Consider the following 60,948-nt stretch of genomic DNA (forward strand, 5'->3'; position numbering starts at 1 on the left):
TCGTGGACATGAGTTTGAGTAGGGTCCAGGAGTTGGTGATGGACAGGGAAGGCTGGCATGCTACAGTCCATGGGGTCATGAAGAGTCGGACATAACTGAGCGACTGAACCAAACTGAATGATAAAATCGACTCAATATAGACTCAAAGAGAAAAAGAAAAACATTATAATGCATACACAGAGCCTCGTGGAAACGGTCCCTAAGAAGTAGCCAAAGCTGGCAGCTTTTAGACATTTTAGACAAAGAAACAATACATTTGTGAGAAATTGACAGGACAAAGAAACTACTGTGTTCTGAGTATTGGGTGGTTTGTGTTGTTATTGTTGCTGTTTGTTTGTTTGGCTGCCCTGGGTCTTTGTTGCAGCACAAGGGCTCCTGGTTGTAGTGCACAGGTTTCTCTAGCTGAAGGCTTGCTCTGGTTGCAGGCTTCCTTCCGTTGCACTGCGCAGGTTTAGTTGCCCTGAGGCATGTGAGATCTTAGTATCCTGACCAGGGATCGAACCCAAGTCCCCTGCATTGGAAGACGGATTCTTAACCACTGGACCACCAGCGAAGTCCCAAAACTTAGGTATTGCGTGTTCAATTAGTGAGGAATCTAAGCAGAGTTCACGCTTGGGGTGGTAAACTAAAGAAGTAACGAGGTGTTTATCCAGGCTTCTTCCCCCGGATTCCCCATCCCTGGCAATAAGGATGTCCTTCTATGTCCAGGTGCAGCGGGGGCACCTTTCACATGAGGGGTGTATTTCCTGCTTTCAGGGGATCCGAGAGTCAGAGCGTCCCTCTTGCCTTGGCCATTTCTTAACTTTAATTCAAAATAAGCAATGTTCCATTGCAATATATTTCGGAGTAGTCCACCCCAAGTCCCAACAGCACTGGTCAGAAAACGGTTCTAGATGAAGACATGGATACTCAGAAACACAAAAGGATACAGTAGATATGTGAGGATGATCCCCGAAGACCAGTGTACCCAGCCCAGCTCCGCTGTGCTCACCGACACGGTGACATGGACAGGGGTGGGCCAGCTGGTAAGATTGGAAGCTGGGTTTCTATACCCAACAGAGACTTGGAGACAGTGGCCCCATCCTTCCTGGGGACCACATTCAAAGGGATGGCTTCAGGTCCTGGCAGTATTGAGCTTTTTCAAGCAGGCATCTGAGGGGTCATCCTGCAGATATGGCCTCATGTTGCCAGAAGCCCTGCTGGAGTTTGACGATTCCTTGGTGCAAAAGTCTGGATGTGTTTGTTCTGTGGCTCGAGTTCCACTGTTCTCACAGGCCCACGTTCTTACCTAGAGAGAAGGAGACAGAGGAGAAACTTTCTAGAGAAACAGTGTGATGAAAAGGAAGGGGTGAGGGGGAGAAAGAAAGGCAAGTTAGTGAGTTACCTTCAGTGGAAAGAGTTCAGAAATAGAGGTGCCAGGGCCAGGGAAAACGAACAGATGAGGGGACTACACACACCCCCAAGTGCCTCCTGCATTCTTGAGGGCCTCTTCTTTCCCCAGTAGAGGGGGTGTGCTCCTGCAGTGCTGTGAGGTACTTGGACACCAACTGGATCATTTCTTCTACTAAACATTCACTTACCGTTGTTGTTGTTCAGTATCTAAGTACTGTCCAACTCTTTGTGACCCCATGGATGGCAGCATGCCAGGCTTCCTTGTCCTTCACCACCTCCTGCAGTTTGTCCAGATTCATGTCCATTGAGTCGGTGATGCTATCTAAACATCTCATTCTCTGCCACCCTCTTCTCCTTTTGCCCTCAATCTTCCCCAGCATCAGAGTCTTTTCCAATGAGTTGGCTCTTCGCATCAGGTGGCCAAAGTATTGGAGCTTCTGCTTCAGCATCAGTCCTTCCAATGAATATTCATGGAATGTTCATTGATTTCCTTTATGATTGACTGGTTTGATCTCCTTTGCAGTCCAAGGGACTCTCAAGTGTCTTCTCCAGCACCACAGTTAGAAAGCATCAATTCTTCAGCACTCAGCCTTCTTTATGGTCTGTCTCTCCCATCTGTACATGACTACTGGAAAAACCACAGCCTTGACTATATGGACCTTGGTCGGCAAAGTGATGTCTTTGCTTTTTAATATATATATTGTCTAGGTTGGTCATAGCTTTCCGTCCAAGGAGCAAGCGACTATTAATTTCATGGATGCAGTCACAATCCGCAGGGATTTTGGAGCCCAAGAAAATAAAATCTGCTGCTGCTTCCACTTTTTCACCCTCTGTTTGCCATGAAGTGATGGGACTTCACTAATCTTAGTTTATGATTCTGCAGTCCTACACCTAGTGTTTACCCAAAAGAAGTTAGAATCCATGTTCATGCACACAAACAAACCTGTATGGGAATATCTATAGTGGCTGTAATAATTATTGTCATATATCAAAAACTACACAAATGTCCTTCAGCTGGTGAATAAAGAAAGGCTGGCCCATGCATGCAGCAGGATACCACTCAGCAGTAACAAGGAACAAAGTGCGCCACGTGCTACAACATAAATGAATGTCAGACGCATTCTGCTAAGTTAAAGAACCCAGGCACAAAAAGCAAGCTTCTGTATGATTCCATTTATATGACATTCTAGAAAAGGCAAAGCTATAGGGAGAGAAAAGAGATCGCAGGACCGGAAGTCTGGAGCTGGGGTGAGGGGCTTGCTGAAGACAAAGGGGCCTGGGGAGCTTCAGGGGTGAGTGAATTTCCTGTGACCTGCGTTCTCCTGATGGTCACATGGATATGTGAGAGTGTCAACAGGCAAAGAACTATATACAAAAAGCGTCAATTTACTATTACTAAATGTTCTTCAGTAAGTCTAACAGTTATACTTATTTTGAATATAAACATATATATATAAACACATATGCCTACATGTGTATACACACACATGCTGTCCATCTGCTTTAATGGTTGAATAACAAGCCATTAAATGCAGATGTCTATTTTATTTGGCCAGTTCCTTGAGTGGTTTCCAGTGTTTGGACATTCTCTTTAATGCTGTGATGCTGTGGAAGGCAGTAAGGAGCTGGTCCAGGACTCGGCCAAGCCTGCCCCAGTGCCTCCCCATGCAGGCTTTCACTCCATCCCTACACAGCCCGGAGGTAGGGATTATTATCTGCTCTGCAGAGAGTGCAGCTGAACTTAGCAGGGGGGTGGTGGAAGTCACATGTGCAAGTTGCACAGTCAGGGAACAGAAGACCGAGGATCCCCAACTGCTTCTGTCCAGTTGGGAGGCCCACACTCCTCTCCTTACACTGTGCAGCCAGTTGTAAACTATTGAAAGGAAGTAACTGCTTCTTATTCCTGTTCGTCCCTCCAGAACAACTAATATATAGGAGCCTGGACCCAAGATGAGATGCTTCCCAAGAACCGGGGTTGGCTTGAACTGAACCCCACTCTCCAATGGAATAAAGTCAACAGTCTGCCCATGAACTCCCTTCTAGCGAAGACGAACCCTTGGTACACTTGGGGGTGGGGAGCATGATGAAGTCAGCAAATGGCCCTTGAGTGCCTGTTGTGCCAGGCACTGAAGGGAGAACCAGTGCATGATGGTGCAACTGTTCCCCCTCTCCACCTCAACCCTGGGGCTTAAACAGAGAACCCGTCCTTGCTTGAGGGAGCCAGATGGCTCACACAGCCCCTGCTCACACAGAAGGCCCAGTGTTCACAGCCAGAGGCAGAAATCTCAGTCAGGTCTCCAAGTCTCGGTCTTGGCTTGGCCTGAGACAGGAAAACCAGAGACAGGCAGAGGGGAGCCCTGGCAGGGAACATTCTAGAACCTGACCCTCAAGGAGCCCCAGTCCAGCCTGCAGGCTCCCTCTGTTCATCACCTGCAGTCAACAGTTGGGAGCCCTTCTTGCACTAATGAGCAGTCCCTCTCCTTACTTGGATGACTGGGCTGGAAAGGTGCTCTTTAGAGCACAAAGAACACATGGATAGGGGTCCAGAAGGCATTGTGGGTGGACATGCAGCAGGGGAGTGAGTCAGAGTGATGTACACAGGTTGGGTGTGAGTGCACTGTATATGCAGAGTATGTGTGTGTCAGAGAGTGAGTCCTGACTCCCAGGAGGTCTGATATGCCTCCTAAAGGGCCACCTGTCTCCTACCCAGGCATGGTCAGTTTTCATAAGCATTCCTTTGTGTGCGGTCAGAAAGAGTCTGTATTTCACACTTCACTCTATGTGCTCATTGAATCAGCTTGTCAGTACGTTTTGCGAAGTTTCTGTATCTTAACTGATTTTTGTGTCCCCTTGATTTATCAGATCCTGACAGAGGCATAGTTAGATCTCCACTGTGATGAACTGGTCATTTGCTCCTTACAAAAGACCAAAAATTTTAATATCTCCTTTAGGATTTTTATTAGATGCAAACAATTTTAGAAGTATTAATATCATACCTTCCCAGGGAATTGAAAGTTTTATCAGAATCTTTGTGGAACGTTTCTCGACACCAGCAGTTAATTCTCTGAGTTTCCAGACACCAACTGGGTGCTCACTGAATCGGTTCGATTTTGACACTAAACACAACCTTCACAGCCTAAGTGCTCAGTCCCCTAAGACTGTCTTCCTTCACATCAGATGTCCTTCACCACTCACCTGTACTTTTGTCAAAACCCCTCCTACATTTCAGCAGTTTTCCAGAAAGGCTCACAGAACTCAGAAAGGCACCTTAAATGTTTACCAATTTATTAGGATAGATACAATTCAGAAGCAACCAAATGGAAGAGAGGTGGAGGGCAAGGCGTGGGGGCAGAAGATGCAAGGAGCTTCCCTCTCCTCTTCAGGCAGCCACTCTACGGACGACTTGGTGTGTTCACCACCAGGAAGTTCATCAAGTCTCCTCGCTGAACAGTTTTTATAGAGCTTATCTTCAGCACCCCCTCCCACGTTCCCTTCTTAGAGATCAGCAGCCTGAAATTTCCAACCCTCTAATCACTGGGTCTTTCTGATGACCAGTCCCATCCTAAGGCTATCTTAGGGTCTAAGTTACCCCATTAGCACAAACTCAGGTTGATCAAAGGGGTCTCCTTAGAAATAGCAAAAGATAAAGCCTATCAACAAGGAAATTCTGAGGGTTTTAGGAGCTCTGGCCAAGAACCAAGGACAAAGACCAAGTGTATTTCTTATTAGGCCACACTTTTCATCCTTTCTGTCTAGTACTCATTTTTGGTTTAAAGCTTATATTTTTTGATATCAATATAGCTATGCCAGCTTTCAGTTAATGAATATCAATGAATTAACCAGTTTTTAGTTAGTAACTGCCTAATATATCTTCTATTAAAAATATTACTATAAAATTTATTGAAATAATTTGGAAAGTTTGATTTTGTTTAAATTTTCAAGTTTCAGCTATTTATAAGGTATATAGCATGTAAATGTTTTAATATACAAAAGTAGCAGTAAAATGCCACCCACATACCTAAGGCATGGGTCAAAATCTGATTTTTGGTCATTTTGCTTTATCTGCATCTATTTTTATGCCATGTGTTTTATGTGAACCTCATAGCTTTATCACACTTAGTAAGATTCATGATTCCTTAATATTCTTCATTATCCAGTTCACATTCAAATTTCCCCAGGAAACCCAATTTGCTTTTAGAGTCCTTTCTCACATTTAGTTACTTTGTCTCCAACATGTCTTTCAGTCTAGGACACTTTATACACACCCTCCATTTTTTTCCTTGATAACATTAATGTTTTCACGATGTCAAATGACTTGTCACATAAACTGTCCATCTTATTAACTTCAGTCTTTATGTCCTTATATTTCAGTCGTATCTGCTGTGAACAGTATTCCCTGCATTCGTTTTCTAATCCAGTATAATATTTGTCTTTTACTTGGCAAGTTTAGTTCATTTATATTTATGGTCACTATCAATATATTTGGAATTTGTTCTTCCATCTTATCTGATTATTTCCACAAATCTCACTTTTTATAGGTAATGTTTCATTATTTTTTAATTGAACAGGCTGCTTGTGTTTTGCTTTCTTGTGTTTAGTCTACCTCATTCCTTTTTATTCAATAATTAATTTGGAGATCTATACTCCATGGGTCCACATCACATTCTGCCCAGTGTGAGAGAGGGGCCTTCAAGAGACTCCCCTTTAATTTTGGCCTGTGTCCCTTGAGCTTGGCACACTTGAAAACAGGCATGAGATGTTATATCAATAGAGCTAAGATAAAACGAAAAGTAACTGGGAGAAAACTATGCTTATGTCAACACTGGGGAAAGAATGAGCATAAGCTTTTCCTAGACCAGGTATGGTCCAAGCAGGAGCAAACTAGAATGGAGCCATTTATAAGTCCTGTCCAGAATTCCACACACAGATGGCCCCCAGACAACCAAGGCTGCCAAGGGAAACACTGGCAACCAGATGGAGGAGATGACTTGCCTTGTGGAGGGAAGGACAATTGGCCCCAGAAGGGTGCTTCCGAGGAGCCCACAAGAGCCCCTTTCAGAAAAATGGTCACTTTGAACATCTGCCAAGCCCAGCTAGTAACAGAGGCAAACCTCAAGGGACCAATCACGAATGGTCATACCTCCTTCCCTAACCCCTCCCCAGAGGCCTCAGCAGCAGGCAGGTCAGGGATAAGACCATCCACACCCACACCTCATAAGCTCTGAGGCAGCCTTTGTACCACGTGACCTGGCTCCATTGGGCAGAGCTGATTGGTCTAGTGGGCCACCTGACCCAATGGCTGTCAACCAATCAGGAGACAGCTCAGTGTGGTGAGGGAGCCAATCAGATTCTCTCTCAGGAATTTGTGTTAGGAGGCCTCGCAGGCCACAGGGAGGGACGAAGCTGAGCACATATGGGAAGAGAAGCCACAGGAGTGAGTGTGGGATCAGAGACTTGGGCATTATAACAAGCCCCAAGAGGAGAGGATGCAGGATCAATGCCGGGTGGAAGTGATAAGACAGAGAAAAACTGTGGAGAGCAGGGAGGTTTTAAACAAGGTTGGGCAGAGCATGTAATTTTCATTATGGCTGTGGTTTGGTTTGGTTTGAGCCCCACTGGACATCTACAGACTCCGGCTGCTGACTCCTGGAAGCCGGCCTGGGTCTAGTTCCAGGTCAAGGGTCCTGGTTTCCCTTGATTCCTGTTCTTGCATATCAGTCAGGTTTGCCTGTCTCTCCTGCTGCCAACCTGTTCCTACACAACTGGAAACATCCATTACTTGAGATAAGCAGAGCTGGACTTTGTTTCCTGCAGGTAAAGAACACAGCCCACAAATCGAAAGTGAGAGAAAATCACCAAAGAGCGAGAGCACAGCCTGGCATCAGCAAGAACAGAGCTTTGCTGCAACCTCAACAGACTCCAGCCAGGCAGTTCTTGATGCATGTCCTCCAATAAAATCCTCCCTTACTGGGTTTTGTTTTTATTATTGTAAGAAAAAATGAAATCCACAAACCAAACCAGAAACTGATAGCTTATGGTGTTTGGTGTCGAATTTGTGGTCTCCAAAGGAGAAGATTTAACTCCAGGACCAAAGATGCAGTCTCACTTACTCAGAGTTTTGTGCAGCAAAGATTTTTATTTAAAGTAAAAGGATAGAGAAAGCTTCTGACATAGATATCAGAAGAGGGTAGAAAGAGTGCCCACCTCACTAGTTTAAGCAAGGCATTATACACTTTTCAACTGGCTGCTGAGAATAGATAAAAAGAATGCCTCAAGACTGAGAAAGTTTTATCTAGACCCTCTCCCACAGCATACATCTTGAGATAACATTGGCCCGAGACTTGTCTGGTAGAATGGATTTCAAGCACTCTGTCCCTGGGAGAGATGTGTTATGGCTGTGCAAGCAGTGGGCAAACAGGCTCCCAGGCAACATTTGTTACAGTTATAATGACTAACATAGAGACCTAGAGTCTTAGAAAAGCATACCCAGCAATAAGATATATTATGTTTAAAAGGCCAGTTTTCAAATGAAATAGACTGTTGCAAAATTAACACAGAGCTTTTAAAATTAACCCGTCCTTGTAAAGATATACTATAGCTTACAGAGCCTATGAGACTAAGGCAAAAGAATATGAAAAAGAAAGAAAGTTTACTTCCTCCTTAAAGGGGCCTTGGACTCCCTATCAACCTGCCTGTTAACTCTCTCAAAACTGTCTAGCAACACAAGACTCCCCTCAATGTATAATGTCACTGCTGACAAGACACTCCCTTCAGGTCATTGATTTCGCTGCTTGAGAAAATGACTCCAGTGGATAGGGCTATCAGGCCCACTCCCGAGATGGTAGCTGCTGTGACAGCATCTCTGACCTGCAAGAGACAGGAGAGTGAGTCAGACTCTGTGTCAGTAAGCTGAGTACCCCCTGTACATTCAACAAGGATGTGCAGCTCAGGGAGCTTCATGTGCCTCATAGCCTCCTTGACAAACTCAGGAGTCAACAAATACTGGCAGGGAAATGCAGAGAGGAGGGCAGCATGAGGAAGGAATTTGTGAATAGGGCAGCTGGCCAATGACATACACAGGCCTGAAGAGGGAAATTCCCTTCAGCCCTCGGGTTTTTAAAGCAGACAGATCCCCAGAGGGAGACTGTGGAAAGGACAGTGAGATGAAGCCAGATGGTTGAAATCCTGGCTGATCAACAGGGAGCTCTTGAGATACTTATAAAGTTGAAGAGGAATTGCTATTGAACCTCAATGAACTCTGACCTGGGTCCTAACAGAGCCCTCCCTTGTCTTCCTCTTTTGTGTATCCCCAGCGCCCAGACCTGCCAGGCGCCAAGTGCTCTCTGCACGTTCTTCCATAAATGACTCAACTATGAATAAGAGTGGTGATGTTATACTTTAAATTATTAAGATACCTTACTTATATTGCTTGTAGTAGAAAAAAAAACCAGCAAAAGTAAGAGTAAGTTTCAGGGTAAAAACAGAACATGTATCAAATTTCACTCCTTCCTGAACTCCAAATAAAAATAAAATAAGACATTAGTTTTAGGCATAATTCCACTAAGACTCAGAGAACACTAAAGGCTAAGGTAGCTGTGGAAAAAGCTGAATATTAATCCTAAATACAGTAAGTCCCTTACATACTAACCTGGTCAGTTCTGAGGGCACGTTCTTAAGTCCAATTTCTTCGTAGGTTCAACAAAGTTAGCTTAGGTACCCAAGTAACACAATCAACTATACAGTACTGTACTGTAAAAGATTTATAATACTTTTCACACAAAAAATACATAAAAACAAAAACTGTACAAATTAATAAAGGTCAAAGAGTAACACAGCTTTTGCTTTTACCTTATTATCAGACAGGAAAAAACTTGACTTCTCAAGCTAGGAGCCACAAAGCATTTAGATCTAGTGATCTAGCCTTTTGGGTGCAGGAAATTACAGCTCCAAGGCCTTTAAAATATTTTTAATTCAAAGGAATAAAATGTCAGGGCTGAGTTATGAGCAGTTATTTAGGCTCTTCAACATTTAAGAGACTACACCTTCAATCTTTTGACTGACTCCCAATATATTGTAGGGTTGTTTCCTCATATAGAGACTGCTAATATTCCAGAAAATAAAACTACTATTTTATCCTTGTTATCTGATTTACAGAAAGTGATTAAACACACACACACACACACACACACACACACACAAATATTTTGTGGGACATATTGGAGCCCATTCCAGCTTGCTCGGCCCTTTACATGAAAGAAATGCTTTGGCAGATACATTGACTAAACTAATCGCTTTAAACTTACATAAAAAGATTGATAAGGCCAAAAATTCTCACAAAATTCACCATCAAAATGCAGCTGGTTTAAGGTATGAATTTCATATCCCGGCCAAATATGTTGCTAACTTGTGGGAGAGGGTATGCTTGTATTCTTCCTCAGGACAGAGATTCTCCGATCTGGATTCCAGACAGACTAATTCGTCATGTCACAGCCCCCCAGAGACCAGATCCGCGGCGCGCACACTCGTCCGCCCCGCCCCCTAGCCAGCTCTTGCCTCCGCGCCGCCAGCTGCGCCTCGCACCCTCCTCACTGCACCTGGCGACTTAGAGCAAAGAAGTTTGTGTGGCGAGTGAGGGCCAGAGAGGAAAGGGTGCCCACGGAGTGCCGTCCAGACCAGCACTGCCCCGCCAGCAAGAGGGGAACGCCCCGAGCCCAGGCGGCATCTAGCCCGAGTCCGCGAATGTCCGCCATAGGCACCGCAGCCCACAGCCTGCTGCTCGAGTTCTGCCTCCTGCTGCTGGGGACACTGCAGCTGTTCCCCAGTGCACCCACAACAGGAGTTTTGCAATGCAGACGTAGTGATCAGGGCTAAAGCAGTCAGTAAAAAAGAGGTGGACCTAATATAGTAACTTGTGAACAATGTATGCTTTCATCTTGTTTAAACCCTCAATATAATGTTTGCTCCTTTGGGGTGGTGTTGTGAACAATGTATGCTCTCATCTTGTTTAAACCCTCAATATAATGTTTGCCCCTTTGTAGTGTTACAACGTCCACCCTATTTTATGATGTAACCACTTATTGATATGATAGTTATGGTCTTGCTGTATTACAACAACTGTAGGATTTAATGTGATTGTGAAGGTTTGTGGGCTTACTTATTTTAGGAATATCAGCTTTAATAGCAGCAATTACTTCTGTTACTGTGGCAGCAATATCATTGACTCAACAAGTGCATACTACCCAATATGGTGATACCATGTCTAAAAATGTTTCTCTAAATCTAGAAACACAGGAAGCTATAGATAGAAAGTTGGAGATGAGGGTAGATGCCTTGGAGGAGGCAATAATGCATATTGGGACTGAGTTACAGGCTTTAAAAGTGAAAATGGCTCTGTCATGCCACTCTGATTACTGGTGGATATGCGTGACATCTTTGAAGGAAACGAGACAGATTATGAATGGGAGAAAATTAAAAATCATATTTCAGGTGTTTGGAACAGCTCTGACATTGGCCTGGACTTAGGGAAACTCCATAATCAAATACAGACCTTGGAACACTCTCGACTGGATTTTACCGCCGCTGGAGCAGCTAATGACTTTTTTCACACGTTTTCTAACTTCATTTCAGGAAAAAACATTCTGTCTAATATCTTTAGTTATGCTGCTGTTGGTGCTCTAATTTTGCTTCTCATAATCATTCTTCGTGTATTGTCAGGATTCTTCTGCATAACATTCAGAACCTCGAGACTGAGCTGCATCTGGCTGTTTTAAGAAATAAAAAAAGGGGGAGATGCCGGGAGCCAGCATGAGGAACTCCGCCCGTGGCAAAGGTCATGAGGAAGGAGGCTCGGCATACACAAAGGCGGGATCGAGCCTCAGGAGTCCCCCTGGAAATTCTCAAGCATCTACCCCCAAAGCCAGAGTCTGCCTACTTTACTGCTTTGTGCTCTCACCTACACCTCTGACTTTACGGGGGGCTGTCCCCCACCACCTTTCTCTGAAAAAGAGTTAACTTACAGCTCCAGTTAATAAAGTTCCTGGGCATGACAAGAGTGTTTCAACTCACAAAATCCTTTGGAAGTTCTCTAGCCTGCCTTAACAGGTTCTTCCGGCCACATGTGATTGTTCACAGCCTCCCAACCATGAGAGGCATGAGATGTTCTAAACTGTCTAAATACAGATTCCTTTGAGCAGTTAAAAGATTGATTAGAAATTGTATTGGTGAAGGGTTTTTCACTTGTTGGGCCAATGTTTGCTGCTAAGTTTCCATATCCCTTACCTACTGTGTCCCTTGGAGTGTATTGATTAATATAATTGGTGTATAGGAATGTAAGTAATAGCTTTAATGTTTGTAACCTTGGACCCTTGAGTTAATTCTTTCCTTGTTATAGCCCACCACACTTTTGCCCTATAGAAATGCAACTTTATCTAATACTTTTGGAGGGTGGCGCCTAACTTTAGAATAATCACCTTTAGAGAAAAATAAGTTTTCTGAAGAAAGGGTCATAAAATGTTAACAGGCCTCCTGGCCAGAAGATGATGTAAATCACCTAAACTTTTGCATATGATAAGTTTGAAAGCCTGGCTTTGATAGGGATCAAGGACTGCTGTCCTTGCATGACTCTACCCCATCCCCCATTATCCTCTATGCACAACTTAAGGTATAAAAACTACTTTGGAAAATAAAGTGCAGGCCTAGTTCACCGAAGCTTGGTCTCCCCATGTCGTTCTTTCTCTCACCTTCTTGCTGAATTCCCATCTGGGGCGTGGAGACTCGTCAAGCCTACTAATTTTGCCTGGGCTTCTAAGATCTGACCAGGGAGGCCTTAGTGTCTCCTCTCCTTCGGGAGAATGGGAGGACACCTGCGGCCTACATAGGTGATGCAAACTCCTTGTCTTGGAGTTTTATTGGCTTTCCACGTAAACCAAGTTATTCAGCCTCTTTTCTTCACTGAATTTCTTCGCTGAGCTATCCTTATTTGACCACTCTTTATATCTTTAATTCAATTGTATCCTGAAGGCCGAAGCCATCTCCCCTTTGAATTCCCTGGATCCACTGGGGCTGGACCCCGGCAAAAGAACATATTTTTTTTTTACTTCAACTTAAATTCTTTATTATCATACTCAAAGATACTTATTGAAAGTGAAAGCATTAGCTGCTCAGTTGTGTCTGATTCTTTGTGACCTCATGGACTGCAGCCAGCCAGGCTTCTCTGTCCATGGAATTCTCCAGGCAAGAATACTGCAGTAGGTTGCCACTCTATTCTCAAGGGAGACTTCCTAACCAGTCATTGAACCCCAGTGTCCTGCATTGAACGCAGATTCTTTACCATCTGAGCCATCCTTTTAATAGGGTTCTCATACATTAAAAAAAAAAAAAAGATTTATTCATTGATTTTTGGCTGCATTGGGTCTTCATTGCTGTGTTCTGACTTTCTTGAGATGCAGGAAGTGGGGAGTCCTCTTTGTTGTGGAGCATAGTCTCTAGAACTTGGGCTCAGTAGTTTTTGGCTCAGTAGTTGTGGCACACGGGTTTACTTACCTCACCTCATGTGGGATCCTCCTGGACCAGGGATCGAACCTGTGTCCCCTGCATTGGCAGGTGAATTCTTTACTGCTGGGACCACCAGGGATGGCCCTCTCATATATTTTTAATCTTATAGTATAGTACATTGAAAAGTACAGTAGAGAAGAACAACAGTCAGCATCCAGGGACTGGTGTCACATGAACAAGCAAGAAGAGTTACTGACTGGAGGAGGGAGAGGAGGTGGAGATGGTGGAACTGAAGGATTGTCAGCAATAGGAGATGGAGGGCACGCTTCAATGTCACTCATTCCTGACTTTGCTGGGACACAAGTTCGCATCTTTGAAAGTTCAAAACTTGAATGTTTGTATGTCGGGGGCTAACTGTGTACATCACTTAATGGGAAATAGATGGGGAAACAGTGGAAACAGTGTCAGACTTTATTTTGGGGGGCTCCAAACACTGCAGATGGTGATTGCAGCTATGAAATTAAAAGACATTTACTTCTTGGAAGGAAATTTATGACCAACCTAGATAGAATATTCAAATGCAGAGATATCATTTTGCTAACAAAGGTCCGTCTAATCGAGGCTATGGTTTTTTCAGTAGTCAGGTATGGATGAGAGAGTTGGACTAGGAAGAAAGCTGAGCACTGAAGAATTGATGCTTTTGAACTATGGTGTTGGAGAAGACTCTTGTGAGTCCCTTGGACTGCAAGGAGATCCAACCACTCCATTCTAAAGGAGATCAGCCCTGGGTGTTCTTTGGAAGGAATGATGCTAAAGCTGAAACTCCAGTACTTTGGCCACCTCATGCGAAGAGTTGACTGATTGGAGAAGACTCTGATGCTGGGAGGGATTGTGGGTAGGAGGAAAAGGGGACGACAGAGGATGAGATGGCTGGATGGCATCACAGACTCAATGAACATGACTTGTGAGTAAACCCCGGGAGTTGGTGATGGACAGGAAGGCCTGCGGAGCTGCATTTCATGGGGTCACCAAGAGTCGAACATGACTGAGTGACTGAACTGAACTGAACTGAACTGTGTACAACAGAATCCCTAACAAAGATCACATATTGACATCACCAGGTACTTCTGGAAGTGGGTGAAAGAGAGAGAGAGAGTTGAGGACCCTCCTTAACCACAATGAAAATCAGAAGATTTGGGGGTCTGAAAACAGAATCACATTTGAGGGTGTGGGTATCATACCTTCAAAAAGGGATTGAGAGGCCATAAATGTGCTAAATGGAGACTCTTGGCCTTCCCGTCCCCTCTGCTCCCAGTACTTTACCCTTTACATAAGAGTCAGGAAAACTCTTGTGGGGAATCAAACTGGCCCAAGTGGAAACAATGAAAGGTAACAATATGAGGGTCCCAGTCTACTCTGAAGTGAACCTCAAAGTCAACAAGCCACTGCCCTCTCTGAGCTCACCCCTCAACCCCCCTATTCTTAATCATGATCCCACAATCCAGATGTACCAGACATCTAGCTGCTGCTGCTGCTGCTACTGCTAAGTCACTTCAGTCGTGTATGACTCTGTGCGACCCCATAGACGGCAGCCCACCAGGATCCCCTGTCCCTGGGATTCTCCTGGCAAGAACACTGGAGGGGTTGCCATTTCCTTCTGCAAGGCATGAAAGTGAAAATGAAACTGAAGTCGCTCAGTCATGTACAACACTTTGCAACCCCAAGGACTGCAGCCTACCAGGCTGCTCCAACCATGGGATTTTCCAGGCAAGAGTACTGGAGTGGGATGCCATTGCCTTCTCCGAGACATCTAGCAGGACCATGTAAATAGAAGACAGAGAGCAAAACAAAAAGGAAACAGCAACCTGGAGAAAGAAAAGATAACATATTTTTTAAAACTGTCTTTAGAGAAGAGAATGTATACAGTAAAGAAGAGGGATTTCCTGGTGGCTCAGTGCTGAAAAATCCACCTGGCAATTTAGGATCCCTATGTTTGGAAGATCCCCTGGAGAAAGCACTCCAGGATTCTTCTCCCACAGATGGAGGCACTGGTGGGCTATGGCCCTTGGAGCTGCAAAAGAATCAAATATGACTTAGAGACTAAACAACATCAACATTAAAGAAGAACACAGTGCTATTAAAAATAAGGGAATGTTGAGAGAAAAAAAGCAAATCTCAGAAAATAAATATGTGATGGAAATTACAAACTCAATAGACATTTTAGAGATAAGGTTGGGAAATCTCTCAGAAGGAACAGCAGAAAAGATGAAGCTATAGAAAACAGCTTCCAAAGGTAAAAGCAAAGGAAAATCCAGTCAGTATAACATTTTAATAATAAGCTTTCCAGAAAGAAGGACTAGAGGAAACTCAGAGGCGGGGAAGCAAGAGTGAAATAACTCATGAAAATTTACTAGGACCAAAAGATATATGTTTTCAGATTGAAATGGTGCTTTGAGGATAAAGGCAGACCTATGTCAAGGCACATTAGTGTGAGATTTTAGAACACTGGGTAAAGACAAGACATTACATCTTCTAGAGCAGGAGGGAAAAAGAGGAAAACGAGAAAAGACCAGGAATCAAAATTACTTTAGCTTTCATCAGGGCAATGCTGGAAGCAAGAAGACAATGGAAGAATGCCTTCAAAATCTTAAAGTAAAACCATTTGTAACCTAGAATTATATACCTACGTGATTAGTTGCTCAGTCGTGTCCGACTCTGTGAGACCATATGGACAATAGCCCACCAGGCTCCTCTGTCCATGGAGAATCTCCAAGCAAGAATACTAGAGTGGGTTGCCATGCCCTCCTCCTCCAGGGGATCTTCCCAAACCAGGGATTGAACCCAGGTTTCCCACATTGCAGGCCGACAGGGGCCGATGGGGTCACACAGAGTCAGACATGACTGAAGCGACTTAGCAGTATAATAGGAAAAGCAATGAATCCATCTCAAAGGAATTCTATAAACCACCTGACTGACATAATCCTTTAAACTGTAAGGATTCTTTCCTGTCTGAGCCACCAGGGAAGCCCAAGAATACTGCAGTAGGTAGTCTATCCTTTTTCCAGGGGATCTTCCTGACCCAGGAATCAAACCAGGGTCTCCTGCATTTCAGGAGGATTCTTTACCAGTTGAGCTACCAGGGAAGCCCTGGAATTCTATACCTATACAGACTTAAATCAAGTGGGAGGCTAAATTGAAAAATAATTCAGACATACAGGATCTCAAAAAAAATTCTCCTTCCATGCATCCTTTTTTAGAAAGCTGCTGAAGGAGTTTCCACCACAAGAAATGTGTAAACCAAGACAGGGCTTCCTAGGTGACTCATTGGTAAAGCATCCACCTGCCAAAGCAGGGGACATGGGTTTGGTCCCTGCATTGGGAAGATCCTCTGGAGAAGGAAATGGAACCACCTCCAGTATTCTTGCCTGGAAAGTCCCATGGGCAGAGGAGCCTGGAGGGCTAGAGTCCATGGTGTCCGAAAAGACTCAGGCACAATTTAGCTATTCAACAATAACAACAAACCAAGAAAGAGGACATGAGAAAAGGAAGATGGTGCTCTGGTGCAGGAGATAAGAGAGGGAGGCCTTTCTAGAATAACAGCAAGAGGAGCTCCCAGGACAATAACTATACCCAGTGTAAAGAGTAACTGGTAGGCAGAAAAATAGCCCCCAAAGATGTCTAGGTCTTAATTCCATAATATGTCCTCATTCCGAATACTGGTAAATACATTATGCTACATGGAGAGAGAGAATTAAGATTGCATATAGAATTAAGGTTGCTAATCAATTTACCTTAGAATAGGAAGATTATTCTGGATTTCCAGGTAAGCCCAATGTGATCACAAAGTTTCTGATGGAAGCGGGAAGAAGTAGAGTCAGTATCATAGTGATGCAATTGAGAGAGACTCAACCAGCCATTTCTAACTTTGAAGATGAAAGGGAGCCACAAGCCAAGAAATGCAGGCAGCCCCTTGAAGCTGGAAAAGACTAGAAACCAGGTTCTCTGTGAGAGCCTCTAGAAAATAACACAGCCTTGCTGACACCTTGATTCTACCCCCTGAGACCTGTTTCAGAATTCTGACCTCCAGAACTATAAGACAATACATTTGTTTTGTGTTAAGCCACTGAATTTCTGGCCATTTGTTACAGCAGCCACAGGAACTCATACAGCAATCAGTTCAAGTTCGAGCCTGGCATGTAGAGCTAACTGTTGTCACCATTATCCTATATATCTTAAGGCAACGTCTGGGGCATGTGGCCTACCTGAGTAAGAGAAGCAGCAGAGAAATAAGAAACTAAGAGACCATGGAGCTAGGGACACACTGAGGACCCACCTGGTCGCTGCGGGAGACCCCGTAGCGCAGCTCATGGACGAAATGCTCGCAGTTCTTGCTGGTCAGACTGTAGCAGAACTCCTGGTCCACCAGCTCCTCCGCCCGCTGGACAATTCTGCTGGGAGGGAATGGGTTGTACTTCTCATCGTGCTTGTTGTTGACCCTGTACAAATCTCTCCCAGCCACATCACACAGCCACTCCTTCTTGGCTATGGCCCTGTTGGCCACTGAAGACATGATACTGGACCCACCAGCTCAAGCGATTCTGCCTATGGATTCAGGATGAGGAACACGATTGGTCCTGGGCCGGCCCCCAGCCTAGCACCCACCACATCCACAAGGGGATGAGCAGATGAGTCAGGGTCAGAGCTGTGTGGCTTTGGATAAGACCCTTGTGGTCTCTGGTCCCTGGTCTCCTTATCTGAAATGAGAAATGAAGTTCCATAATTTGTTGTGATTTTTTTAACCCACAGAAGCTGGCCTTGCACACCCTGTGACACCCCAGTGGCCCTCTTGATTGTGCAAATACAGGCTCTGAGCACACCCGCCTCCCTGGGAGAATAGAGTGTGAATATTTTGTGATCCCGCCAACTCTCCACTTCCCTGACACACACAAAGCTGATTGCTGCAGAAAAGGTGGATGGATTTGGGGAACAGATCCTATTCTTGATGTGTAGAGGTATCTCGTGGCTTTAATTTGTATTTCCCTAGCAGCTAAAGATGTTGACCATCTTTTCATGTGCTAATTTTCCATCTGTGTGTTCTCTCAGGGAGTGCTGTCCCCTTCTCTATTTCCTGAAATTTTGTAAAAATTGGGACCCTTTCTTTAAACTGTTCATGAAATTTGCTGGGGAAGCTATCTAGACCTGGATGTTTCCATTTGGAAGATTTTTTAATTAAAAATTCAATTCCTTTACTAGGACATAGAAATAGACTGTGTATCTATTTTATCTTGGGTTGCTTTTGATAGTTTGTGTTTTTCAAGAAATTGGTCCATTTAATCTAGATTCCATATATATGCATGACTATGCGATATTTGTTTTACTCTTTCTGACTACTTTACTCTGTATAACAAGTTCTAGGTTCATCCACCTCACTACAACTGACTCAAATTCATTCCTTTTTATGGCTGACTAATATTCCACTGTACATATGTACCCTATTTTCTTTATCCACTCACCTATCGATGAATATCTAGGGTGCTTCCATGTCCTGGCTATTATAAATAGTGCTGCAATGCACACTGGGGTACATGAGTCTTTTTGAATTGTGGTTTTCTCAGAGCATGGACAGAGGAGCCTGGTGGGCTACAGTCCATGGGGTCGCTAAGAGTCAGACACAACTGAGCGACTTCACTTACACTTTTTCACTTCCATGCATTGGACAAGGAAATGACAACCCACTCCAGTGTTCTTGCCTGGAGAATCCCAGGGATGGGGGAATCTGTTGGGCTGCCATATATGGGGTCACACAGAATTAGACATGACTGAAGTGACTTAGCAGCAGCAGCAGAGCATATGCCCAGTAGTGGGGTTGTTGGGTCATATGGTAATTTTATTCCTAATTTGTTAAGGAATCTTCAAACTGTTCTCCATAGTGGCTGTACCAATCTACATTTAATCTTACTCATCAAATGTAATACATATATACAGTGCATAATATGATTTTCTTATCTTTTCAATGTCTGTGGGGTCTTTAGTGAAAACCCTTCTTTCATTTCTGATGTTGGCAATTTGAATCTTTTCCCCTTTTTTTCTTTGTCAGTCTCACTAGAGTTTTACCAATTTAATTGGTATTTTCAGAAAAACAGCTTTGACCCTATTGATTTTCTCTACTGTTTCCTGTTTCCAACTTTATAGATGTCTGCCCTTATCTTTTCTATTTCCTTCTTTTTACTTGCTTTGGTTTATTTGGCTCTCTTTTTCTAATTTCTTCACGTGAAAGCTCAGAGTACCTAATTTTAAACTTTTCTTCTTTTCTACTATAAGCATTTAATATAATACATTTTTGTCTATACCACACAAATTTTGATATTTTGTGTTTACATTTTTGTTCATTTTAATATGTTTGCTAATGTCCATTGAGACTTCCTGCCAGAGGAGCCTGGCAGGCTATAGGCCATGGGATCATAAAGAGTCGGACACGACTGAGAGTTGGACAGGACTGACATTTAGACAGAAAATCCTTCCTTGCTTTCAGGGACCAGATGGACCACATTCTTGTCTAATAGCCACTTTGAAAACGTCTCAGCCAGATCTCCAGGTAGAGCGTTTGACCTGCCTGCCCTAGAAAAACCAGATGAACATGAACCTAAGCCATCCGTCTCGCAGAGAGTGGCTTCTTTGGGGAGAAGGGGTGATGCTTAATCTTCATCACGTGATGGGCAACCAGGACGGTGCAAGCACTTGTCTTGGGCACCAGCCCTCACCCCTGCTAAGACATGGGAAAGGAGGGAGGGTCCTGGGGCTGTGTTGGCTGAGTCCGTGTTCACTCAGGTGTACCTTCATATGCCCGGGACTGTGTGGATGTGTTTCTGCACGTGTGTACTCAAGACACAGCATGCACAGCATCTTCCCAACATGTCCCAGAACCAGGCCCACCCAGGGCAATGCTGGGCAGTCAGTCTGTGGACAGACCCCCAAGCCCACCACCCTGTGATCGTGGTGCCCATGGCCTCATTGAGCCCCATCTTTAGGTCCCCTCCTGCCCTCAGGATGCCCGTCTCTCATACCTGATGTCTTGAGAGATGCAAGTTGGAGAGATCTTAATGGGACCCAACATGCAGTTCAGGGACCAGAACCCTGTGGGATCACACAGCTGTCAGCAATGGGATGGACACCTGCCACGTACGTGGCCCTTCCACCCACACAACAACCTGACAAGAAGCATCATCCCATTGTGGAGGCGCAGGAACCAGGGTTACCAGAGGGTGATGCCCTGCTCAACGTCATTTGTGCCAAGAGCCCAAGCCGGGCCTTTGTCCACATCTCCCACTAGGCACCCCACAGTCCTGCCTGACTCCCTTTCCTCACCCCATTTCTCATGGTGTGTTCCTCCCAAGGGTACCCCAGCTGCAAAAATGAATCATTTTTCTGTTCCTGCTACATTCCTGATCTGAGGAATGATGTCCCCTGTTCCAACCCCTCTTCCAGGTTTCCTAGTCCCCAGAGAGGGCCATCCTAAGTTCTCCAGCTCCCTAACACATCTTTTCCACCTGCATCCAACCACAAAGTCCAGTCAGTGCCCACCCTGGAAGTTTACCCTGAATTCACTGCCTTGTCCATCTCGCATCCACTGACTTAGTCCAGGCCAGCCCCATCCTTGCCTCTGTGACCCCCTCTACCCTCTGACAGCCCCCCCCCACCTCCTATCTCCATCATTCAATCCCCAAATGTCCCCAGTTGTCTAAACCACAGCTGGGACGCTAACAACAGCAGACAGTGGAAAGGCAGTCAGCTGTGTCTCTACTTAGAAAGGAAATGGGGCAGGATGTAGGCTCAGAGCACAGAACAAAGCCACACAGGCCTGCATTTCCTGAGAAATATGATACCTTTTCCAGGAATTGACTGAGTTTCTGTAACTCAGAGGCTCTCTACATATCCACAAGCCTGCTTTGCATCCTCCTCCCAACCCCAGTGAGTCAATCGCCCCTGATATTTTGCCAGGTGCTATCTGATTGTTGGAGAACTGGTTCCTGTCTGTTTGTAGCCTTGAAATAAGTTGGTTTTCACCCAGATGAGAAGCAGGTGAGTGCATCCCGTATGTTGATTGGATAGTCAGTAGCCATCCCTCCCCGTGATGCACACACACACCACAGCCACTCACCTTCTCCCAGGCTCACAATCCTGCTGTTCATCAGGCAGCAGGCAACCCTCCAGCTCCAGTCGATGCACCGTGAGTGGTCTGAAGCTGCTCTGGAAGCCCCTTTCTCTTTGCCCATGATTGGTTTTTGAAGGGGAAGCATGACTCAGCTCTGGCCAGTGAAGAGGGAGAGCAGGCCAGCCAGGGGGTTATAGGAAAGACTATTCCCTGGAGGGATAAAAAAAAAAAAAAGACAAGTGATGGGAAAGATCTTCCTTTAGTGCATTTGGACATCGCCAGGAAAATGTGTGCCCCTTGAGGCTGCTGCAGCCATGGTAACCAGGCAGGGTGTCACTGGGGACACAGCACCAGCATGATGGAAAAGCCTAGGTCCTTAGTGGCCTCAACAAGCTACTGAAATGGATCTGAGTCACTGGCCTCTGTCTTCCTGTTAGAGTCAGTGACTGCCCAGGCTGTCAAAACCTGTTTTAGTTAAGTTCTGCTTCTTGCAGCCAAACGCATCCTACAGGGGCATCGAGGTCTTGGGTCCCACATGCCACAAGGCACCCACCTCCTGAAGGCTTGTCCCGTGGAGTGCAACACCCCATCTGGCCCATCCCATGGCTTCTGACCCAGTATTTCCTAGAGTCATTACAATGGCCTAGAAGGTGTACTGGGGGGGTGGCACCTCTGAGCCTCTAAATGCCCCTCTTCCTGGAGTAGGAACAGTCATCCAGGATTTTGTTGAAAGAGACCTTGGGTTTCTCAAGCAAGGCCAGATGATAGCACCAGCCTCCTACTCTACTTCCAGGGGGCTAGAAGTCCCAGCGACTTTATGTTTTGAGGTAGGTAATCATTGACCTTTCCACGTAAAGCAAATCATGCTGCTGCTGCTGCTGCTGCTGCTGCTGCTGCTGCTAAGTCGCTTCAGTCGTGTCCGACTCTATGTGACCCCTTAGACGGCAGCCCACCAGGCTCCCCCGTCCCTGGGATTCTCCAGGCAAGAACAATGGAGTGGGTTGTCATTTCCTTCTCCATTGCATGAAAATGAAAAGTGAAAGTGAAGTCACTCAGTTGTGTTCGACTCTTAGAGACCCCATGGACTGCAGCCAAGCTCCTCCTTCCATGGGATTTTCCAGGCAAGAGTATTGGAGTAGGGTGCCATTGCCCTTCCAGTCTCACTTAAAAAAAAAAAAGTTTACAGCTTTGTAATTTTTTAGAAGAGAAGAAAAGTGAAAGCAAAATTCTTAGCTTTGACACAAAAGCTGGTGTGAGAGCAGAAAGATTACAGTACTGCTCTGGCTTGCGATGGCTTCGGTAAGTCCCCTGAAACTCCCCACCACTGACTCTAAACACGAGGGCAGCTCCCCTCCTGTAAAGGCCGGGTCTTACTCTTCCCAGAGCCTGTCTGGAGAAGGCTTTCGTAGGAAAATATATTTATTGGTCGTTTAAAGCTCCCTTTATCTGCTAAAACCGCAAGGTCTTGGGGCAGAGTGAGCTTGCTGTCTGTACCCAGCACAGTCGGGGGTAGGGGCTTCCATGGGGAGGAGTGGTGGGTGTTCTGGGGGCTGTGGGGAGGAAGCTGGGGTGTCAGCAGAGATGGAAACCCTGAGACAAGGGAGATGAGTGCATCCCACCTCCTCTGCCTCCTCCATCACCCAAGGCATCGGTCCTGCTGCAGAGAATGCACTTGCATTTCAGCATTCTGTTCCTGAAACACTCTCTGCCAAGCAGCCAGTGTTTCTGAATGAGAGAAGTTTCAGTGGGGGGGCAGGCTCCTTTCCTAGTGTGCAGCTAGAAATGAACAAGCCAGATTCCTGCCATTACTGAAAATCAACCAATTCTGGGAAGAGGTGTCATATTTCTCAAGAAAGGCGGCATCAAGCCTCACTCTGAGGTACCCCCTGCCTGGTTCCTGCCCCATTTCCTTTCCAAGTAGAGACACAGCTGATGTTCTGCCTTTTCCCTGTCTGCTGTTGCCAGTACCCTGGCCATGGTCTTAGACATCTGGGATTACTTAGGGATGGAGTGAACAGTCCATCTATATGTTCTCCAGATGGAGACAGGAAGTGGGGTGGGGGTGGGGGCTTCAGGGGTCAGAGGGAGTCACAGGGGCTGCCCCGGACCAAGTCAGTGGACGGGAGATGAGGAGGCAGTGAATTCAGGGACAACTTTTAGGGTCAGCCTTCTCAGTTGGACATGAACTTAAGAAAGAAAGGGGAGGTGAGATGAGTCCAAGTTTCCCTGTAGATAATTTTGCTGCTGGGTATGTACACACACACACACACACACACACACACACATATATAAATTTGCAAGCTTGTTTCTCTGTATAGCTCTCCTTTCATTGGTATTTGCCTGGGACACAGTGAACTCCTTGAGTCTGTGTACCTACTGACAGCTTATTACTTGACCCCATAGTACTCATGTCCAAAATGTCTCTTTTTCTAATCCATAAACTCCTTGAGGGCTGGGTCTCTGCCTTGCCTTTACATCCTGGATTATCCATGGAAAAGCCCAGTTAAATTCCCCTTTGGGGATCACTGTATCCAGTCACGCAGTCGTGTCTGACTCTTTGCAACCCCATGAACAGTAGCCTGTCAGACTCCTCTGTCCATAGGATTCTCCAGGCAAAAATACTGGAGTGAGTTGCTATTTCCTTCTCCACTGGGGATCCCTGATGACCTCTTACTCTCACCCAACAATTAATGTACATTTTTTTTTCTTCTATTCTGGAAAACAAATGAGATTCATAAATTCTGACCATTGTCCAGTGTTCTGAAATCGGTTCTCAGTAAGGTTTGGGTGACTTCTTCTAGGAAGATAAATTATAGTTACTGCAATAAGACAGCATGATTTGTCTGTAAAATTGCAGCAAAAAAGATATTTTTCCTGCCACTTGGGATGCTTCTTGGCAGTTTTAATGTTTCTATAAATAGAGATGAACTGCCCTTGACCCTGCTTCACAGCCACTGTAGACTGGTGATGGGCTATTCCCACTGCCCATCATTGCTATCCTAGGGGAGGCCATACATGGGGGAGTCCACACTCCCTACTCATCTTTGAAAGAATCTCTCAGTAGGCCAGAGTTAGGAGGTGGGATGTCGGCAGGCCCCTATGGGTCTGTCCCCGAAGAGCAAGAGGTGAGTGGGAAAGAACAGAGGGCTGGAACAACCTCCGAGGAGCTCTGTCTCTAGGTGTCCCAAAGAGATTTATGGTTGGTTTGGATGAGGGAAGTCCAGATCGGAGTGCCCCCACCTGTAGCACTTAGCACAGTGTCTGGTACTAGGACCTCAGTACATTGAATGACAGTGATCTTGAAGATCTCCTGACTGTTCCCAGGCTCTGGGCCACTGCTCTCATCACGGGGCGGGGCTCTGATGAGCGTTTCAGCATCCTTCCCACCTTCCCCTGCAAACGCACGCAAACCCTCCCTCCCACACGTGCCCACTGTGATGTAATGAGAAATGTATATTTAGTTTTGGTCCTGGGTTCCTGCCACAGAGCTTCTAAAACCAGAGTAATTTCCTGAGCAGTGGGGAGAGAGAAATCCATTTCATCATTCAGAAGAAGCCGCATTCAACCAACCAGTGATCAAAGAGCTGGAAGTAGAATTAATCACCAATGGCCAATGATCTCACCAACCAAGCCTACATAATAAAGCCTCCATAAAACTGCTAAGCTGGGGTATTGGTGAGAGCGTGGAGGTGCTGGAGAGCAGAGTTCCTTGGAGTGGGCAAGGATGCTCTGAATCCCCCCCTTCCCCACAGCTTGCCCTCTACATTCCTGAGTTGCATATTTTCTAGTAAACGGGTTATCTAGCAAGTAAGCTGTTTTCCTGAGTTCTATGAGCTGTTCCAGCAAACCACTGAACCCAAGGGAGGGGGCTGTGGGAACCATCAATTTACAGCCAGTTATTGAGAGCTCAGGTAACAACTTCAACTTGCACCTGGCATCTGAAGCTCAGTCTCCTGGGACTAAGCCTGTGGGGTCTGCACTGACTCTGGGCCGTGAGTGTCAGAACTGAGTTAAACTGTGGGACACCCAGTCAGTGTGCACCGAGGATTGAACTGCTTAGTGTGGGAAACCCACACATCCGGTGTCAGAAGTAGAGGAGTGAGCACAGTGCAGAGTTTTCCTTTGCTTGGCACACACTCATGCACGCACTCTCACCCTCAGGAGGAGCAGCCAGGGGGACATTACTGCCAGAGGCTGACTCCACCTGTCTGCCAGGCTCTAGGTCAGGTAGGGGAGTGTCTGTGGAATACCGCCCCCCCTGATTTGGCAGCCTCTGAGCCCCACCCTTGGTTCCCAGCTCTCCCATTACCTCTAACAGCCTTCTTCTTGGTTTTGCAGGCTGAAATCCAGGTTGAAAACTTCACTGAAATCGTCCACCTTCTCTACACACACTGGGCTGACTACACTGGCGATAGATATGTGGTCCACCAGGCATCCTCTAGTAAGGGCGCCCAGGGCCTCCACCATGCTGAGGTGGGCAGTAGTCAGATAACCCCTGTGCTTGCCTATTGGTCACTGTGGTGGTCAAGACGATGGCCTGGGAATCAGGCGGCCTAGTGCTAAGTCCTGCTCACATCACTCAGGGGCTGGGTGGTTTTGCAAAATCTCCCCTCCATCTCTGAGCCTTCATTTCCTCTTTCATCACACGGGGTTCACAACAGTGCCCACCTCATAGGTGGGTTGTGTGAATTTATTGAACTATTCCTGAAAAACTGCTCAGCAGAGTCCTTGGCTCAGAGTAAGCGTTCAGTAAATAATATACTAGAAAGAGTAACAATAAGGTAGAAGTCCCAGCAAGGTGTGCACATTGCAAGTAGTAATGACAGGTGGGCAGGCCCATAGTCCCTGGTTAGGGTTAGGGTTAGGGTTAGGGGTTAGGGGTTAGTGTTAGGGTTATGGTAGGGATAGAGTTAGGGTGAAGACACGTGAAGTGGGCCGGGCACCGGCATGGCCGGGTGGGCTCAGGAGGATGTCCTGGAGAGCTATGAGATGAAGGCCACTGAGCTGCTCTCTCTTGGCTGAGACCCACCCTTGGTTCCCAGCTCTCCCATCACCTCTAACAGCCTTCTTCTTGGTTTTGCAGCCCGAACCCCAGCCCGGAGACCTGATTGAAATCTTCCGCGGTTTCTACTCACACTGGGTTGTCTACGTTGGCGGTGGATATGTGGTCCACCTGGCACCGTTACGTAAGGGCACCCAGGGCCTCCACCATGCTGAGGCTGAAAACAGAGGGAATAGGGGAGCTGTGGGTAACCGGGGACCCCAACATTCCTCTTGCTCCCCAACTGGCAGTTGGTTCCTGAGTGCTACAAGAAGACATCTTGGGGTAGGACCATGGTTTTCAAACTCTGCTCCTTGGAACCCAAGGGGTGTGCAGAGAGATTGAGGTGGGATTCCAAGGGGCATTTCTACTGTAATGCATTTTATATGTTATGATCTTGTATAAAATACATTCAACTTTTAACTTTAATCTTAATTAAATAAATCACTTGGAAAGATTACAGGTGTTTGGGCAGCAGAGGTGACTGTGGATCCAGTTTCATTCTCCACACTCAGTTTCCTCATCTGTAAACTGAGGTTGAGAATTCTTAACTTGGGGTATTGTTGTGAGCATTCCCCCACTCCCTTTTCCTAAGTTATTTAACTGTCGACAAACCTAAATGCAGTAAAATGCACAATATAGTCAAGTGTATAGTCAATGAATTTTTTAAAATGTATCCATCCATGTGACGATGAACAGATCAAGGCCTAGAACATTTCCACGGCCCTTAAAAGCCCCTCATGCCTCTTCAGGACCCTCTCTCCCTCCTGAGAGGCAGCCACTCCTCTATGTCCTCCTGCTTTTTATGCCTATTCTAGAACTTCAGGGCAACTCTTGTGTCCAGCTCTTTCACTGGCCCAATGAAGTCACCCATGCTGTTCTTACTTCTCTATTGCTGTGTATCCCTGGACAATGGGAATCCCTCAGTTTGTTAACCACTCTTCTGCTGATTGGCATTGGGTGTTTCCAGTTGTAGGCTGATCTGCGTGCAGCTGCTTTGGACATTCTTGGGTGTGTCTTCTGCTGACCTAGGCTGGTAGCAAAATCAGCGACCTCATGCTGTATTACAGAGAAATCAAAGTAACCAGGGTAGATGTCACTGTCCCACCCCGATCAACCAAACCACCAATCTTGACATCCACAGAATCTGCCTTTGCCCTTATTTATAAAGCCAGCCCCTGGGGTGGACTAGGGCCCTGGACTCCTCCTCTTACTTTCATAAGCATTTAGCCCTCAAATTCCCCCCTGCCTTCTGTGTTCTTCCTCTTGCCTTTGAAACCACTGGAATATCTCCCACTGGTAAACAAAGACCCCCTTACCACATATTCCTCTAACTAAATTCCCATGGGGTAGATCTCTTGTCTGCCATGGCCATTGCTGGCTCCTCACTTCCTATCCTCTCTTATGTTCTACCAGTGGGTATTTAAACCCCTCCTGGAACAGCTCTTATCAAGGCTTCATCAATATCCTGGTTCCACGCCTTCTTGCTTCTCTACAGCATTTAGTATGAGTGACCTCTCTCTATGCTCCCTGGCACTGCCTTTCTTCCTTTCCCACTAGGCCCTTCCTTGTAGCTTCCTGTGGGAGGAGGGTAGGGTGGGTTCCTCCTCCTCTCCCATATCTCTCATTTTTACTCCTCCCTCATCTGTGCCCTGGATTCTAATACCTTCTATTTGTTGATGTCTCCCTAAGACACAACCTTAACTTAGGCTTCATCCTGCTCAGCTTCAGGCTTGTATAACCTCTTGACTACTTGGCATCTTCACTTAGGTGTCTAACTGGCATGTTGAACTTGACACACCCCAGATGGAGGGCTCCAGACGACAACACCATTCAGTTGCTTAGACCAAAAGTCTACACATCATCCTTGATCCTTTTCACCCTGTATCTAATCCATCAGGAAATCCTATTGGCTTTATCTCCAAACCAGGCCCTCAATCTGATCACTTCTCAGCATCTCCACTGATGTGCCTGGGGTAAGATACCATGCTGTCTCACCTGATGCGACTGCAGTTCTGCTTGGTCTCTCTGCCTCTTGTGCACGATTGTCAGTCCTTCCTTCACTGGGCAGCCAGCATGATCATTCTAAATTCTAAATCTGATTATGTCACTCCTCTCCCTAAAATTTCAGCTGGCATTTCCATCACGTATAGAAAAAGTTTCAAATCTGTGCTGCAGCCTCTGAGCCTGGCATGGTCTGGCCCAGGATGCCTATCTGAGCTTCCTCTACTTCTTCTTCTCTCCTCTTGGGTCTCCTCTTCACTGGCCTCCTGGCAGCCTTCCTTCCTAATGTCCTTGCTTTTGCCCTCCTTTCTCCTTGTGATGCTCTTTCCTGGCTCTCACCACAGCTGCCTCCCTTTCATCATTTAAGTCTCAACTCACATGGCCATTCCTGGCCATGGCCCTCCCCAGCCTGAGCCAGGGCAGCCTCCCCTGGTCATCCGCTCCTGTGTGACTTCAGTTAATCTTCCCCACAGCCTTTTCAAAACCTAAAAGGATTTTCTTTGTTCTATTTGTTCACTGTCAGTGTCCTTTCACTAGAGTGTATACTAGTTGAGGGCAGGTACGCTGTCAAGTTCATGGAAGGCTTCAGCACCTTGGACAAGGCCTGGCACATAGTAGGGCCTCAGTATTGACTGACTGTGCTGAGTGTGTGTAAATGCTGGACAGGAGACAGGAAAGGCATGACAGAGGTCTTGGTGGACAGTGTGACACCCGTCACTGTGTGAGCAATGCTCCTTAAAGGGAAAAGATGCTTCTATCTGCATCTTCTCGGTGGAGCTTCACAGGAATCTTGTGAAATAGGTGGGGCAAGGGGTCTGACCTCATACTACTGAGAAAACAGTGGAAGTCAGAGCTGGAAGGAAACTTAGAGAACAGCCCAGTACTAATGAGAGCCAACACTTGCTGGGCACTAACCCTATGCCAGGCACTGGTGGAGGCACTTTACCTAATCTGTTTCTTCAATCCTTGCAGCTCCTCATCCACAGCTGTAGGCACAGGTGGAACTCATTGGACCTGTTCTACAAGGAACCAGGGACTCAGAGAAGTTAATCAACTTGTCCACAGTCCTGTAGCAGAAAGTCCCAATGGTGGGACTCAAACCCCGGCCCTGACTCTATTTCCTGCCTTTAAAACTGATGCTCTGCTGTGAAGTCTGAGGTTCCCCAGATTTCAGTCACTGATTATTAGCCATATTCATGTGCCCTTTCTACAATTGTTTAATTGGTATTTTCTTTAATGTTGTTGTTCAGTTGCTCAGTCGTGTTCAACTCATTGTGACCCCAAGGACTGCAGCATACCAGGCTTCTCTGTGCTTTACCGTCTCCCAGAGTTTGCTCAAACTCATGTCCAATGAGTCAGTGATACCATCCATCCATCTCATCCTCTGACATCCCCTTCTCCTGCCTTCAGTCCTCCCCAGCATCAGGGTCTTTTCCAATGAGTCAATCTTTGAGCCTGCTGGCTAAAATGTTGGAGCTTCAGCTTCAACATCAGTCCTTCCAGTGAATATTCAGGATTGATGTCCTTTAGGTATGACTGGTTTCATCTCCTTGCAGTCCAAGGAACTCTCAAGAGTCTTCTCCAACACCAAGTGCAAAAGCATCAATTCTTTGGCACTCAGCCTTTTTTATTGTCCAGCTCTCACATTCATACATGACTACATGGACCTTTGTCAGTGAAATAATATCTCTGCTTTTTAATATGCTGTATAGGTTTGACATAGCTTTTCTTCCAAAGAGCAACAGTCTTTTAATTTCATGGCTGCAGTCACCATCCACAGTGATTTTGGAGCCCAAGAAAACAGTCTCTCATGACTAACTTTAAAAAGAAAAATAATTCTTTTAAAAGGAGCCTTAAATTCCTAAATTGATGTGTGTTCATGAATCCATCTTAGCTTGTATTTGTGGATTCCCAACGTTGGCTCAGCTAAGTTAAGTGACATGTCAAGACCGTGCAGTGATGGAACCAGAATCAGCACCCATTGCTTCTGCCTCTGAGCCTGCGCACACTCTCACCAGGATGGCACCTAGCATGTTGTGTGTAAGGAAGCCCTCACTGTTGGGTGTCGACTCTGAACTTGCACCTCTGGAGCTGGAACCTCCTGAAATTCTGTGCCCCAAGCACCTTGCTTGCCTCTCCTTAGTCCCAGCCTCCTACTTGCCCGCCGAGCAGCTGAAGGTGGATGGGTCTCCAGAGCTCCCCTGATCCAGTTCCCACACTGACCCTTTCAGTAGACTAGGGGCTCAAACACAGCATCATTTTCTATTTACCTCACTGAATCCATTAAGCACCTCCTGCCCTACTAGGAGGAAATCTGAATTCCTCTGATTTTCCAAATCTCATAGTTGTTCTCTGGGCAGAGGGGTTCAGTGCTCTCTGGAAAGCTGAGCAGAACAGGACCTGGACTCTGATTAGAGCCTCTGGCCGTTGCTTGTTGCTATCACGTGGTGTCACAGTGCAAGATGGGTCCTGCCCCATGTAATGGGATGCTTCCCCTCCTGGGAGAGACCGGGGGTTCCCAATCATGGCAGGGCCACAGAGGCTCTCTGAGGGAATGAGTCTCCTCTGTGATGTTCCACGGGGTCCACCTCTTTAATGCAAGCCCAGTTTTCAGTCATCATACCCTCCCTACATGATATAAGCTGGTAACCTCAACAGGGATGTCTGTGCAGGCACCAGCTTTTGCTCCACACCATCCTGGCCCTTGTATTGACCCCAAATCCCTTTCTTCAAGGCAGCTTTATTTCTGGAAATCTGTTGCACCTTCCAGCCCCTCAGCATTGATCAGGGCTGTGCGAATGGACCCCTCCTTGACCTCCCTGGTGTCACTCCTCTGGGAGCAGCTGTGGGGTTTTGGTCCCTTTATTCCCAGAAGGATGGAATCCCCTTCTGCAAATCCATTCAACTTTTCTGCAGTAATCAGCTTTGTGTGTGTCAGAAAAGTGGAGCCTTGGCAGGGTCACAAACAATTCACACTCTATTCCCCTAGGGAGGTGGGTGTGCTCAGGCCCATACTGCACAATCAAGAGGGCCCCTGAAGTATCACAGGGTGTACAAGGCCAGCTTCTCTGTGTTAAAAAAAAAAAAACCACAACAAATCACAGGATTTTACTCCTCCTTATTTCAGATAAGAAAACCAGGGACCAGAGACCACAATGATCTTATCCAAAGCCACACAGCTCTGACCCTGACTCATCTGCTCATCCCCTTGTGGATGTGGTGGATGCTAGGCTCCTGCCGGCCCAAGACCAATCCTGTTCCTATCCTGAATTCACAGGCAAAATCTCTGGAACTGGTTGGTCCAGTATCATGTCTTCCTTGGCCGACAGGGCCATAGTAAAGAAGGAGCAGCTGTGTGACGTGGTTGGGAAAGATCCGTACGAGATCAACAACAAGCATGATGACAAGTACAACCCATTCCCTCCCAGCAAAATCGTCCAGCTGGCGGAGAAGCTGGTGGGCCGCGAGTTTTGCTATTTTCTGCTCCGCACCAACTGCGAGCATTTCGTCAATGAACTGCGCTACGGGGTCTCCCGCAGCGACCAGGTGGGTCCTCAGTGTGTCCCTAGCGCCATTGTCTCTTAGTTTTTAATTTCTCTGCTGTTTCTCTTACCCAGGTAGGATACATCCCCCAGAAGTTGCCTTAAGATATATAGGATAATGGTGACAACAGTTAGCTCTACATGCCAGGCTCGAACTTGAATTGGTTGCTGTATGAGTTCCTGTGGCTGCTGTAACAAATGGCCAGAAATTCAGTGGCTTAACACAACACAAATGTATTGTCTTATAGTTCTTGAGGTCAGAAATCTGAAACAGGTCTCAGGGGGTAGAATCAAGGTGTCAGCAAGGCTGTGTTATTTTCTAGAGGCTCTCACAGAGAACCTGGTTTCTAGTCTTTTCCAGCTTCAAGGGGCTGCCTGCATTTCTTGGCTTGTGGCTCCCTTTCATCTTCAAAGTTAGAAATGGCTGGTTGAGTCTCTCTCAATTGCATCACTATGATACTGACTCTACTCCTTCCCGCTTCCATCAGAAACTTTGTGATCACATTGGGCTTACCTGGAAATCCAGAATAATCTTCCTATTCTAAGGCAAATTGATTAGCAACCTTAATTCTATATGCAATCTTAATTCTCTCTCTCTATGTAGCATAATGTATTTACCAGTATTAGGAATGAGGACATATTATGGAATTAAGACCTAGACATCTTTGGGGGATATTTTTCTGCCTACCAGTTACTCTTTACACTGGGTACAGTTGTTGTCCTGGGAGCTTCTCTTGCTGTTATTCTAGAAAGATTTCCCTCTCTTGTCTCCTGCACCAGAGCACCATCTTCCAATTTCATGTCCTCTTTCTTGGTTTGTTTTTAGTACTGAATAGCTAAGTTGTGTCTGACTCTTTTCTGACACCAAGGACTTTAGCCCTCCAGGCTCCTCTGCAAATGGGATTTCCCAGGCAAGAATACTGGAGGGGGTTCCATTTGCTTCTCCAGAGGATCTTCCCAATCCAGGGACCAAATGCATGTCTTCTGCTTTGGCAGGTGGATGCTTTACCAATGAGTCACCTGGGAAGCCCTGTTTTGGTTTACACAGTTCTTGTGGTGAAAACTACTTCAGCAGCTTCCTAAAAAAGGATGCGTGGAAGGAGAATTTTTTTGAGATCCTGTATGTCTGAATTATTTTTCAATTTACCCTCCCTCTTGATTTAATAGTGTGTATAGGTATAGAATTCCAGGGCTTCCCTGGTAGCTCAACTGGTAAAGAATCCTCCTGAAATGCAGGAGACCCTGGTTTGAGACCCTGGGTAAGGAAGATCCCCTGGAAAAAGGATAGAGTACCTACTGCAGTATTCTTGGGCTTCCCTGGTGGCTCAGACAGGAAAGAATCTGCCTGCAATGTGGGAAACCTGGGTTCAATCCCTGGGTTGGGAAGATCCCCTGGAGGAGGAGGGCATGGCAACCCACTCTAGAATTCTTGCTTGGAGATTCTCCATGGACAGAGGAGCCTGGTGGGCTATCGTCCATAGGGTCGCAAAGAGTCGGACACAACTGAGGAACTAAGTACATAGGTATGTAATTCTAGGTTAGAAATTGTTTTACTTCAAGATTTTGAAGGCATTCTTCCATTGTCTTCTTGCTTCCAGCATTGCTACGATGAAAGCTAAAGTAATTCTGATTCCTGATCTTTTCTCGGTTTCCTTTTTTTCCCTCCTGCTCTAGAAGATGTAATGTCCTGTCTACCCAGTGTTCTAAAATCTCACACTAATGTGCCTTGGCATAGGTCTGCTTTTATCCTCAAAGCACCATTTCAATCTGAAAACATATATCCTTTGGTCCTAGTAAATTTTCATGAGTTATTTCACTCTTGCTCCCCCTCCTCTGAGTTTCCTCTAGTCCCTCCTTTTGGAAAGTTTATTATTCAAATGTTACACTGACCAGATTATTTCTTTATTTTTACCTTTGGAAGCTGTTTTCTATAGCTTCATCTTTTCTGCTGTTCCTTCTGAGAGATTTCCCAACTTTATCTCTAAAATGTCTATTGAATTTGTAATTTCCATCATATTTTTATTTTCTGAGAATGGCTTTTTTTACCTCAACATTCCCTTATTTTTAATAGCACTGTGTACTTCTTTATTATTGTTGTTGTTTAGTCTCTAAGTCATATTTGATTCTTTTGCAGCCCCATGGGCCATAGCCCACCAGGTGCCTCTGTCCGTGGGATTTCCCAGGCAAGAATCCTGGAGTGCCTTTTCCAGGGGATCTTCCCAACCTAGGGATGCTGAATTGTCAGGTGGATTCTTTACCACTGAGCCACCAGGAAGTCCCTCTTCTTTACTGTATACATTCTAATCTCTAAAGACAGTTTTTTAAAAAAAATGTTGTCTTTTCTTTCTCCAGATTGCCTTTTCCTTTTTGTTTTGCTCTCTGTCTTCTATTTCAGAGATCCTGCTAGATGTCTCGGAGAAGGCAATGGCACGCCATTCCAGTACTCTTGCCTGGAAAATCCCATGGATGGAGGAGCCTGGTAGGCTGCGCTCCACGGGGTCACAAAGAGTTGGACATGACTGAGCGGCTTCACTTTCACTTTCATGCCCTGGAGAAGGAAATGGCACCCCACTCCAGTGTTCTTGCCTGGAGAATCCCAGGGACGGGGGAGCCTGGTGGGCTTCCATCTATGTGGTCTCACAGAGTCAGACATGCTGAAGTGACTTAGTAGCAGCAGCTAGATGTCTGGTACATCTAGATTGTGCACTCATGATTAAGAGTAGGGGGCTTGTGGAGTGAGCTCAGAGGGGACAGTGGCTTGTTGACTTTGAGGTTCACTTCAGAGTAGACTGGGAACCCTCATATTGGTACCTTTCATTGTTTCCACTTGGGCCAGTCCAATTCCCCAGAAGAGTTTTCCTGACTCTTATGTAGAGGGTAAAGTACTGGAAGCAGAGGGGACGGGAAGGCCAAGAGTCTCCATTTAGCATATTTATGGCCTCTCAATCCCTTTTTGGAGGTATGATACCCACACCCTCACATGTGCTTCTGTTTACAGACCCCAAATCTTCTGATTTTCATTGAGGTTATGGAGCGGCCTCAGCTCGCTCTCTCTTTCACCCACTTCCAGAAGTACCTGGTGATGTCAATTTGTGATCTTATTCTGGGATTCTGTTGTACACAGTTAGCCCCCGACATATAAACATTCAAGTTTTGAACTTTCAAAGATGCAAACTGGTGTCCCAGCAAAGTCAGGAATGAGTGGCATTGAAGCGTGCCCTCTGTCTCCTATTGCTGACGATCCTTCAGTTCCACCATCTCCCACCTCCTCTCCCTCCTCCAGTCAGTAACTCTTCTTGCCTGTTCACGTGACACCAGCCCCTGGATGCCAGCTGTTGTTCTTCACTACTGTCCTTTTCAACGTACTATACTGTAAGATTAAAAATATATCAGAGGGCCACCCCTGGTGGTCCCAGCAGTAAAGAATTCACCTGCCAATGCAGGGGACACAGGTTCGATCCCTGGTCCAGGAGGATCCCATGTGCCACAATTGCCTAGCCCAAAACTACTGAGCCCAAGTTTAGAGCCTATGCTCCATGACAAAGAGGAGTCCCCACTTCCTGCAACTTGATTAAGTCTGAACATAGCAATGAAGACCCAGTGCAGCCAAAAATAAATGAATAAATTTTTTTTAATGTATGAGAACCCTTTTAAAAGGATGACTCAATGGTAAAGACTCCGTGTTCAATGCAGGAGACTGGGGTTCGATCCCTGGGTTAGGAAGTCTCCCTTGAGAAGGGAGTGGCAACCTACTCCAGTATTCTTGCCTGGAGAATTCCATGGACAGAGGAGCCTGGCAGGCTGCAGTCCATGAGGTCCCAAAGAATCAGACACAACTGAGCAGCTAAAGCTTTCACTTTCAATAACTATCTTTGAGTGTGATAATGAAGAATTTAAGTTGAAGTAAAAAAAAAAAATGTGTTCTTTATTCTTTGTTTTTGTTTTTTATGTACTTTTTTGTGTGAAAAGTATTATAAATCTTTTACAGTACAGCACTGTATAGTTCATTGTGTTACTTGGGTACCTAAGCTAACTTTGTTGAACTTACAAACAAATTGGACTTAAGAACGTGCTCTCAGAACCGACCAGGTTACTATGTAGGGGACTTGATGTATTTAGGATTAATATTCAGCTTTTTTCACAGCTGCCTTAGCCTTTAGTGTTCTCTGAGTCCTAGTGGAATTATGCCTAAAACTAATGTCTTATTTTATTTTTATTTGGAGTTCAGGAAGGAGTGAAATTTGATACATGTTCTGTATTTACACTGAAACTTACTCTTACTTTTGCTGGGGTTTTTTTCTAATACAAGCAATATAAGTAAGATACCTTAATAATTTAAAGTATAACATCACCACTCTTTTTCATAGGTGAGTCGTGTATGGAAGAAAGTGCAGACAGCACTTGCAGCCTTAACAGGTCTGGGCGCTGGGGATACAGCAAAGCTGAAGACAAGGGAGGGCTCTGCTAGGACCCAGGTCAGAGTTCATTGAGGTTCAATAGCAATTCCTGTTCAACTTTATGTGTATCTCAAGAGCTCCCTGTTGATCAGCCAGGATTTCAACCATCTGGCTTCATCTCCCTGTCCTTTCCACAGTCACCCTCTGGGGATCTGTCTGCTTTAAAAACCCACAGGCTGAAGGGAATTTCCCTCTTCAGGCCTGTGTATGACATTGGTCAGCTGCCCCATTCACAAATTCCTTCCTCATGCTGCTCTCCTCTCTGCACTTCCCAGCCAACACTTATTGACTCCTGAGTTTGTCAAGGAGGCTGTAAGGCACATGAAGCTTCCTGAGCTGGACATCCTTGTTGAATGTACAGTGGGTACTCAGCTTACTGACACAGAGTCTGACTCACTCTCCTCTCTCTTGCAGGTCATAGATGCTGTCCCAGCAGCTATCATCATGAAACTGCACCTGTTATACAAAATCACTCCAATCATCTCAGTCTTGAGGCATTTTTTTTAATCTATTCTCAGCAGCCAGTAGAAAAGTATATAATGCCTGGCTTACACTAGTGAGGTGGGCACTCTTTCTACCCTACTTCTGATATCTATGTCATAAGCTTTCTCTATCCTTTTACTTTAAATAAAAATCTTTGCTGCACAAAACTCTGAGTGACTGAAACTGCATCTTTGGTCCTGGAGTTAAATCTTCTCCTTTGGAGACCAAAAATTCGACACCAAACACCATAAGCTATCAGTTTCTGGTTTCGTTTGTGGATTTCATTTTTTCTTACAATAATAAAAACAAAACCCAGTAAGGGAGGATTTTATTGGAGGACATGCATCAAGAACTGCCTGGCATGAAGTCTGTTGAGGGTGCAGTGAGGCTGTGCTCCTGCTGATGCCAAGCTCTGCTCTGGCGCTTTGGTGATTTTCTCTCACTTTCGATTTGTGGGCTGTGTTCTTTGCCTGCAGGAAACAAGGTCTAGCTCTGGTTATCTCAAGTAATGGATGTTTCCAGTTGTGTAGGAAGAGGTCAGCAGCAAGAGAGACAGGCAGACCTGACTGATATGCAAGAACAGGAATCAAGGGAAACCAGGACCCTTGACCTGGAACTAGACCCAGGCCGGCTTCCAGGAGTCAGCAGCCAGAGTCTGTAGATGTCCAGTGGGGCTCAAACCAAACCAAACCACAGCCATAATGAAAATTATATGCTCTAGCCAATTCTGTTTAAAACCTCCCCTGCTCTCCACAGCTTTTCTCTGCCTTATCACTTCCAGCCTGCAGTGATCCTGCATCCTCTCCTCTTGGGGCTTGTCATGGCCCCCAAGTCTCTGATCCCACACCCACTCCTGTGGCTTCTCTTCCCATATCCACTCAGCGCCATCTCTACCCCTGGCCTGAGAAGAGCTCCTAGCACAATCTCCTGAGAGAGAATCTGATTGGCTCCCTTACCACACTGAGCTGTCTACTGATTGGTTGAAAGCCATTGGGTCAAGTGGCCCCACTAGACCAATCAGCTCTGCCCAGTGGAGCCAGGTCACATGGTACAAGGCTGCCTCAGACCTTATGGAGTATGGGTGTGGATGGTCCTATACCTGACCTGCGTGGTGCTGAGGCCTCTGGGGAGGGGTTATGGCAGGAGTTATGACCATTCCCGGTTGGACCCTTGAGATTTGCTGCTATCACTCACTGGGCTTGGCAGATGTTCAAAGTGACCATTTTCCTGAAAAGAGCTTTCATGCGTTCCTCAAAAGCACCCTGATGGGGCCAATTTGTCCTTCAGTCCACAGGACAAGTCTTCTCCTCCATCTAGTTGCCAGTATTTCCTTGATCAGCTCCGCTTGTATGGGGACCATCTGTCTGTGGAATCCTGGACAGAACTTATAAATGGCCCCTTGCCAGCACCCTCCTGCTTGGACCATATCTGGCCTAGGATAAGCTTGTGCCTTTTTATGCCCCAATGTTGATATATGAATAATTTTCTCCCAGTGTTGCTTTTTTTTTCTTTTTTGGTTCAGCCCTATTGATGTAACATGTCATGCCAGCTCTCAAGCTCCCCAAACCCAAGAGACACAGGCCAAACATAAAAGGGTGGGTATCTTAGAGCCCCTTCTCTCACATGCGGCAGAATGTGATGTGGGCACATAGATATAAACCTCCAAACTACCTATGTAGGAAAAAAGGAATGAGGAAAAATAAACACAAGAAAGCAAATCAAAACACCCAGTTCAATTTAAAATAAAACACAAAAACTGTGGTGGGTAGCAATAACCAGATAAGATGGAAGAACTAATTCCAAATGTATTAGTCATGACCATAAATAGAAATGGATTAAAGTTGCCAAACTTGCCAAGCAAAAGCAAACATTACACTGGATTAGAAAACTAACCAGGGAATACTGTTTACAGCAGATAAAATGAAATATAAGAACACAAATTAAAATGATGGACATTTTACATGACAACTCATCTGATGACTTTAAAATGTTAATGTTATCAAAAAGAAAAATTGAGAGTGTGTATAAATTGTCCGAGACTGAAAAACATGTTGGAGGCAAAACAAATGTGAAAAACGATGATAAAGGCAATCTGGAATAACTGGGGAAATTTAAATATGGAATGAGTATTTTACAATATTAAGAAATTATGAATTTTATTAAATGTGATAGGCATGAAATTTTATGTAAAGCACATGATCCAGTTTAAAAATAGATGCAGATAAAGCAAATTATGACAAAAAACAAATTTTTAATCCATGCACTGGGTATATGAATAGTCATTGTACTAGTCTTTCTAGTACTTTGTGTATATTAAAATTTTCACATAAAACATCTTAAAAATTTCTGAAATTTGAACTTGAAAATTTAATTGTTCAATTGAAAATTGAAATTGTTTCAATATATTATATAATTATTTTTAATTAAAAGATGATATGCTAGGCAAGTACTAACTAAAAACTGGTTAATTAGTAATACTAATTCATAATACTAATTAGCTAAAAGCTTGTATAGCACTTTCATATCTTATATATCAGCTTTAAAGCAAAAATGATTACTAGACAGAAAGAGGATAAAAAGTGTGGCATAATAAGAAATAGACTTGGTCTTTGTCCTTGGTTCTGGCCAGAGTGCTTAAAACCCTCAGAATTTCCCAAGTGATAGGCTTGTCTTTTGCTATATCTAAGGAACCCCTTTGATCAACCTGAGTTTGTACTAATGGGGTGACCTAAACCCTAAGATAGCCTTAGGATGGGGCTGGTCATCGGAAAGACCCAGTGATTAGAGGGTTGGAAATTTCAGGCTACAGATCTCTAAGAAGGGAACGTGGGAGGGGTTGCTGAAGATTAAGCTCTATAAAAACTGTTCAGCGAGGAGACTTGAACTTCCTGGTGGTGAACATACCAAGGTATCCAGAGAGTGGCTGCCTGAAGAGGACAGGGAAGCTGCTTGCCTCCTCTGTCCCCACGCCTTGCTCTATGCATCTCTTCCACTTAGTGGTTCCTCAGTTGTATCCATTACAATAAATCACTAAACATAATTAAAGTGCTTTCCTGAGTTCTGTGAGCTTCTCTAGCAAATTATTGAACCATCGGAGGGGTTGTGGGAACCTGTGATTTTTAATCCATTGTCAGAAATACATGTGGCCTGGGACTTGCAAGTGGTGAACAGCATCTGAAGGTGAAGGAGGGCAGTCAGGGTGCTGAGCACTGACACTGCGAGGTCTGTGGTTAGTGTCAAAATCGAATCGACTTGTTGAGCAACCAGTTGGTGTCTGGAACTCGGAGAATTAGTGGCTGGTGTTAAAAAATACTCCACAACAATTCTGATAAAAGTTGCAACTCGGTAGGAAAGTACGATAATTCTAAAATTGTTTGGATCTCATAAAAGTCCTCAAATAGGTATTGAAATGTTAGCCTGTTGCAAGGGGAAAATAACAAATTCACCATGGCAGTGGGAGATCTACAGACACCTCTCTCAGGAACTGATAAATTAAGGGTACACAAAAATCAATAAAGATACAGAAGCTTTGAAGAAGTTACCTACACGCTGGTTTAATGAACACATACAGTACAATTGTGCAATACAGATTCTTTTTGACCACACACAAAGGAATGTTCATGAAACTGACCATGTCCTTGACCTTGAAGCAAGTCTGAACAAATTTCAAGGGACCAGTAAGACAAAGATCATTTTTTCTAACCATAAGGCAATTAAGTTAGAAATCAATAACAAAGAGATAGCTAGAAAAATCCTATACTTTAAGGCATTTTAGAACACACCGTTTGATAAATTATGAGTCAGAGAAAGAAACACGATAGAAACTAGAAATATTTAGAACTATGCTATGCTATGCTAAGTCACTTCAGTCGTGTCCGACTCTGTGTGACCCCATAGACGGCAGCCCCCCAGGCTTCCCCATCCCTGGAATTCTCCAGGCAAGAACACTGGAGTGGGTTGCCATTTCCTTTTCCAATGCATGAAAATGAAAAGTGAAAGTGAAGTCGCTCAGTCGTGTCAGACTCTTAGCGACCCCATGGACTTCAGCCTACCAGGCTCCTCCGTCCATGGGATTTTCCAGGCAAGAGTACTGGAGTGGGGTGCCATTGCCTTCTCCACATTTAGAACTAGATGATAACAAAAATATTAAGATATTAGTATTTCGGTTACTCCACTAAAGAAACACCTAGAAAGGAATTTATACCATGAATTCTAATATTAAGAAAGAAAAAGGTGTAAATTAATGAGTTAATCAATGCAAAGAAATAGAGGGAAACAATAGAACAGGAAAGACTAGAGATCTCTTCAAGAAAATTAGAGATACCAAGGAAACATTTCATGCAAAGATGAGCTCAATAAAGGACAGAAATGGTATGGACCTAACAGGAGCAAAAGATATTAAGAAGAGGTGGCAAGAATACACAGAAGAACTGTACAAAAAAGATCTTCACAATCCAGATAATCACGTTGGTGTGATCACTCACCTAGAGCCAGACATCCCAGAATGTGAAGTCAGGTGGGCCTTAGGAAGCATCACTATGAACAAAGCTAGTGGAGGTGATGGAATTCCAGTTGAGCTATTTCAAATCCTGAAAGACAATGCTGTGAAAGTGCTGCACTCAATATGTCAGCAAATTTGGAAAACTCAGCAGTGGCCACAGGACTGGAAAAGGTCAGTTTTCGTTCCAATCCCAAAGAAAGGCAATGCCAAAGAATGCTCAAACTACTGCACAATTGCACTCATCTCACAATCTAGTAGAGTATTGCTCAAAATTCTCCAAGTCGGGCTTCAGCAATATGTGAACTGTGAACTTCCAGATGTTCAAGCTGAAAGTTAGACAAGGCAGAGGAACCAGAAATCAAATTGTCAACATCCGTTGGATCATGGAAAAAGCAAGAGAATAACAGAAAAATATCTATTTCTGCTTTATTGACTATGTCAAAGCCTTTGACTGTGTGGATCACAATTAACTGTGGAAAATTCTTCAAGAGATGGGAATACCAGACACCTGACCTGCCTCTTGAGAAATCTGTATGTAGATCAGGAAGCAACAGTTAGAACTGAACACAGAACAACAGACTTGTTCCAAATAGGAAAAGGAGTATGTCAAGGCTGTATATTGCCACCCTATTTATTTAACTTATATGCAGAATACATCATGAGAAATGCTGGACTGGAGGAAATACAAGCTGGAATCAAGATTGCCGGGAGAAATATCAATAACCTCAGATATGCAGATGACACCACCCTTATGGCAGAAAGTGAAGAGGACCTAAAAAGCCTCTTGATGAAAGTGAAAGAGGAGAGTGAAAAAGTTGGCTTAAAGCTCAACATTCAGAAAACTAAGATCATGGCATCTGGTCCCATCACTTCATGGCAAATAGATGGGGAATCAGTAGAAACAGTGGCTGACGTTATCTTTCTGGGCTGCAAAATCACCGCAGATGATGACTGCAGCCATGAAATTAAAAGACACTCCTTGGAAGGAAAGTTATGACCAACCTGCTGCTGCTGCTGCTGCTGCTAAGTCGCATCAGCCGTGTCCGACTCTGTGTGACCCCATAGACGGCAGCCCACCAGGCTCCCCTGTCCTTGGGATTCTCCAGGCAAGAACACTGGAGTGGGTTGCCATTTCCTTCTCCAACACATGAAAGTGAAAAGGGAAAGTGAAGTCACTCAGTCATGTCCGACTCTTCACAACCCCATGGACTGTAGCCCACCAGGCTCCTCCGTCCATGGGATTTTCCAGGCAAGAGTACTGGAGTGGGGTGCCGTTGCCTTCTCCAATGGCCAACATTGACATCATATTAAAAAGCAGAGACATTACTTTGTCAACAAAGGTCTGTCTAGTCCAGGCTATGGTTTTTCCAGTGGTCATGAATAGATGTGAGAGTTGGACTATAAAGAAAGCTGAGCACCAAAGAATTGACGCTTTTGAACTGTGGTGTTGGAGAAGACTCTTGCGAGTCCCTTGGACAGCAAGGAGATCCAACCAGTCCATCCTAAAGGATTTCAGTCCTGGGTGCCTTTGGAAGGACTGATGTTGAAGCTGAAACTCCACTACTTTGGCCACCAGACATGAAGAGCTGACTCATTGGAAAAGACCCTGATGCTGAGAGGGATTGGGGGCAGGAGGAGAAGGGGATGACAGGATGAGATGGCTGGATGGCATGACTGACTCAATGGACATGGGTTTGGGTGGACTCTGGGAGTTGGTGATGGACAGGGAGGCCTGGTGTGCTGTGGTTCATGGGGTGGCAAAGAGTCGGACACGACTGAGCAACTGAACTGAACTGAATGAATTAATCATCCAATTTAAGAAGAAATTTTCAGAATCATATAGATGGCCAATGAAGTGAAGGGAAGTGAAAGTTGTTCAGTCATGTCCGACTCTTTGAGACCCTATGGATTATACAGTCCAAGGATTTCTCCAGGCCAGAATACTGGAGTGAATAGCCTTTCCCTTCTCCAGGGGATCTTCCCAACCCAGAGATCTAACCCAGGTCTCTCACATTACAGGCAGATTCTTTACCAGCTGAGCCACAAGGGAAGCCCAGATGGCCAATAGGTGGTAAATGAAAAAATACTTAACAGTAATAATCATCAGGGAAATGCAAATCAAATCTACAATAAGATATCAGTTCATGGCTATTATCATAAAGGCAAGAAATAACAGATGTTGGTGAGAACGTGCAGAAAAGACAAGCCCTGTCCCCTGTTGGAGGGAATGTAAATTGGTGGAACCACTATGGAAAACAGTAAGAAGGTTCTTCAAAAAATTAAAAATAGAACTAACATATGATCCAGCATTCCCCTTCCAGGTATTATCCAAGGAAAATAAAATATTAATTTGAAAAGATACGTGCATGCCCATGTTTATCACAGCATTATTCACAGCATCCAAGATACGGAAACAACCCAAGTGTCCATCAGTCGATAAATGGATGAAGAAATTGTGGTATACAAAATGTTTTTGGTGGTTAAAAATTTTTTTTAATTTTAAAAAGGTGCTGATTCACTGCAAAACAAAAAATGAAAAAAAATTTGTGAGATATATATATATATATATATATATATATATATATGGAACAGGACAGTATTCAGTCATAGGAAAGAATGAAATCTTGCCATTTCTAACAGTATATATCGACCATGAGGGCATTATGCTAAGTGAAATAAGTCAGGTAAATGCAAATACTATATGATTTTACTTATATATTGGATCTTTAAAAAGACTCATGCTTATTGACACAAAGAACAGATGGTGGTTGGCAGAGGTGGGGCTTGAGGAGTGGGCAAAATGGGTGAAGAGGGTCAAAGGTACAAACTTACAGTTATAAGATAAATAAGTTATGAGGATGTAACGTACCACATGGCTCAGTTCAGTTAAGTTCAGTCACTCAGTCATGTTCGACTCTTGGTGACCCCATGAACCGCAGCACGCCAGGCCTCCCTGTCCATCACCAACTCCCGGAGTTCACTCAAACTCATATCCATTGAGTTGGTGATGCAATCCAGCCATCTCATCCTCTGTTGTCCCCTTTTCCTCCTGCCCCCAATCCCTCCCAGCATCAGAGTCTTTTCCATTGAGTCAATTCTTCGCATGAGGTGGCCAAAGTACTGGAGTTTCAGCTTTAGCATCATTCCTTCCAAAGAACACCCAGGGCTGATCTCCTTTAGAGTGAACTGGTTGGATCTCCTTGCAGTCCAAGGGATTCTCAAGACTCTTCTCCAACACCACAGTGGTGACTATAGCTAAAATACTGCATTTCATATTTGAAAGTTTCTAGGAGAGTAGATCTTAAAAGTGCTCATCACAAGAAAAAAAAGTTTGTAACTATGTATGATGACAGATGTTAACCAGATTTATTGTAGTGATCATTTGCAATATATGTAAATATCAAACCATTATGTTGCGCTCCTGAAACTAAAATAAACTAAGACAATGTTGTATGTTAATTATACCTTTAAAAGACTGAAAAAAAAAGAAGATATAAAGAGGCAGAAGTGGAAAATAGGAAGAAAGTAAAAAGATATGAACCAAAAGAAATGAATCAAAATCAGCAACAAAAGAGAATGCACAAGTTAATTTTTTAGGGGAAATTGGAGATATAACTACAGATGCTAAGGAGATCAAACAAGAAGAAATCAATAAATAACTTGAAGACAATAAATTAGTAAATTTGGATGTAATTAATACATTCTAAGGAAAAGGAAAGGAAAGTGAAGTCACTCAGTCGTGTCCGACTCTTTGCGACCCCATGGACTGTAGCCTACCAGGTTTCCCCATCCAAGGGATTTCCGAGGCAAGAATACTGGAGTGGGTTGCCATTTCCTTCTCCAGATCTTCCCCACCCAGGGATTGAAACTGGGTCTCCCGCGTTGTAGGCAGATGCTTTACCATTTGGGCCACCATTCTAAGGAAAACATGTTATCAAAATTGAATTCAGGATGAATCAAAAAAATCTAAGCAGCTCTATTACCATTAAAGGAATTAAATCAGTAGTTAAAAATTGTCCCACAAAAAAAAGCAGGCCTGGATTGTTTTACAGATGAGTCTTACCAAACATTCAAGCAATATATGGATGACATCTCTGTGGAAAAAGTATTTAAGGACATCCAAGGAAATCTATGATTGGAGAGAGATACAGTATTCGTGGATAAGAAACCTCAATATCATAAATGTCAGTTTCTTTCCAAGTTTCATCTCTAGATTCAATGCAATTCCAAACCAAATTCCAACAGGGTCTTTGCTGAAATTTGCTGCCAGATTCTCAGGTGGACCTCCAAAAAGTAAAGAGGCAAAATTAGCTTTTTCATTGCCAAGAAGAAATACCAGACAGGGAGACTTGCACTATCAAATATCAAGATTTATTATAAATTATCATTGTGATCAAAACAAGGGGTGGGGATAGATGGATGCAAGAAGAGGCTCATTATAGGAATTGGTTCACATGGCTAAAGAGACTGAGAAGTCCCATGATCCGCCATCTGCAAGCAGAGAACAGAAAGCTAGTGTTATAACTGAATCCAAGCCCAAAGACCTGAGAACCAAGGGAGCTGATGGTCTAAGTCCCAGTTCCTGGCCTGAGAACTTGCAGCGTGGGGTACTAGGGTAAGCTCTAGAGTCTAAAGGTCAGAGAACCAGGAAAACTGATATCAGAAAGCTGGAAAAGATGGACCTCCCAGCTCAAGAAGAGAGAGAGTTCTTCCTTCACCTTCTTTATTCTATTTGGGCCATCAGTAGATGGGATGATGCTCATTGTCAACCTAAATAAACCTGAGTGAGTGACTGATAGTCGTTCAGTCGTGTCTGACTCTTTGTGACCCCATGGACTGTAGCCTGCCAGACTCCTCTGTCCATAGAATTTCCAGGGAAAAGTACTGGAGTGGGTTGCCATTTCCTTCTCCAGGGGATCTTCCCAGCTCAGGGATCGAACACAGGTCTCCTGCATTGCAGGCATATTCTTTACCATCTGAGCCACCATGGAAGCCTAGAAGGTGATAATGAGGTAGAAAGCTGTTATTTGGGATCAAAAAACTACAATGCAGAGCACACAGATGTGAGTAGCAACCTAAACTGTGTCCTACTAGGGAGTAACAGTCATGGGCTTTTAAAGACAAAGAAGGGAGGCTTGTACGGCAAAGAATTTTAATTGGCGCCGGATGCAGAAGCTAGTCCTGGCTGAACAGGATTACTAAAGCTATGACTAGAGCAAGGTGAAAACCTGTTGCTATGACAAGTTTTGGGGATTACCCAGGTGGCACAGTGGTAAAGAATAGGCTTGCCAGTACAGGAGACTCAAGAGACATGGGTTCAGTCCCTGGGTAAGGAAGATCCTCTGGAGAAGGAAATGGCAACCCACCCCAATATTATTGCCTGGAGAACTGAGCACACACACACAAGTTTTAGGAATTTTTGCAGAGTCCTTGGGATTTGTGGTTTCATGCAGTTCAAAAGTTGAGGTTCCATCCAAGTAGCATGTGGGAAAGGTCCACCTACTTAATGGCTTTCTGGTTCCATTAAAAAAAAAACTTGACCTTCGTGATTCCATTTTGTTTCACATTTCTCATTGCCCACAGGTGAGAGCAGATCTTTGCTTAGTCTACTAATTCAAACACTTCATCTCACCTGGAAACACCCGTACAGATACACCCAGAAATAATGTTTTATCAGCTGTCTGAGCTTCCCTTGGCCCAGTCATGTTGACTCAAAATTAACCATCACAGGCAAACGTATAAAATTTTTAGAAGAAAATGCAAGAGAACATCTTTATGACCTTTCTGTAACTCTGTAGCACAAAATAATACAGAAAAAAATAATAAAGCACAAAAAGGTAAATTTGATTCCATCTAATAAGAATAATTAAGTAAATGAAAAGGCAAGCAACATCTGGGAGAAGATATTTGTAACACAAAAACTGACAAAGGATTAGTATTCAGTATGCATAAAGAAATCAGTAAGAGAAAGACAACCCAACAGAAAAGTGGACAAATACGTTAATGGGCTTTTCACAGAGGAGTGAATACAAATGTCTCACAAACACATGACAAAATGAAGCACTTCATAAGCAATTATAGAAAGACCCTGGATGCTGCAGCTACCATGCTGGCAAATATTCAAATACTGAGCAGTCACACCTCTAGTATTCTGCCAGTGAAAAGCAGAATTTTCCATTCTTTTTCTAACAAAGCCAAAGGTCATACCCTACAATCCAGCAACTCTGGTTTGTGACCCTTTAGCAAGTGATAACTTTTATTTAGTGGGTCACAGTCAGTATTTTAAAAATCATTCAATAAAGCAGAATGTTCAGTTCAGTTCATTCAGTCGCTCAGTCGTGTCCGACTCTTTGCGACCCCATGGACCTCAACAGACCTCCCTGTCCATCACTAATTCTTCCCTTCTCCTCTCTGCCCTGAAACTTGGTGAGTGTTGACCATGACCTTGACCAGACCAGCTCCTTCTGAATCTACATCTTAAACTCTGACGGCTCTTCTTCAGGGCCTGCTTGTCTACCCAGCACATAGCCTGGGTCCGCTTAAACACAGAGGAGTTCTCATGTGAACTCTAACTCACGTTTCTAAAGATTTGTATGCCTGGGCAGCATCAGAGGAAAAACCAAACTCTTAAAACGATAAAGGCTGGATGTCCAGGCAACAAAACAGACAGACATCATCTTGACAGAAAGATGGCCTTGGTCAGTCTAAACTGCAGATAAGCTTTTATTTAAAAAAAAAAAAAAAAAAAACCCTCTGTTGTGGTGATTTCCTTGTTGGTCTGCAGCTTTGGCTCAGAGGAGCGCAGGTACAAGCTGAGACCTGAGGGTCCAGGTTGGGTGGGGAGCATTCCTACGGGCAGTCCTGAGAAGTCAGGAATGGTGGGCTCAGGGAGCCCAGCCCCACCTCCTCAGTCACGCTGTCCATATCAGTGGGACCAGGAGCATGGTTCACATCAGTGGGCCCAGGTGGGCTGTCAGAAGGCGTCCTTGTCCCCCCTCATCTTCCATCACAGCAGCCCCTCTGCTTTCCCTCCATCCCTTTATCCTCCTCCACGTGGTCCTTCTCCCTTCTGGATCAAAAATATCCACACTTCCTGAGTGCTCACCACAGCCTGCAGTGTGAGAAAGGCTTTTATTTAGCTTTTGAAACAACCCTGTGATGTAGGAATGTGTGCGTGAGTGCTCAGTTGCTCAGTCGTGACAACTCTTTGCAACCTGAGGGATTGTAGCCCACCAGACTCCTCTGTACATGGGATTCTCCAGGCAAGAATACTGGAATGGGTATACATTTCCTCCTCCAATGGGTCTTCCCGACCAAGGGATCGCACCCACGTCTCTTGATCTCCTGCATTGCAGCAGATTCTTTACCGCCAAGCCACCAGGGAAGCTGTGAAGTAGGACTACTTACTCCCAAGTTCACACTCGAGGGCACGAAGGCTGTGGTAAAGGAACTTCTCCAAGAGACAGAGCGGGAATCTGACCCTAGGAGACTCTGACTTCAAAACCTGAACCTAAAAAACAATTAATTTCTTTAATTTCACAAGTAACATGTAAATACATTTTCTTTGTTAACAATAACAACACCACAACAAAACAAAGCCCAATCAAAACTGTCAGCATGAAGGCTGAAATCCCTTTCCACCATCGTCTCCTATATAGACAGTTTCTCCTTTAGACAGCTGGGTGTGTGCCCTTCCAGAGAACTTTTCTACTCATTTGCATACATAAGTATGGCTACCTTTTCAGTGTTGTGTTATGACTTTAGATTTTGCTGCAGTTTTTCATCTGGTTCCCTGAGTATAGCTCATTTAAGAAATGATCGATCAGATCTTTTCCTTTGTTTATCAGTTTTTCAAATGATATGGTGAGTCTTTCATACCTTCCAAAGGTGACAAATAAATTTTAAAATATCATTATGAGCACATAGATTTAAATATACTGGATACGTTTCAATCTATGTGTAGTTATTCTTTTTAATGTGTAAACTGTCACATCTTTGGCCAAGTTGAGTCTTGACTCCTATAATCAAAGGCTTTGCTCTCAGCCATGTCTCCCCACTAGTCAGCTGGCATCCTCTGCCCACAGCAGTCGCTCACCCCCTGGTCAGGGTGTGGCTCAGCCAGGTCACAGGGAGCTGTGGTACTGGCTGACCTCAGAGCGTTCCTGAAATAAAACTCCTGTGGGAAGGGCGTATCTTGCATAATGAGTGTGACCAGGGCAACATACCTCCTGTTCCTGCAAACTCCAAAAAGGCACTGCCCACCGCCAACCCCAACCACACTCTGTGATCCCCAGCCAGCTCAAGGCCTGGAGGCCAGACTTGAGCTGTCCCAGGATGGCCTGAGATGTTCCAGGTTCGTGAAGGGCATAACATTGGAAACATTCAGAACTAGCTTTTGGTCTTGCTCTTCTACTTACAGGTGAGAAAGGCCATGAGCCTCAGTCTTCCCATCTGTAAAGTGGGATAGTGACAGGTCTTACTCACAGGAATGATGATAATGTGGCTCCAAGTTGAGCACCATGTCTGGCATGTTGGGCTTTGCACATTGGAGCTCCATCACTCATATCACTTGCCCAGGGAACAAGGCAGGTGGTCCTTTAGTACGCATATCAGACCTCCTGGGAGTCAGGACTCACTTTCTGACACACACATACTCTGCACATACAGTGCACTCACACCCAACTGTGAGTGTACATCACTCTGACTCACTCCCCTGCTGCATGTCCACCCACAATGCCTTCTGGACCCCCTCTCCGACTCGCCTTTGTCCTCCAAAGAGCGCCTTTCCAGCGCAGTCATCCCAGTAAAAAGAGGGACCTCTCACCAGTGCAAGAAGGGCTCCCAACTGTTGACTGCAGGTGATGAACAGAGAGAGCCTGCAGGCTGGACTGGGGCTCCTTGAGGGTCAGGTTCTAGAATGTTCCCTGCCAGGGCTCCCCTCTGCCTGTCTCTGGTTTTCCTGTCTCAGGCCAAGCCAAGACCGAGACTTGGAGACCTGACTGAGATTTCTGCCTCTGGCTGTGAACACTGGGCCTTCTGTGTGAGCAGGGGCTGTGTGAGCCATCTGGCTCCCTCAAGCAAGGACGGGTTCTCTGTTTAAGCCCCAGGGTTGAGGTGGAGAGGGGGAACAGTTGCACCATCATGTACTGGTTCTCCCTTCAGTGCCTGGCACAACGGGCACTCAAGGGCCATTTGCTGAATTCGTCGTGCTCCCCACCCCCACAATGTACCAAGGGCTCGTCTTCATTAGAAGTGAGTTAATGGGCAGACTGTTGACATTCTTCCATTGGAAAATGGGATTCAGTTCCAACCAACACCCGGTTCTTGGGAAGCATCCCTTCCTGGGTCCAGTCTCCTATATATTAGTTGTTCTGGAGGGAGGAACAAGAGTAAGAAATAGCTATTTCCTCCCAATCATTAACAACTGGCTGCACAGTGTAAAGCGAGGAGCGTGGGCCTCCCAACTGGACAGAAGCAGTTGGGGATCCTCGGTCTTCTGCTCCCTGACTGTGCAACTTGCACACGTGACTTCCACCACCCCCCTGCTAAGTTCAGCTGCACTTCCTGCAGAGCAGATAATAATCCCTACCTCCGGCCTGTGTAGGGATGGAGTGAAGGCGTGTGTGGGGAGGCACTGGGGCAGGCTTGGCTAGGTCCTGGACCAACTCCCTGCTTCCTTCCACAGCATCACAGCATTAAAGAGAATACCCAAACCCTGGAAATAGCAGGGAATTGACCAAATAAAATAGATACCTGCATGTAATGGCATGTTAAGTGAAAGTGAAAGTTGTTCAGTCATGTACAACTCTTTGCAACCCCATAAATATACAGTCCATGGAATTTTCCAGGCAAGAATACTGGAGTGGGTAGTCATTCATTCCCTTCTCCAAGGTGTCTTCCCAACCCACGAATCGAACCCAAGTCTCCTACATTGCAGTCGGATTCTTCACCAGCTGAGCCAACAGGGAAACCCAAGAATACTGGAGTGGGTAGCCTATCCCTTCTCCAGCAGATCTTTCCTACCCAAGAATAGAACCAGGGTCTCCTGCATTGCAGGTGGATTCTTATACCAGCTGAGCTACAACGGAAGCCCTTGCATGAATGGCATGTTATGCAACCATTAAAACAGCTTTACAGCACATATGCATATACATATGTGTGCATGTATTTGTATATATATATGTTTATATTCAAAATAAATATATAAAGTAGACTTATTGAAGAACATTTACTAATAGTAAATTGACCCCTTTTGTATATACTTCTTTGACTGTTGACAAACTCGCATATCCATGTGACCATCAGCAGAACGCATCATAGGAGAGTCATTCACCCCTAAAGTTCCCCCACACCCCACTGTTGTCAGCCAGCCCCTCACCCCTAGCTCCACACCTCAGCTCCTGTGATCTCTTTTCTCTCCCTATAGCTTTGCCTTTTCTAGAACGTCATAGAAACGGAATCATACAGAAGCTTGCTTGTTGTGTCTGGTTTCTTTAACTTAGCAGAATGCTGAGTTAACGAATGTCTGATGTTCATTTATGTTTTAGCAAATGAACTTTGTTCCTTGTTACTGCTGAGTGGTATATTGTTTTATGCATGTCCCAGTGTTTGTTTGTTCACCAGCTGAAGGACATTTTTGTGACTTTTGATATTTGATTTCCAGGAGAAATATCAATAACCTCAGATATGCAGATGACACCACCCTTATGACAGAAAGTGAAGAAGAACTGAAGAGCCTCTTGATGAAAGTGAAAGAAGAGAGTGAAAAAGTTGGCTTAAACTCAACATTCAGATAACTAAGATCATAGCATCTGGTCCCTATTTGCCATCACTTCATGGCAAATAGATGGGGAAACAGTGAAAGCAGTGGCAGATTTTATTTTGGGGGGCTCTAAAATGAAGGGATGGAGCCAAAGCAAAAACCATACCCAGTTGTGGATGTGACTGGTGATAGAAGCAAGGTCCAATGCTGTAAAGAGCAATATTGCATACGAACCTGGAATGTCAGGTCCATGAATCAAGGCAAATAGGAAGTGGTCAAACAAGAGATGGCAAGACTGAACGTCGACATTCTAGGAATCAGAGAACTAAAATGGACTGGAATGGGTGAATTTAACTCAGATGACCATTATATCTATTACGGTGGGCAGGAATCCCTCAGAAGAAATGGAGTAGCCATCGTGGTCAACAAAAGAGTTCAAAATGCAGTACTTGAATACAATCTCAAAAACGACAGAATGATCTCTGTTCATTTCCAAGGCAAACCATTCCATATCACAGTAATCCAAGTCTATGCCCCAACCAGTAACGCTGAAGAAGCTGAAGTTGAACGGTTCTCTGAAGAGCTACAAGACCTTTTAGAACTAACACCCAAAAAAGATATCCTTTTCATTATAGGGGACTAGAATGCAAAAGTAGGAAGTGAAGAAACACCTGGAGTAACAGGTAAATTTGGCCTTGGAATATGGAATGAAGCAGGGCAAAGACTAATAGAGTTTTGCCAAGAAAATGCACTGGTCATAGCAAACACCCTCTTCCAACAACACAAGAGAAGACTCTACACATGGACATCACCAGATGGTCAACACCAAAATCAGATTGATTATATTCTTTGCAGCCAAAGATGGAGAAGCTTTATAAAGTCAGCAAAAACAAGACCGAGAGCTGACTGTGGCTCAGATCATGAACTCCTTATTGCCAAATTCACACTTAATTTGAAGAAAGTAGGAAAAACCACTAGACCATTCAGGTATGACCTAAATCAAATCTCTTATGATTATATAGTGGAAGGAAGAAACAGATTTAAGGGACTAGATCTGATAGATAGAGTGCCTGATGAACTATGGACGGAGGTTCATGACATTGTACAGGAGACAGGGATCAAGAACATCCCCATGGAAAAGAAATGCAAAAAAGCAAAATGGCTGTCTGGGGAGGCCTTACAAATAGCTGTAAAAAGAAGGGAAGTGAAAAGCAAAGGAGAAAAGGAAAGATATAAGCATGAATGCAGAGTTCCAAATAATAGCAAGAAGAGATAAGAAAGCCTTCCTTAGTGATTAATGCAAAGAAATAGAGGAAAACAACAGAATGGGAAAGACTAGAGATCTCTTCAAGAAAATTAGAGATACCAAGGGAACATTTCATGCAAAGATGAGCTCGATAAAGGACAGAAATGGTAGGGACCTAACAGAAGCAGAAGATATTAAGAACAGGTGGCAAGAATATACAGAAGAACTGTACAAAAAAGATCTTTATGACCCAGATAATCACGATGGTGTGATCACTCACCTAGAGTCAGACATTCTGGAATGTGAAGTCAAGTGGGCCTTAGAAAGCATCACTATGAATAAAGCTAGTGGAGGTGATGGAATTCCAGTTGAGCTCTTTCAAATCCTGAAAGATAATGCTGTGAAAGTGCTGCACTCAATACGTCAGCAAATTTGGAAAACTCAGCAGTGGCCACAGGACTGGAAAAGGTCAGTTTTCATTCCAATCCCAAAGAAAGGCAATGCCAAAGAATGCTCAAACTACCGCACAATTGCATTCACCTCACACGCTAGCAAAGTAATGCTCAAAATTCTCCAAGCCAGGCTTCAGCAATACTTGAACCGTGAACTTCCAGATGTTCAAGCTGGTTTTAGAAAAGGCAGAGGAACCAGAGACCAAATTGCCAACATCCACTGGATCATCGAGAAAGCAAGAGAGTTCCAGAAAAACATCTATTTCTGCTTTATTGACTATGCCAAAGCCTTTGACTGTGTGGATCACAATGAACTGTGGAAAATTCTGAAAGAGATGGGAATACCAGACCACCTGACCTGCTTCTTGAGAAATCTGTATGCAGGTCAGGAAGCAACAGTTAGAACTGGACATGGAACAACAGACTGGTTACAAATAGGAAAAGGAGTACGTCAAGGCTGTATATTGTCACCATGCTTATTTAACTTATATGCAGAGTACATCATGAGAAACTCTGGGCTGGAAGAAGCACAAGCTGGAATCAAGATTGCCAGGAGAAATATCAATAACCTCAGATATGCAGATGACACCACCCTTATGGCAGAAAGTGAAGAGGAATTAAAAAGCCTCTTGATGAAAGTGAAAGAGGAGAGTGAAAAAGTTGGCTTAAAACTCAAGATTCAGAAAACGAAGATCATGGCATCTGGTCCCATCACTTCATGGGAAATAGATGGGGAAACAGTGGAAACAGCGTCAGACTTCATTTTTGGGGGCTCCAAAATCACTGCAGATGGTGACTGCAGCCATGAAATTAAAAGACACTTACTCCTTGGAAGAAAAGTTATGACCAACCTAGATAGCATATTGAAAAGCAGAGACATTACTTTGCCAACAAAGGTCCGTCTAGTCAAGGCTATGGTTTTTCCTGTGGTCATGTATGGATGTGAGAGTTGGACTGTGAAGAAAGCTGAGTGCCGAAGAATTGATGCTTTTGAACTGTGGTGTTGGAGAAGACTCTTGTGAGTCCCTTGGACTGCAAGGAGAGCCAACCAGTCCATTCTGAAGGAGATCAGCCCTGGGTGTTCTTTGGAAGGAATGATGCTAAAGCTGAAACTCCAGTACTTTGGCCACCTCATGCGAAGAGTTGACTCATTGGAAAAGACTCTGATGCTGGGAGGGATTGGGGGCAGGAGGAGAAGGGGACGACAGAGGATGAGATGGTTGGATGGCATCACTGACTCAATGGACGTGAGTCTGAGTGAACTCCAGGAGTTGGTGATGGACAGGGAGGCCTGGCGTGCTGTGATTCATGGGGTCTCAAAGAGTCGGACACGACTGAGCGACTGAACTGAACTGAACTGAAAATCACTGCAGATGGAGACTGCAGCCATGAAATTAAAAGATGCCTGCTCCTTGGAAGCAAAGCAATGACCAAGGTAAAGACCATATTAAAAAGCAGAGACATGACTTTGCCAACAAAGGTCTGCCTAGTCAAAGCTGTGGTTTTTCCAATGTTCATGTATGGATGTGAGAGTTAGACTGTGAAGAAAGCTGAGCACCAAAGAATTGGTGCTTTTGAACTGTGGTGTTGGAGAAGACTCTTGAGAGTCCGTTGAACTACAAGGAGATCAAACCAGTCAATCCTAAAGGAAATCAGTCCTGAATATTCAATGGAAGGACTGATGTTGAAGCTCAAACTCCAATACTTTGGCCACCTGATGCAAAAAAACTGACTCACTGCAAAAGACCCTGATGCTGGGAAACATTGAAGGCGAGAGGAGAGGGGGACAACAGAGGATGAGATGGTTGGATTGCAACACCGACACGATGGACGTAAGTTTGAGTAGGCTCCAGGGAAGCCTGGGGTGCTGCAATCCATGGGGTCGCAAAGAGTCGGACACGACTGAGTGACTGAACTGAACTGAAGTGAACTGATGGACGTTACCATACAGGTTTGTTTGCATGCATGAACGTATTTTTTCATTTCTTTTGGGTAAACACAAGTAGGGTTGTGCAGTTACCGGTAAGTGAATGGTTAATCTTAAGAAACTGCCTACCCACCCCCTCAAAAAGAGGAAGCAAAATGCTGTTGTTCAAGTTCCCCTCAGCAACATAGGAGAGGGCGCCCTCTACTGGGCAAAGGAAGAAGCCCATCGCGGAGATGCGGAGTCTGGGAGGCAGAAAAAGGAAAAGGAACCCAGGAGAGTCTAGAGGTTGGGAGATTCTCGGGGGTAGAGACAGAGGAGACAATGTGCTTTTCTCATGAAAAAGAATCAGTTCTTGGCGACGTATACCCATGCCTATATTAACCTTGTTTCCTCCACCTTCCCCTTCTCGTCGGGATCGGCAACCCTGGCAAGACTTAAGCGCTGCCCCTCCTGGTACTGACTCAGCCGAGTCTCTTTCTCTACCTCCATCCCTGCTCCTATAGTTGGAGCGAGCTGGGGCAGGGACTTTTTTTAAATGGCGTTTTGAAAGAAAATAAAACAGGTGAGCTAAAGGGGAAACACACACGAGTGCATTTAGAAGCTGGTCATTCGATAATTCGGCTGTTCACAGACGGACATTCCTCCACAGTCTTCCTGTGAGCCCCGCTGCGCCCTGCAGGTCCAGCGGCCCCTCCCTGACGGTTCCAGGCGCATCACCGGGCGGTCATTCCAGCTTTCCAACAGGCATATGCATATCCTGCCACCGCAGCTGAGCCTTTAATGCCAACAGGATATTCTCAAGAGGACTTTAGAAGTATGTGTAAATGTCTCATTTTCATACTTGCTCTTCACATTGTGTGCAATCAGACAATAGTTACTTAAGAAACATGGGGAATGCAGAAATGCCTGCAGGGCAGCAGGAAGTATGCTGCACTTTTTCACAAGCCCGTGCACCACAACTACTGAGTCTGTGCTATAAAGCCCAGGAGCCGCAGCTACTGAGCCCAGGCGCCCTAGAGCCCGTGTTCTGCAACCAAAAACAGCCACCACGATGAGAACCGTGTGCACCACAACTAGAGAGTAATCCCCACTTTCCTCATCGAGAGAAAGGCCTGTGCAGCAACGAAGACCCAGCACAGTCAAAACTAAATAAATATATTTTTTAAAAAAAATAAATAAAAGCAGTGAGAAGAGGAGGACTTATCTGGAACCACACAGCAAATGAGCCAGGAACCTCAACTGACAGTGGCTGGCGTGGAGAGAGGGTCATAAACAAGACAACATAGCAGTCCATAACAGAGTTCAATTGTTGTTGGTGTTTTGTTTTTTTTCTTTTTTTTACTGCATCGCGTCTTAGTTGCAGCATAGAAAATCTTCTGTTGCAGCGCATGGACTCTCTTGTTGGGCTTCCCTTGTGTGCTCGGCTGGTAAAGAATCTGCCTGCAATGTGGGAGACCTGGGCTCGACCCCTGGGTTGGGAAGATCCCCTGGAGAACGGAAAGGCTACCCACTCCAGTATTCTGGCCTGGAGAATTCCTGTACAGTCCTGGGATCACAAAAGTGATCCAGTCCTGTACAGTCCATGGGATCACAAAAGTCGGACACAACTGAGCAACTTTCACTTTCACTATGGACTCTCCAGTTGCAGCATGTGGACTTCAGAGGGCATGGGCTCAGTAGTTGCCCCGTTCAGATTTACTTGCCCCGAGGTATATGGGATCTTAGTTCCCCAACTAGGGACTGAACCTGTGCCCCCTGCTTTGGAAGGCAAATTTTTCACCACTGGACCACCAGGGAAGCCCCCAGGGAAGCCCTCAACTGTGTCTTTAATAGAATCATGCTAGTCTGCATTTCCCCAAATAAAATCTTCCTGTGCTTTTATTGAGTTCCATTAAAATAAGCCTAAATGATCACAAAACAGGGAAATCAATAAACTCCATGCCTGCTAGCTAAGCAAGATTTCCCAACTGGCTGCCTTCATGACAATTCCTTGAACTTACTGCTTTTCCGTCTTGCTTCTGCAGCATCGCAGTGAGGCAGGGGCCAGGCCCACTTCTACGATGACACCTGCTGTCACACCTACAGTCATGAGCACATCACTGACCTGCAGCAAGAAGAGAAGTGGGGTAACACTCAATACCAGGGGTCTGACCACGGATGCATAGAACACCAAGAACCCTCAGCTCAGGGAAGACCCTTCTGGTCTGGTCCTCTTCAAAGCAACCCCAGCAGGAATAAATACAGCCATGAAAGGGGACATCCAGAGAAAGCTGGCCACCCAGGAAGGAGGGGAGAAAGTGGCCGGCCAGAGGGGAAAGAGTAAGTGGGAGGAGGGGCCGCAGGTATGAAATGCAGGGAAGGGAGGGATCAAAGGAGGGAAACTCAATGGCCCTGTGGGTGTAATACCCCCAAAGAGTGTGGATGCCCTGATGACATAGGTCAGGGCTGACCAACTGAGAGCCTGGAAGCCGGTGTAAAGGGGAGGAAACCACCCTGTGCCTTCTCGCTGCCCAGAGTTTGTGGGCAGGAAACTCGCCTGGACCGCCCGGTGTCCCAGGTGCTTGGCCACCTCCAGGCGCATAGCAGGCTTGTGACTGACCTGTTGAACAAATGACTGAACTCTGGGTAGCACTGAGGTTCTGCTTTTATGAAATAATATTATCTCACTTGTGTGCTATTGGGGAGAGGAAATTTCCCCTCTCTGCCTCTTGTGTTATTATGACTGAACTAAAGATAAAACTAATGATAAAATGAAAAAACAATGGCAACAGTATTTGCTTGGGCTCCAAAATCACTTCAGATGGTAACTGCAGCCATGAAATTAAAAGACGCTTGCTCCTTGGAAGAAAAGCTATGACTAACCTAGACAGCATATTACAAAGCAGACACATTACTTTGTGGACAAAGGTCTGTCTAATCAAGGCTATGGTTTTGCCAGTAGTCATGTATGGATGTGAGAGTTGGACTACAAAGAAAGCTGAGCACTGAAGAATTGATGCTTTTGTATTGTGTGCTGGAGAAGTCGCTTGAGAGTCCCTTGGACTGCAAGGAGATCAAATCAGTCAATCCTAAAGGAAATCAGTCCTGAATGTTCCTTGGAAGGACTGATGCTGAAGCTGAAACTCCAATACTTTGGCCACCTCATGGGAAGAAACAGCTCATTGGAAAAGACCCTGATGCTGAGAAAGATTGAAGGTGGGAGAAGGGCATGACAGAGGATGAGATGGTTGGATGGCATCACTGACTCGTGGACATGAGTTTGAGTAGGGTCCAGGAGTTGGTGATGGACAGGGAAGGCTGGCATGCTACAGTCCATGGGGTCATGAAGAGTCGGACATAACTGAGCGACTGAACCGAACTGAATGATAAAATCGATTCAAGATAGACTCACAGAGAAAAAGAAAAACATTTTAATGCGTACACAGAGCCTCATGGAAACGGTCCCTAAGAAGTAGCAAAAGCAGGCAGCTTTTAGACATTTTAGACAAAGAAACAATACATTTGTGAGAAATTGACAGGACAAAGAAACTACTGTGTTCTGAGTATTGGGTGTTTTGTGTTGTCGTTATTGTTGCTGTTTGTTTGTTTGGCTGCCCTGGGTCTTTGTTGCAGTACAAGGGCTCCTGGTTGTAGTGCACAGGTTTTCTCTAGCTGAAGGCTTGCTCTGGTTGCAGGCTTCCTTCTGTTGTACTGCGCAGGTTTAGTTGCCCTGAGCATGTGGGATCTTAGTATCCTGACCAGGGATCGAACCCGAGTCCCCTGCATTGGAAGACGGATTCTTAACTACTGGACCACCAGCGAAGTCTCAAAACTTAGGTATTGCGTGTTCAATTAGTGAGGAATCTAAGCAGAGTTTGCGCTTGGGGTGGTAAACTAAAGAAGTAACGAGGCGTTTATCTAGGCTTCTTCCCCCGGATTCCCCGTCCCTGGCAATAAGGATGTCCTTCTACGTCCAGGTGCAGCGGGGGCACCTTTCACATGAGGGGTGTATTTCCTGCTTTCAGGGGATCAGAAAGGAGAGTCAGAGCATCCCTCTTGCCTTGGCCATTTCTTAACTTTAATTCAAAATACGCAATGTTCCATTGCAATATATTTGGGAGTAGTCCACCCCAAGTCCCAACAGCACTGGTCAGAAAACGGTTCTAGATGAAGACATGGATACTCAGAAACACAAAAGGATACAGTAGATATGTGAGGATGATCCCCGAAGACCAGTATACCCAGCCCAGCTCCACTGTGCTCACCGACACGGTGACATGGACAGGGGTGGGCCAGCTGGTAAGATTGGAAGCTGGGTTTCTATACCCAACAGAGACTTGGAGACAGTGGCCCCATCCTTCCTGGGGATGACATTCAAAGGGATGGCTTCAGGTCCTGGCAGTATTGAGCTTTTTCAGGCAGGCATCTGAGGGGTCATCCTGCAGATATGGCCTCATGTTGCCAGAAGCCCTGCTGGAGTTTGGTGGTCCCTTGGGGCAAAAGTCTGGATGTGTTTGTTCTGTGGCTCGAGTTCCACTGTTCTCACAGGCCCACGTTCTTACCTAGAGAGAAAGAGAGAGAGGAGAGTCTTTTTAGAGAAACAGTGTGATGAGAAGGAAGGGGTGAGGGGGAGAAAGAAAGGCAAGTTTAGTGAGTTACCTTCAGTGGAAAGAGTTCAGAAATAGAGGTGCCAGGGCCAGGGAAAACGAACAGATGAGGGGACTACACACACCCCCGAGCGCCTCCTGCAATCTTGAGGGCCTCTTCTTTCCCCAGTAGAGGGTGTGGGCTCCTGCAGTGCTGTGAGGTACTTGGACACCAACTGGGTCATTTCTTCTACTAAACATTCACTTACCGTTGTTGTTGTTCAGTATCTAAGTACTGTCCAACTCTTTGTGACCCCATGGACGGCAGCATGCCAGGCTTCCTTGTCCTTCACCACCTCCTGCAGTTTGTCCAGATTCATGTCCATTGAGTCGGTGATGCTATCTAAACATCTCATTCTCTGCCACCCTCTTCTCCTTTTGCCCTCAATCTTCCCCAGCATCAGAGTCTTTTCCAATGAGTTGGCTCTTCGCATCAGGTGGCCAAAGTATTGGAGCTTCTGCTTCAGCATCAGTCCTTCCAGTGTTCATTGATTTCCTTTAGGATTGACTGGTTTGATCTCCTTTGCAGTCCAAGGGACTCTCAAGTGTCTTCTCCAGCACCACAGTTAGAAAGCATCAATTCTTCGGCACTGAGCCTTCTTTGTGGTCTGACTCTCACATCTGTACATGACTACTGGAAAAACCACAGTCTTGACTATATGGACCTTGGTTGGCAAAGTGATGTCTTTGCTTTTTAATATATATATTGTCTAGGTTGGTCATAGCTTTCCGTCCAAGGAGCAAGCGACTTTTAATTTCATGGATGCAGTCACAATCCACAGGGATTTTGGAGCCCAAGAAAAAAAAATCTGCCGCTGCTTCCACTTTTTCACCTTCTGTTTGCCATGAAGTAATGGGACTTTACTAATCT

At 45.0% G+C, this 60,948-nt stretch overlaps 1 protein-coding gene and 1 long non-coding RNA gene across 5 annotated transcripts; one reads left to right on the forward strand and one right to left on the reverse strand.

Moving 5' to 3' along the window:
- Positions 1 to 22,161: 22,161 nt before the first annotated feature.
- Positions 22,162 to 36,629, forward strand: LOC102390273 (phospholipase A and acyltransferase 3). 4 transcript variants are annotated; one of them, XM_025286558.3, is made up of 6 exons: positions 22,162 to 22,336; positions 25,376 to 25,510; positions 26,121 to 26,223; positions 31,360 to 31,628; positions 35,992 to 36,099; positions 36,496 to 36,629. In XM_025286558.3, exons 1-6 carry the CDS (start codon positions 22,328 to 22,330, stop codon positions 36,586 to 36,588), a joined length of 717 nt encoding a protein of 238 aa, XP_025142343.2. In that variant the 5' UTR covers positions 22,162 to 22,327; the 3' UTR covers positions 36,589 to 36,629. The 4 variants fall into 4 exon arrangements, with proteins under 4 accessions (XP_025142343.2, XP_025142345.2, XP_025142344.2 ...); XM_025286560.3 differs by lacking the exon at positions 31,360 to 31,628 and having other exon boundaries at positions 26,121 to 26,363; XM_025286559.3 differs by lacking the exon at positions 35,992 to 36,099.
- Positions 36,630 to 44,212: 7,583 nt separating this feature from the next.
- LOC112585205 lies at positions 44,213 to 60,407 on the reverse strand. The gene is made up of 3 exons (XR_006551399.2): positions 59,697 to 60,407; positions 57,453 to 57,556; positions 44,213 to 48,575 (listed from the first exon to the last, which is right to left on the reverse strand). It is a non-coding gene; the product is annotated as an uncharacterized LOC112585205 (long non-coding RNA).
- Positions 60,408 to 60,948: the final 541 nt, after the last annotated feature.

Source organism: Bubalus bubalis, chromosome 5 (genome assembly GCF_019923935.1).
Source record: "Bubalus bubalis isolate 160015118507 breed Murrah chromosome 5, NDDB_SH_1, whole genome shotgun sequence".
NCBI lineage: Eukaryota > Metazoa > Chordata > Mammalia > Artiodactyla > Bovidae > Bubalus > Bubalus bubalis.

Bases quoted from the DNA above. Each gene is read 5' to 3' on its own strand.
- LOC102390273 (XM_025286558.3), top strand. The intron at 25,511-26,120 runs GTGGGCAGTAGT...TTGGTTTTGCAG, and splicing joins AGGGCCTCCACCATGCTGAG to CCCGAACCCCAGCCCGGAGA. The intron at 36,100-36,495 runs GTCAGAGTTCAT...TCTCTCTTGCAG, and splicing joins AGGGCTCTGCTAGGACCCAG to GTCATAGATGCTGTCCCAGC.